Here is a 72,089-nt window from a genome sequence, read left to right as displayed (position 1 = left end):
TGATATTATAGATGATGATTTAGATACTAATAGTGGAAGTTCAGAATGGAGGCAGTACTACAGTAGCCAACCAAAATATATTTGCCCAGGTGGATACCAATGTCATATAAATCCTGATTATGTACCTAATCAAACAGCTAGGTATCAGTCATCACACCTCTGTGGAAGAAAAGGATGGTCTTGTGTATGCTGGGATACTGCAGGCTAGGGATGTGATTATCAATGTAAGACTTTACAAGCTTCAATAGCAAGAATGCAAACAAACAATAACTGTACAACCCGTGCCTGCAATCCAATAAATTTAACTCTCATAGATTTGAAAAAAAATTGGAAACAGAAGCAAGTAACTAAAATTGGACTTAAAATATATGGAACTGGGGAAGACCCAGCTGTGATTATTAGTATTAAGATCAAAAAAACTGGAGTCCAATATGAAATTCTCACAGTTGCTAAAAATCTCCTTGTAAATCTTGCTGAAAATATATCTAAAGCATTGAATGTAACTAACTGCTATGTTTGTAGGGGAACTAACCAGGGAAAGAGATGGGCCTGGGAGGCAATGGAGAGTAATACAAGCGACCCTACAATCTGGAAAAATCGAAAAGGAAACAAAAGGAGACAACAATGGATCTTGCAAACGGATATAATCTGAAAAAGTTGTTGGAAAAATTTAGAAAATGGTGTAAAACCAATAGGAAATTTACTTTGTGAAGGGGGTTATATGTGGAAGAGAGCAAAGAAAGACTGGGGAAGATGGGGAAATCCCATAGAAATAAATCACCAATTCAGTAACTGGATTAATGGAACTAACATACCAAACAGTTGGCCTACTCCAAATGGATATTATTGAATCTGTGGTAAAATAACTTTTGCATTTTTACCCCAAAATTGGACAGGTTCATGTATATTAGGAATGATCAGACCTATTTTCTTCTTATTAAGGAGAAAACAATATAAAAGAGAGTTACAAAATGGAAAGACAATGAGTGGCCACCTGAATGAATAATCTATTATGATTTGGCAACTTGGGCCAAAGATGCATCCTGGGGATACAGAACTCCTATATGGATGTTGAATAGAATTATAAGGTCACAAGCTGTGGTAGAAATAGTAGTAAATAAAACAGAAAATGCATTAGGATTAATTGCAAAGCAAAATACTAAAATGAAAACTGCAATATATCAGAATCGTGTGGTTTTAGATGACCTGTTGGCTCAAGAAGGAGTGGTCTGTGGAAAATTTAATCTTAGTGATTGCTGTTTAGGATTAGATCTATTGTTCTTAAAAGAAGGAGGGTTATGTGTAGCTCTCAATGAAGAATGTTGTTCTTTGGCTGACCATACTGGAGTAGTCCAGGACACCATGTCTGAACTCCGGAAAAGGTTAGATCAACGTAAGAAATATCGTGAGGCGGGCAGGTCATGGTATGAAAACTGGTTTAATGTTTCACCTTGACTAACCACTTTGTTGTCCACTTTAGCAGGACCGCTTATCATGTTGATTTTGGGACTTATATTTGGGCCTTGTATATTATGCTATATTTTACACTTTATTAGGGAACGATTTGACATAGCTAAACTGCTTATTTTAACTACGAGGTCTGGGGCAAATTATAAAAGTGTATCTATTGATGAGGATGAAGATTGTTGTGAATATATTATGCCACGTAGGGGCTACACTGATTGTAATTGTGAGGTATTACCCTGTGAGTGTTCTGATAAATGTTGGGATTGTGGAAAAAGGTTTATTTGCAGTGCTGAGGATGAAAGCAGCATCTAATAAACAATAATAGGATAAAAAGAAAAAGGGGGGATTGTGAAAAACTAAAGAATAAGGTATTGTTTATTAAGATATATGTTAGGTATATATATGTTAAGCCCAATATAAAGGTTAGACAACAGAAGATATGAAATTGCTTATGCACACAGTTAACGGACACAGCTTATGCAAGATAAGATAACTGCAATTGCTTACACCAATTAAACCACAATCGCTTACACCAATTAAACCAGAAACCGTTTATGCAAACATAAGATGACCACAAGGTGTTACAGAAACTGGCTTGCAAGATGTTCCAGGAACTGGCAGAAATAAGACAAACCACTCCATATAAGGACATAAATGAAGGGTCAACTATGGGACAAAGGAGGAAGACTTCTTACTTCGGCCTCACCGACCACCGGGAGGCAGAGGTCGACCCCCTAGCAACAGCCGAAGCATGCGCAGAGTACCTCAACTACGTCATGAACACGGAAGTAAAAGATGTATAAGGGAGGGCTTTTTGAACTGCTCAGCACGGCAGTAGGCGGAGCGCAGACTCCCCTGCCGTCCAGCGCTGTCTTTGCTCATATTCTACTTGCTATAATTAATAAAATTTTAATTGGATTATGATCCGTTGTGGTCTCAATTTATAACACTAGTAATAACTGCAGAGTATTTCCAGTTGTAGGAAGGTGCTTCCAGTATTTTTAAACCAAGATTTTGACAGTGCTATGTCTTTAAGTGTATCTTGCAGCTTGTTGCTTATTTCTCTGCTTTTATTGTAAGCACTTGATTTCACCTGCAGAATAGACACTATGTGCTTTGTAAACAAATAAACATCCATGGTTAATAAGCAAAGGCTTTTATTTTTAAACTTGGCTTTTAGTGCAGTACATCTACAAACAATTTTGTAGTATCTATTTGGGACAATTTACCTACTTCTTTATGATAGTGTTAACTGCTTGTTAACCTACCCTGTTACGGTTCTGTTTTTCCTTTTAGGTGCACTGAGCATGTTGACTATCACTCATGTCATGGATGCTTCACTGCTGTTGCCATTCACTACGTTTTTATTTTTAGACAGATACTAAACAGGATTTCTTCTTTGCATCCCACCCTGACCTATATAATATTAATTGATCTCAATACTCCTTATACAAATCATGCAGACCTTGCACTGAATTAGACTTGCTTAGCTGTAAATAACTACAAAAAGATACTGAAATAAGCAAAAAATAACACCATAAATTAAGAAAGCTTGATCATACTCTGCCTGTATATGTTGCACTGTGGCACACTTATAGGGGTAGCAGGTGCAAATACATTGGGGCTTACTTAACCTACTTTTATTATTTCTTTGTGTAGATATGTCCTTGCAGCTAACGGTGTGATGCAAAAAGATGGACCTAGTAACCAACATAAAATGATTTGGGAGATTCTTTGAATTCTGCTAGTTCACAGCATATGCATAATGCATGAGTAGTACCAAAATCTTCCCCAGTTAAATCTAACTGTACCTTATTAATTGCTCAGTTGTATTATCCAGGACAATCACCATCTGTAAGATGTGTATCCTAATTATCACAGCCTGGGGGAAGTTTTGTCATCATGTTTTTTTCTAAATTAGCACCACATTAAATTTGCTAAGAGTCAGGCCTAGACCTAGAGCACAGAAACCATGAAACAAAGGAACTGAAAAATAAGTATGTGTAGTTGTCCATGTAGCTGTAGCAGTATACTTTTCTTTTTACTATTAATTTACTATGTTGAATCAAACCAGAAGAAAAAAAAAGTGAATTCAGATTACTATAGTAACTATATATTGTGGTTTAAGCCCAGCCATAAATCAGAACCATGCAGTCTGTCTCACTCTCCCCCTTCCTGCACACCCCCCCCCACACCCCCCCCACAAAGGGATGGGGAGGAGAATCAAAAGAACATAACTCCTACGGGCTGAAATAGGAACAGTCCAGTAACTAAGGTATAACACAAATCACTACTGCTACCACCAGCAATAATAATGATAAGAGAAATAACAAGGGAATACAACTACTCACCATCCGCTGACCAATACCCCACCTGACCGAGCAATGATCTAGCCCTTCCAGGTAAATGCCCCCAGTTTTGCATCCTGGGCATGACATGCTGTGATATGGAATACCACTTTGGTCAGTTTGGGTCAGATGTCCTGTCTCTGCTTCCTCCCGGCTTCCCCTCCTCCCTGACAGAGCATGAGACTCAGAAAGTCCTTGGTCAGAGTAAACATTACTTAGCAACAACTAAAAACATCAGTGTTATCAGCGCTGTTCCCAGTCTGAAAGTCAAAACCACAGCACTGCACCAGCTACTAAGGAGAAAAATGACTGCTACTGATGAACCCAGGACACTATAAATGGGTATACTCATGTCTTGGAAGTTAATTTTGCTGCCACACTAGATTTCTAGAAGTTTTAGAGTGTGGTCTTACAAACAATGAGAATGTTCCCAAGTTCTAGTTGAAGACTTCAAGTAGACACAGTCTTTGGTCCAGGCTTTGTGAAAGTGTATTTAAGAGATTTCACTTAAGATGGTTAATTGTATTTGCCTTCTGTGCTTCTTTATCTATATCAGTTAGCACCTTCCCAGTATGAGGCACATTTACATCCTCCAAGCAGTTTATAATTTCAGGCACTTAGCAGTGAAGCCTTGATCTGTCTCAGCATACTTTTTTTTTTGCAAAAAAGAGACCAGTTTGCCTGAAAGTTGGGGAGCTTTTGCAAGCCTGCAGCAAGTTTCATCATTTAGAAATACATATTACTCACCCAACCTGTGATGTTCATCTTTGCTAGTTTTTACCAGCACCCTGAATCATCTTCACAGAAGACAGCCCTTTTCGGCTTTATTTAACTCTAGCTTGAGTTAATTCTGCTTACGTGACGAGCAGTATTTCTTCACCAATGACATGACAGTAGTAACATAAATTCAAACTCTTTGGTCACTTGCAGGATCCTGATTACAATCTTGGTAGTACTCCTCTTATAAGTCCAGAATTAACACAAAACAGAATCAAAAGAGGAACTAAGCTGAAAGGCTGGGTCACCACTCATTCCTTGGAGCAGCAAATACATGTGTACTTTTATCATCTGTTACATAAGTAACTTGGTATTTCCAGCACCTTTAAAAATGGGACTTAAATAACCAGTTTACAGCAGCTGGTAAAAATTTAACTAACTTTCTTTAGCTTGCCAGTGCCTAAAACTTAAAATCTATTCATTCTATACATAAGCAGCATAGCCCCTTAGCAATCAGTGATGCTCCTCTGGGTTTGCACTTGTAACATCAGAGGTGTCTTTGAATTTCAGACTGTTACAAGCAAGAATAATTGATTAGTCTGTATTTAGCTAAGAAATATAATGCAACGGCTCACCTTCCTATCCTTTAAGTTTCATAGGGAATGCATTTAGTTGGCTACTGCAACAATTTTGAATGTGTTGTATGTAATCCTCTGACTCAGAAGGATACACCAGCTAAACATGAAAACTACCCACCAGGTTCTCATGTGAATCTTAGCAAATCTGCAAAGGAAGTGGAACCAGAAATTTGGGTATCTGGAAACTGATTATTTCTCAAGTAAATATCATCTGAACATGCATAAAAAAAGTTTCAAAGTAGCCTCAGAAAACTTTCTAACAAAGATGGGCCAAAGTCCAAAATGGATTTAAGATCTTTTAGCAAGCTCCATTTAGGAGAATCTGATCAGAACAGCAGTAGAAAGCTAGTGATTTTCCCCAAGCACAGCAAGGATTACTTTCTAAGCTCTTTTGAAAACAACAGTTCGTGGGAAGTCCAGTACTTTTTTCAAAATTATGTTCATAATGCTTTGAGAAGCCAGCATCAATTTGAAAAAAAAGCAAGTGGCTGTAATAGTAATTCTAAGATATCTGAGGGAGCTGAATTTGAGATTGATTTGTGCACAGCAAGCCATTCCTCAACAAAGAAAATAAAGATGTGGAAATGCCAGCCATCAACAGAGGTTCTTAACAAGACCACCACCTAAATGTAATTATCTAAACTTTAAACCAAGAAAAATAGATTTATTTTAAAACAAGAAAACCAGAAAGGAATTACAAACAATTCATTATTGTCGCGATTTAGATAATGCAGCTATATTCTTACTTTCATACGCCACAGAGGACTTATTAGACACCAAGAAACAAATCAGAAGTGAAGAGAAATGCAATTTCTATAAAAATTACCTCAATGCTGCTCAATGCTGTGAGAAATGTTCATATTAAATCTTCTCAGATGATCAGAGGAACTGATTTTGCTAGTATATATGTACTTCAGAAAATAGACATGTACTTGTAAGATTGTCATTCTTATTTGCAAGTTTTTAATCTTCAATCAAAAAAATTACTCAAATATAAAATGCCAAAAGCTTTTATCTTCTTGGAAGACCAGTTCTTATTCAGAGGCATAATAAATTAAGCCAGATTAATTTTAACATTATTGCTGAATGCAATGATATCAAATGTGATATTTTCATAGAATCATAGAAAGGTTAGGGTTGGAAACGGCCTTAAGATCATCTAGTTCCAGGGACACCTCACACTAGATTCATGTTGCCCAAGGTTCTGTGCAACCTGTCCTTGAACACTGCCAGGGATGGAGCATTTACCACTTCTTTGGGCAACCCATTTGAGTGCCCCACCACCCTCACAGTAAAGAGCTTTCTCCTCATATCTAACCTGAACTTCCCCTATTTAAGTTTGAACCCATTACCCCTTGTCATATTGCTACAGTCCCTGAAGAAGAGTCCCTCCCCAGCATCTTCACAGGCCCCCTTCAGATACTGGAAGGCTGTTAGGAGGTCTCTACGCAGTTTCTGTTCTCCAGAATGAACAGTCCCAACTTTCTCAACCTGTCTTCATATGGGAGGTGCTCCAGTCCCTTTACCATCCTTGTGGACCTCTGGACTTTCAAACATGCAATAGGAAAAGCAAGATGAAGAAAAACCTTTTTTTCTAGTATCAGGTACATTCTTAAGAGCTGCTACAATTTTCTGACAGCTAATGCTCAGAAGAGGAGCTAAGCCTCCAAACAGTACACAGGAAACACCCACCTAACCCATTTTCAATCATGTGCAGATGGCCAAGCCAAGGAACTCCCAAGTCTAATAATTATTTCCTAAATGGCAATATAGTAAATAAAACTCAACAGTTTCAAGTTCTAGATTCTCAATAAGTGTAATGAAGAGTTAAACCTCCATACCTGCAATAAATGTAAATGTAAAGCCCTGCTGAATGAGAAACACTTTATTTCAACCCAGTTGCCAGCTGCTGATTAACCAGAACAGAGATGTGCAGTAAGAACCTACCATTTTTTGAAGTTTTATTCTGATAATCTTAAGAAAAATAGGAACATTTTGCTGAAGCTTAGCCAGATTTTTTACTTTTTCCAATTATCTGCCCTTATATTTTAATAGAAAGCAAAATGTGATAGCATGTCTTAAAAACTTACAGCAAACAAAACTGTATAATCTACTGACACACTTTAATTCTTACTTGAGTAATCTGTCTTTTGGATTTTGTGTTTTCTGTGATGACATATAACAAGCTGAACTTCAGTCAGTTTTGACATATTTGTATTTACAGACATTTAATTATGTACAGACATTTGTATTTACAGATATTTAATTTTTACATGGAAGTGAAACATGACAGAAAATACCATTCTCTTCCATTGCACTGGAAATAAAATTCCTGAGATTTATTTAACTTTTTATAAAGTTCACTCCATCTATTTTAAAATAGCTAATGGATTTGAAATTGTTAAAAAAAAAGTTTATTTATCAGGCAGGCTGAAAATTTAAAAGTTATTCTGTGAAAGTAGGAAGAGAACCAGTAGTTTAGTAGCAGAATGCAGCTTCTCAGAGCATTGAAACAGTGATTATCCAACACATGCAGGTGCAATGTAGAAAGACCTTTGCAATGTGCTTGCCTACAGTCTTGCAGGGTTCCTAAACTATAGTGAAAATACTGAAATGTGGCTTTTGTGAAGCTTAGAAAGGCTTGAGAAATACTAGTGTTAGGTACAGTTAAGAATAGGATGTTACACTCTGAAGCTTAGCATAAGTTGTTCTGTATCACAGCATTATGTTGTTCTTCTACATGGATTTAAGTACTTTGAGCTTATTCACAGCTGGAATTGATGCCTCTATCTTAAGCACTGTGCAGACATACAAAAATATTTTGTTTGTTCTTAGAGCCACAGAAAGTCTCCAAATGGGAGAATGGAGAAAAGAGAGATTAGACATAGGAACAAAATATAATAAAATATTCTTCTCTGGGTACCCCTTTTGAATTGCAACAAAATCAGTTTACACAAGGCATAATCTTAGATGCACTAACCAAGAAACAGGAATCAGATTTAATTTGTATATAGAAGTCTTTCTTCAGTAGATCTGGAACAGAAACTGTGACTGAATTAGTATTGGTAAACTTAAGAATAACAACATTCTTTTGTCATTGGAATGATGGTGATGACACAAATACACATTTTTAGTAATATTTAGAAAAGAAGTGTTAGGTGAGAGAGGATATTCCTAAACAACACATGACTCCAGAGATATTCAAATAAAAGATAAAGCACTGATAACTTTTTAACACTTTTATTATATTGCATAAGCTATAATGTTTTACAAATCTTAGTTACATTTTCAGCAAGACACTGATACTATAGTAAATACAGAGATGACACCTCTAACAAAATATAAAAAGGTAGAAATGCTTAAAACCAGGATGCTAAATATGAAGAATGTTTTGCAGCAATATCCTTATCAGAGTGGTTTTAAAAATGACTGCCAAGGTAACAAAGTGTTTGTTATATATAGTTTGAATATAAGGCTCCAACGTGCAAAGTGGTGAGCACAGTCAGTGCCATCACTTCACCCACCATTCAGCATCTCAGAGGTAAGTTGTAAGGAGCACTAAAAGGTACAAAATAAGATGTAAAAGATGTAGCATGGACTGAAGTTCAACAAGTGCTTCAAAGGAACTGAATCAGTTAACTGAGGAATAAAGTAGCAGTACATTTTGGGGAGGGGGAACATAGAAACGTTCAGTATATCTTGAACCAACCAAATACACACACACAAAAAAAAAAATCACAGTTTTCAAGCTAACAGTGCCAATAGTAAAAATAGTAGCAGAGTTTTCCCTTGCTGGTCCGAAGAAATAAATCTGAAGTCTTTTTTCCTAATCAGAACACCCTGAACACTGCTTTTAAAAGAAAAGGGGGCTCAGATTAAAGTAATTTAAAGCAGCTTTCATATAAGTTCTTTAACATGTAGCTGTCTACTGTTAGAAGTGTGGCAGAGATTAGTACAAACTACTATAAAATTGCTCGTTTTTAATGCTGTAGGCATAGTACTATGTTTTGCATAATTCCACTGAATTAAAAACAGTATAAATTGTTATATAAACAATGAAGGTTAGTCTCCAAACTGAGATAAAAATTCGTTCTAGAAAATAAGTATGAGTACCTATCTCCATCCACTTTCTGCTTCTAATGGCAGTGAAGGTTAGCAGCTGAAAGAAAATATTTTTTTTTCATTACAATAGTTTTTATATATAAACATATATTCATTTTTGAAGTTAAAATTCTGGTCACCTTCATATCTGTAAATCCAGTGACTTCAAGATGCTTACTCCTGACTTATGAAGTTGAATCAGATCCCATATATCATTTTTTAAGAGATACTACTGTTGAGATTGCTAAAGATACAACTTTTAAAAATTTCTTTTCAAACATAAAATACAAAAAACCCCAGGGTTTACAACAATTACCATCTTCATCAACATGCAGGAGTCAGTATTCCAGCATAAGTGCTAGATCTGCGTTTTAAATTATTATGAAAGCTACATAATTGTAAGTATGAACTGAGGTGAGGTGCTTTTGGCTAACAGAAAGAAAACCTGTAATGTGCTTTTCAGATCCTCAGGTGTCCCATGATAAGTCTCATGAAAGAGAAAGGCACTCCAGCAGGCTAATTTGTATTCAGACTTTCCTAATATGCAGTGCTAGACAATGAATGCAGTGCACTGCCTTTTAATTTACAGAGTGTTAGATCAGTAATATTCTTAACCCGTTTCACTTTTTAGCTAACAATAAAAGTTTAGACTGGTGCCCATTCATGTCATCCTCTTTGATACAGATTATTTCATAAAAAACAAGGCAGACAACTAGACATTCCTACATCCTGGATTATTTTCTGTGTATCATCTCTAGCTCTACACTAGTAAATTATGTCCCTAATCATTGAATCAGCTTTGCTTTCAGGTTTGTAAGTAACAGAATTCTTTTCTGACAGTACTATAAAGATTTTTCCTTTAAAAGGAATTTTAAAGTGAATTCCTCCCTCCCCCCCACCCCCCCCATGATTTCTATAATATGTGGCATTTGGTAACAATCTGAAAATTACTGTTGATTAGCTTATTCTAGTAACATACCCAAATTTATGTGCATACAGCTGCATACTCTTTAGCCTTATCACTTCCCTTAGTTTATGTTACATCAAAGTACTGACCTAAGCAAAGACCTGGAACTGGTATACCCATCTGCAAGAAGAATCTCAACATCATGAATTGTAACTATGGCAGGGAAACTCTTCTGAAGTTTAACTACCTTTCACCCTAAACATATTTGGTCTTGAGTGATCTGTATCTATCTAATACCTTTCACTTAATATTGTATGTACACATATGTGAACTTTTTGCAAAAGCTGACAGCTCAGTAAGCGTCTTGTGAAGAACTGAGACATACTTCTTACAAATATTTGTATTCTGCAAAAAGAATCAATTTCACTGAAGCACAAATACAGATCAGTTTCAAAGCAAGATCCAAAAACTATCTCCTTTCCCATTTTCTCTACTCACTCCCCTCTCCTTAGAAGGGGCTTACTTAAAAGTGCTTATTTTCATTTCTCATTTTCAAGGTAATCAACCTCCAGATTCAAAGAAGTCAAAACCTGTGAATGCTTCCCTTGCCTTGCCAAGCTCAGTGTGCCACAAACCCTCACTACCTTTTGTATAGGCCTGATTTTCACACTAGCATTTTAGCACTCTCTTGGTGCTGCAATACTGAGCCAACAGGGAAAAAAATACTGAAAATTCCTGTAAATTCATATGTTGAAATAACACGTAAGAAAGAAAACCTTTAAATTGACCACAAAGACAGATTTCATTGTAACATTTTGTCGTTTCCACATATGGCACACACCAGGTACTGCTACCTCGGGAATTAAAATTTTTAGAACTCGATGTAGATCATTAAAAATAGTTTGACTGCAAACAAATTCTAGTCACTGACAGATTTCCAGTGCATAAATTCCAGCGTAAAGCTGGAATATGACAATTGATAATCTGTAAATACTGCATATAAATAAATTCCACTGATTTTATAGTTACAGAGAGTTTTTCAAATCCAAGATTTAATGCTCATGATAGGATCAAGGAAGAATTTCCTGTCATTGTGTGCTTAGGGGCATCAGCTGTTTTCATGTAGCATACAACTGCAGGAATGCTTTCTCTCTATAGAATAGCTTTCTCATATTCTGACACACAAAGCAAGTAAATGTATGCATCTTTTAATATCAAACTCTAGAAAATCCTTTTCAAGTGTAACCAGCAACATAAAGACATTATGTGTTAAATGCTAGCAAGTTACACACAGAAAAGATGGCATATGGGTTCTAATCTACAAAGCAAGCTGGCATGGATAGAAGCAACAGCCAAACACACATATATTGTAAGACAATTAAATCTGATCAGAGGCATCAAGAGCAACAAGAAAAGCTTCTGTAGGTACACTGGTGATAAAAGGAAGGGAAAATTTCCTCTCTGGAAGGATATGGGATACCTGGCTACCTGGCACATGAAGAAAGCTGAAGTACGCAGTGACTTTCCTGTTCAGGTGTTCACCGTCAGGTGCTTCAGCCACACTGCCCAAGTCACCGAAGGCAAATGCAAGAACTGGGAAATGAAGAACCACCTCTGTAGGAGAAGATCAGATTCAAGATCATCTAAGAAACCTAAAGGTGCAAGGGACCTGATGAGATACATCTGCAGTTCCTGAAGGAACTGGTGGATGTAGTTGCCGAGCCATTATCTATCATATCTGAGAAGTTGTGGCAGTCTGGTGAACTTCCCACTAACTGTAAAGGGGAAACATAACCCCCATTTTTTAAAAGAGAAAAAAGGAAAACCCAGGGAACAGTCTCACCTCAGTGCACAGCACAATTACGGAGCAAATCCTTCTGGAAGCTATACTAAGGCACATGGAAAATAAGGAGGTAACTGGTGAGAGCCAACATGGTTTCAGTTATGACAAATCATGCCTGACAAATTTGGTGGTCTTCTACAATAGGGTGGCAACACTGGTGGATAAGGGAAGAGCCACTGACATCATATACCTAGACTTGTGCAAGGCATCTGACATTGTCCCACATGACATCCTTGTCTCCAAACTGGAGAGGCATGGATTTAACAGGTGGACCACTTGGTGGGTAAGGAATCGGTTGGATAGTTGCACTCGAAAAGTTGCGGTTAACGGCTCAGTGTCCAAGTGGAGATCAGTGACAAGGGTTTTCCTCAGGAGTCAGTACTGGGACCAGTGCTGTTCAACATCTTTGTCAGCAACATGGACAGTGGGATCAAGCACACCTCCAGCAAGTCTGCTGATGACACCAAGCTGTGTGGAGCGGTTGACACTTCTTGAAAGGTCTGCTCCATTTTGACTTGCTTTGTTCGCTAAAAGCTGAAATGCCTCACTGATGCACAGCCTTTAAAGGGGCCATTTTACACTGCCATAGGTGGAGAGTAAAACAACTGTGACTAATCCAGATAGCCAAAAGCTCCTTTAGAATGATGGCATAGAGCTAAACTCACTTTGCACTAAATCAGAGCAGAAAAGAATCTGGACTACATCTGTACATCTTTTGGCACCATTACTCTGAAGGTTTCAAGTTATAACTGGTATTTTCAACATTTCTAATGCTTTTTCTTTGGTGACCAGATGCCTACTATTATGCAGAACAAGAACACTGCAGTGCAAAACTTCCTTCCCTTGAACTCGAATAATGCCATGTGCAGTAATCTGTATTTTTTAATCATACAAGTAAGTTTGAAAAATTACGTGGTTTTGGCATATACACTGAAAAAATGCATTGAAAGAAATCTGCAATATATTTAAGTTACTGCAGGTGAACATTTCAAATAGAGACATATCAAGTTAACAATAACATCTCAAAACCATTACTTAGTCAAGGATTTTCTGTTATGTTCAACAGAATATCTAATTCTTTCTTGTTGAAAAGGGAGCCATCTGAACTGATGGAACTCTTAAGAGCAGGGAAATATTAAGTCTCAAAAAATCAAAGCAGCTTTCAGAAGAAACGTGCCTCTACAGAAAATATATACATTGATTCCTGCTAAAGCAAAGGATTAAAGTATTTGGGGCTAGAGAGTTATTCATGCACCAAATCCAGTGGAACAGCATATAGAAAAAAAAAGTACAGTGAAAATATATTTGGTATAGGAATAATTAATCAGTTACCTAAAAAAAGTCCCAAAGGCATGCTAGTACAAGCCATCTTCACCTCTGAAACAGATAAATTGTGTAATTAAAGCTGATTCTTTTGGCCAATTTAATCATGGACTTACTTGCACACCTACCTCAAATTTATTGTACACTTTCATACTTGTGAACTCAACAGAACATCATATTTTGTTTGTGAAGCAACTGCACAACGTAAGTTGGACTGACGTATTGCTAGTACCATTCTGGTTACCTCAAATGCGCTTTTACAACAGGACCAGACAACTGACAATTCCAACATAATAGACATATTTCACAGTAATGTTTCCTGAGTAAATATTCCCAGAAGCCCAGCTGCATAGGGTATTTCCCAAACTCTTAAGAGTACTATAGGGCAGACAACCAAGTGCACCTCACGCCACAATTCACATACAGGCATTATATATTTGGGTCTTCGGACAGAACCTTAACCAAGCTCTAAGGGAAATATTTATAAAGCTTTTTTTAGGATGACTTATAATCAAATTGCCAAAGCCAAAATGCTGGAACTTATTTTATCAGGGAAACAGCTTCAAAGCCACTGAAAGTCATTCTATATACTGTATGAAGCACATTAAAGAATGCATGTATTTTTCTGTTAGCCAAAGTTGAAGCAATCATTGACAAAATGAATACTAAAAATAAAGAATATTCTGATGGCCTTTTCCTTCCTCTATACATATCTTAATTACATTTCATGCATTCATGACTTTTGGTAAATTTAACTCTGAGTCATAAGTAGTATTTATATTGCACCAAATTTTGCAATCTGCTGTCTCATGCTCATAAACCCCACCACAACTTTTAAAGCTTGTTTAACCCCTCTGCAATGCACGACTTAGACAAAAGCAGTTCAGGCTGGCAAAATATAGGTACATAAACCTTTGATGATCTTCCATTTTTTAAAAAACATTAAGAAGAACAACAATGCCAAATTTTCCTGCTAAAGAAACCCACCTCAAAGGCATGATTTGTCTAAAACTGCATTACCTTTTCATTATGGGACAAACTCTGACTTACAAATATTCAGGGATTAAAGACTTATGTCCTGGAGCACAAATGGCCCAACAGCATACAGAAGAAATTTTAACTGACAACAAAGCCAAAACAAGACACTGGGATAAACAGTAGCAGCAGCTTCAAATGCTGCCAAAACCAGTCCCTTTTCTGCTGGATGTGGATGCTTCAAAGCAGATGTAAACAAAGTAAATTAAAACAGAGCAGGTGGGCAACATCTCAAAACACCACGGACCATGAACTGCAGTGGCCACAGAACTTGTACACTTCCATGTTCTGCCACTACTATATGGAATGGAAACCTTTTGCATAAGGATGGGCACACAGGGAGGGCAGGAATGCCACGGAGCTCCACTGATAAATCCAGCAGAGCTCATCTGCTGGTGTCCTGGGACTAACTGATGAAACATTTTACATCATACAAAGAAGTAGTAACAGATCCCTAGAAAAGTTCACATATAAAATACTTTACAGAGATGGTTACATTGATTAGGAACAAGGCTGAGGAACTGCTTTAACTAGTCTAACAGTGCATTAATAACAATTATGAAAAAATTAAAACATGTGCCTACATTTCTCACTGTGCACTTCCAAACGTGCATCCAAGAATGACAGGCTGATTAAAATGTGGGCTTTCCCCTGTACTGACAGCAAAATTAGGAACTGGGAAAACTTAATGGTAGTATTTCCCTGTTTTCAATTCACATTGAATATCAACTGCCCAGTTGAAGTTTAATAACTCAATCTGTATATTAAAAAAAAAAGTATCTTTTCTTGATACCAGATAACAGCATTTCCCTTGTAAACAGTAACAATGCAGAAATACAGAAGCAGCCAAGAGGTCAATACCAGCAGGGAGAGCAACAACACAAAGCACACTGTTTTAATTTATAGGAAGAAGCGGCCTCTCCTCTCTTTTCTTCCAGATACTTGTTTTGCTATCTCTTCTCATGATAGATGGTCGATTCCTTTTTTTAGCAGAAGGGATACCAGATTCATGACTTCCTGATGCAGTTTTTCTTTTCAGACCTTCTTTGTCATGCTGTTCTATGACTGGTCCATTCCCTCCATCCATAAGGTATCTCACAGCCTGGTCTTCTGGAGTGCAAACAGTGGTCCCACTTTCACTGCTACTCAGATCCAGGTCTTCCAAGTAAAGGATCTTAGAATGAGGCATATTTTTAATGAAAGTTTTCTCTCTCTCCAGTTTCCTACCAGGATGATGCTCATTCATGTCCACACCAGAGTCTAGACTGGTATCATTACTCTCTGTTTTTCTGCCCTTTTTCAGATCTATGAAAGAATGCCTCACTTGAGCGATTGGCTTTCCATCCAGGGACACAAACCATGCTCGAGGATGTGGACATGGCTTTCCTTTAGAGAGTTCCAATAATGTTTGTTCTGAAATACCCTGAAGTTCAGATGAAAATGGAGTCATTACAACGGCTTCATTCAGTGTCCCAGGAACAGAGACGGATTCCAGCAAGCTGTTAGTGTACCGCCCCCAGTTTGAAGTCTGAGATGGTAAGCCCTGTCGTGGTTTAAACCAAGTCCCCCTACTCCCGGAGAGTTAGGAAGGAGAATCCAAAGAATGTAGCCCCCACGGATTGAGATAAGAACGGTTTAATTGCTAAGGCATAACACAAAACCCCTACTGCCATTTACTACTACAAATACTAATGATACAGCAAACAGCAAGTGAAAAGAATACAACACCCCACCAGCCACCGACCCATAACTCACTCCACCCTGCCCGGCCGAGCACCATGTGCTCCCTCCTCCATTTTTCTCCAGAGCCCCCCCCCAGCCTTCTCTTTCCCAGTATGCATCCTGGGCATCACGTGCTATGGTATGGAATACCTCATTGACTAGCCTGGGTCAGGTGTCCTGTCTCTCCTTCCTCCCGGACTCCCCTCCCACCTGGCTGGAAAAAAAAAAACCTTGAACAAAAAACACCCTCAAAACATGCTCAAACCATGACAATATCCACCCCTTATTCCATACCATTCACGTCATGCCCAGATCCCACATTTTCAATACACCATCACTCTTAAGTCCACCCCTCGATCATGAGACATCTCTAAGTTGCATCTCTGGACTGATAGCCTGAAGTATCTGGGCCCACCAAAATCATTCACCGTCCCCTTCAGCAGTTCTACAGCTTGCTGCTGGGGACTCCATACAGCTGCCTTCCACCTCCAATGCTTCCAAAGCACTGGAGGGGCCCAGTGGATCAGATACCCGGCTATACTGTCCCACATGCCCTGCCACTCATGACTGTCCAGCCTTGGGAACAGTCTACTGGTGCTCCTATGTACTTGTCTAAACTTAGACAAGACCCAGACCTGACTCTGCTTAACTTTTGGGATCAGACAAAATGGTTGTGGATGGAACACACTCTGTGTGTGTGCCACCATGCCGAAAACCATCACAATCAGCAGGCAGGTCCCAAGGGCACCCAAAAGCCATTCATAACCGTCAGAACTCTCAAATGATGCTGCTGCACTTGTCACTGGGGCTGATGTAGCTGCCGTGCTTGCCAGCTCTCCCACTATCAGCTTCTCTTCTCCCGAGTCCGGATCCTCCTCCTCTGCCTTGCTGGGAAGTGCTGTGTAGTCTCCTGCATCCTGCTGGGGGTCGGCGGGCGACTTCCGGGGGACACTCTCGGCCGTCGGAGGGTCGGGAACGGCGGCGGGACTCGGTTCCTCCTCTGCCTGGTCCTGCCGCTCAGCTACCGCCCTGCTCCGCTCCTCCCCCGCCTGCTCCCGCTGCTCTGCCACAGCCGTTTGGCTCCCCGTGCCGCTCTCCCTGGCAGCCTCAGCTGCCGGCAGCTCCCGGGGCCGCTCCTTCCTGGCTTCACGCAGCTCCACACAGACGACGACGAGGATAAGGACAAGGACGGCGAAGAGCAGCGGGACGGCCTGGTACAAGTCCAAGTCCACGGCCACGTCCATCCCCCCCTGCTGCCGGAGCCCCACCGTATTACAAGCCTCCGACACAAACACATCCAATCCATACACAAAGTACCCGGCAAAATCCCGAAACAGCGAGATCCAGAGAAAAACCTCTAACAGCCAATAAATCAGCATTGTGACAAGAGACCATAAATCCGCTCAGATCTGTTCTTATCTCAAACCCTCGGGCCCCACGTTGGGCGCCAAAAATGTCGTGGTTTAAACCAAGTCCCCCTACTCCCGGAGAGTTAGGAAGGAGAATCCAAAGAATGTAGCCCCCACGGATTGAGATAAGAACGGTTTAATTGCTAAGGCATAACACAAAACCCCTACTGCCATTTACTACTACAAATACTAATGATACAGCAAACAGCAAGTGAAAAGAATACAACACCCCACCAGCCACCGACCCATAACTCACTCCACCCTGCCCGGCCGAGCACCATGTGCTCCCTCCTCCATTTTTCTCCAGAGCCCCCCCCCAGCCTTCTCTTTCCCAGTATGCATCCTGGGCATCACGTGCTATGGTATGGAATACCTCATTGACTAGCCTGGGTCAGGTGTCCTGTCTCTCCTTCCTCCCGGACTCCCCTCCCACCTGGCTGGAAAAAAAAAACCTTGAACAAAAAACACCCTCAAAACATGCTCAAACCATGACAAGCCCTCTTCAGTATCTAACACACTGTTTTCATCTCTGCAGACAGAAGGCTGTGGATGAGAGTGCACTGGCATTTTTGGTAATGTCTGCATGTAACTGTCGCGATTCATGGGTTTCATCATGGGGCTATAAACTAACTGCCCTTTTCTTGGCAAAGTTGCTGATTTAGCAGGATGCAATTGTTCCGGGGAGTGGAAAAGGTCAGAGGTTTGAAGAATAGCAATAGGTTGATTGTAAATATGCATCAGGTGTTCTGGGATATGGGAAAGCCCATACATCCCCTCTTTCAGTGAAAGGTATCTGTTTTGGATTTGAATGTCCCTGGGAGCCTGGGAAATAGTACTGCTACTATGCTTCAGCTGCTGTAAATGCCTAACTCCAGCATTAGGCTCCAATGAATGGGCTGAATTTCCTGACTGACCAGTCCGACAGGATAAATGGTAAGAAGCATCCTCTGTGTAGATTTTTAAATTGTCTCGTGATTTTCCATCTTCTGTGTCTATGGACATCCTTCTTTGAGGACTGTATAAAATCTTGGGTGTGTATAGCTGTGACTTATCCTCCAACTTCAAAGACCCTTTGACAGCAGTGATGTGATTTATGTGTGTAGTTGATGTAGTCTGGTCTTTTTTGATGACCTCCAGTTTAGTTGTACTTTTTTCATTCTTTCGTGTCCGACAGCATTTATCCCTAAGCAAAAGAGATGCAGGGTGACTGTAGAGCATACCAAGAAATACTATACTGTCGACTTCCAGAGCTGAAGATCAGATTTGGTTAAGAACTGTAATGCGCCATCACAAACTTTAGACAAAGTTCTGGAATAACTGTGATTTTTAAAGAAATATTAGGCTATGCATTATAGTTTAGCTAAGGAAACAAGCCTCAACTTCAAAAGACTATTTTATGAACCTTAAATTCCATTCATGCTGAGCTTATTTTCACTTACCTGCAGTAACAAAGAAGAACAGCAAAGAATCCAATGATAATTACAACAGTACCTCCCAGGATGGCAGTAAGAAACACTGTGTGATAGGCTGTGATGTCCTTTGAAACCACACTAATAATGGATTCTAGATTGCCAAGCAAAAGAAGAGTTAGCTCTCAAAAACAATCCCGCTTCATATGCAGAGCTGTAGCTAATACATTAAACTATACTTTTTTCAGTAATTTTGTGTTGCTATGGCACTATGTTTATCCTTTCCTTTTCACCTTGCTATTTCAAACTGGTTACAGTGTAATACAGCTTGAAAGGGTCATCTCAAGTATTAAAGCCTTACATGATATCTACTCAATTCCAGTCAAATTACACTTGTATTAGGTTTCCATTTAGAAACATGGTCCACATTTTCTGTATAGTGCTTCTGTCAGAAAGTGGTATGTTTTTGACATCCTAGTTCTCTGACAAGAAACTCTTCATATGAATTTGCAAAGCATTCAACAAGTTTACATAAAACAGAATTCACTGGGGCTATTCTACCCAAGATTAATTTTTTTCCCTGTATTTCCTCCTGTCATCCATGATCCTCTACAGTAAGGGATACAGTCCTGTTGATTTCTAGCTCTCCATTGGCACAGCTCCCTTGCAGGCTTCTTCCAAAAGATGGCGACAGTATAAACACGTAAATTCAGGTACAGTCTGAACTTTTTCCCCCTTTAGTATCTGAAGTTCTAGGAAACAGTTACATGCACAAAGGCACACTATCAGGATACAAACAGAAGTTATTTAACTGTTCGAACTGCATGTTGTTTTTCCCTTTCTGCTGTTAAATAAAGCAATCAAACTGACAGCTTTAGAGTATATTATTACTTGGGTTAGCCAGTGATCTCTTTGCCAGTTGTTGCAATACCTCTTGCTCCAGGTAGTGGAGCTGCTATCCAGTAGCCTAAGTGTTGAGCAGTGTATGTCCATACTAATTGACCATCTGCTTCCTTTACCATTCCTAGCCCATGGCTTACCCAAGCACCTGGAAAAAAAAAGAAAGACTAAATATTGCACAGGTCATGCAGCTTTCTTCTACAGGTTAAACCATTAGTGATTAAGCTGTTAGCAAAAATACACAAGGTCCCAAGAAAAACAGAAGCTTCTTACCTATGCATTATTACACAACCTTAGCTAAACATGCACACTTTCTCTCTTGGTAATTTCACTGCAGGCATTCCTGTGTGGACATTTACTTTGAAACAAAACAACAACATTATTTACCAGAATTAATTTAATGTAATTTATTTTCTATAAATATCTTTCATGGGTAAGCACACAAATCATGCAAAAAATCCTGTTCTATGAGCTTAAGCATGTATGAGGTCCAAGACTTAAAAAAAAAATAATAATAATATCAAGGAGCAGATAATTTAAGCATATGAATACAAGTTTAACATTAACTAGCAGCACTTAGAGGGAAAGCATTTTAATCGAATAAACTACAATAGGATAAACAATGTTTGTCTTGAATACTTTTCTCCCGCTCCCTGCCCCAAGGTAGTAACAGTTCAATTAACCCAAGGAAAGTCCATTTTTAAGATGCAGATTCCACACCATCTGTTTAGCTATGCAAAATACAGGTATTACAGTATGCCAGCTTCCACAATTAATAAAGCATGTAGTAGAAAAGACAGAGCTACATTTGAACACATTTATTGTGGCCCATCTATAAAATTCCAAGGACAGAAAACAACCTCATATAAACAACCTTACATTTTCAAACTGCAAATACTAAGGAGAGAACCACCAGCTTTTTAAAAATAACGCTAACCAAAGCACACAAAAAGTATAATTCATATAAGCCCTATAATTTTGATTTTTCTCAGCAAAGTGAAAGGAAAAATCTACCATACAGGAGGAATCTGAGAAGTGCCACATGCTATGTGCATGCGCACACACCCACACACACAAAATATCATTCAGCAGTAAAACTTGCAGCTTTCTCCTGGTAACTTGCGACAGCTGGCAGAGAGGAACAGCAGCAGCCACCTAGAGTCCTCAAAGAGGTGGTTTCTCAGTTACCTGGAAATTCTCTTCTCCAAATTCGGGAGCAAGACCAGCAGGAAAAGTCTTCTATCCCTAACTCTCATATGGAGGCAACAACAGATTCCCCAAATTCTCTGTCCTGTCAACTCTAAGGCAAAATACTGCTATACTGTAAAACCACTGTTTTACAAGTATTGAGGGTAGGCTACTTACAGACAGATATAAAACCTACACAAACCACCACATACAAAAGGCAATAAAAAATTTTAGGTCTCCAGAAGTTGCATCTTGACTGAATAAATGTATTAGAAGCTATATATAATCTTTACTGTCCTCTTCAGCAGATTAACTCTTCCGCAGTATACTGCATAGAAAATAGTACATAATAAGAAAACACTAAGATGTGATTTATGAGTAAGCACATATTCTCTACAATTTACTGCCAAGCAGTGCAATATTGTTCTCAATTTAATGTTGCAATGCAAGCTTGCTATTTTTATTTTTTTTTTTTTTAATTCTATTAGAATCCACAAAGTACTTCTGGTACTAATGAGGCAAAATACTTAGAAAAAGAAGGAAGCCACATTCAATATACATCAACAAATTCTGCATTTACAGCAACTGGAACATAATTAGAAAACCTCATTTTCCAGGAACAGTCTTAGTACTATTACCTTTCAAGTAACCCCAGGGAACACTGCACCAAGCAGACACATGAAAGCAGTTTCTATCTTTTTTCTGATGCATATAGATTAGTCTACACAACTTCAAACACAGACCTGCTCCCTTACCACTATCAATACTGAGACATGGAAGCTCTGATTACCATTATGACATATTATCCAAGGACTTCAGCGTTTAAAAGAGTGTTTCAACATACTGGTGGGGACAATCCCAAACACTACATCTAGGATGCCAAATCCTCATTATTCAGAGCAACAGTAGGCCTCCATTCAGCTCAGATGAGGGCCTACTGTTACTTATGTACTCTTGAATGCTTGCTGGAGAGCTGAGGTGTTCAACTGTCTGCAGTCGCCAGAACCTTGACTAAGAAATAACTTGCTATTATTCAGTTATCTTAGAAAAAAGTTGTTTTGCACGTGTCAAATCAAAGGTAAACATCAAAGAAACATATTTAAGAATAAACCTCCAGAACAACAAATACAGTTACAATTTTTCACTGCAGAGAAGAGATGAGGAAGCAGAAGAAAAAGTGGAAGAATTATGCCCCAAAAGTCCCTCTGCTTGTCCACAGTCCTCCTAGTCCTCTCATCAGAAAGCATCAATGAACGCTCCATGCAAACACTACACCTTAGTGAGCACCCATTATAAACAATTCACTTTTATCAGAGAACACACCATCTGACAGCTAAAAAACAACTGTTTGAGTTGTATTGGATCAGCATGCCACGCTCCTGCTTTTGCTGTACCAAGGCCAACACGCCTACATAGGCCTGTTGAGTAGGTCTCTCAACACCCACATACACATCTTACACTGGTTTATACTCTAACCTGACCCTGATCCTGCGCTGAGCTGCTCTGTCAACTTTTTGTTTTAATTAACACTGTGTAATGACACTAGTTATCCATTTAATGAGATAAAACAGCTCAGCACAGGTACAGATGAACAAAGGAGATGGCAAAAGTGGGTGTGGCAGCAAGAAATTAAACCCCCTTGTGCTATTTCACCATGTCAGACTAAAATCCTTTCTTTGATGAAGAATGCTATGTCTTTATCACCAGTCACCCCTCTGAAGTCTTCTAGGTGTATAGATAGATTTAATCTATTCCAAAAGCTATTCTAGTCACTCTTATCCCAGGAGACAACCTAGTCATTTTTATTTAAATGTTCACAATTCAATGTTCTTTGCTTCTTCATTAAGATAGATTTGTTTCTTGAACACATAAACAACACTTGTTAGAGCTGGTTTCCTCTGCTGTACTTCTAACAGCTGAATAACAGCTTTTTGCCTTAATAAGGAGTAAACACCTCTTCACTTGCTTGCAAGCCAAAGTGTGATGGAAATTATAAGGTACAATGTATTAGGTGCGTACGCACATCTAAATAGGATAAGTGTATCTAGCTCATTACTTACTATTGACTAAAATTAGAAGTGAATGGCTGACAAAAGGTTTAGAATGTCTAATCTTCAGTCTCCTCTTCAAATGCATACTGTAAGAACAATGTTGTTCCCTTTAATAACTCTTATTTTGCCTTAATTTCATTTTCTGAAATGCTTTTGTTAACTGAAGTAGTATCTATTTTAGTTTTAGTGTCAAAGGATCTTTACAGCTATACTCCAGGAAAAAAGCATTCAAATCTTTAAGTCTGATTTTCTTTTAAAAAGGCATTCACAAAGTTACCTGGCTTAAAATTTAACATCACCTAAAATGTATGTCCCCTGAATCCTTAACCTCCCATCAAATTAAAAATCCATTTATTTAAAAAATTGTTCAATAGGAATGCTAATGAATTTTACCAAAGCTTTTTGAACTAATGAAAGCAGGGAAATTAATTTGAATAATCCAAGCTAGTCAATAAAAAAAAAATTGCGACTATTTATCACCACCTCATACACTAGTGCAGTCCCTCTTCCATGACATACAGTGTTATATGGCCAATACTATATACATGTGCCAAAAAGCAGAATAACAAATAACTTAGTCCACTTACCTGTTTTCATATCAAATGTCCATGCAGGTACAGCATCTCCTGATTTTACAGTACTCGTGGGAAGAGGAAGTGTAATCTGAATGGGACCATTTACTTTTAGTTCTTTCCCAGTTAAACGAATGTTTACACATATTGCAGCAAGAGGAGCTAATTCCATGCTTTTGAAACCTATATGTGAGAAATAGCTTGGCTATAATCCTCCATCCATAGTGTATTTAAAAATATATATGTTTATAATTAAGAATATATCCTAATTGTAATTAGAAGTGAGCCCCTCATTCACATCCAGCTACACAGTAGATATCACAACAAAGTGAAATAAAAATCAACACTTTTCTCTTCTGGACTTTCAAAATGTGATTTAAATAAACCCGTCATTTCTATACCAAATCTGTAAAAGCGAAACAGACTTCTGACATACAGGTTTAATGATGACTGCAGAAACAATGGTGAGGCAAAATCTGGCTTGGGTGTGAGGGAAGGTGGTTTTTAGCCCTCAGATAATGTGATTGCAAAACAGCTATCCTGTGATGAAATACAGATAAAGATTTTTTGTATAACTGCAATATATGTAACACTGAATCACACTGAGGCCATATGTAAATATATGACTGCTGCATTTTTCCTTAGTTGAACAGTCCTCTTAAAACTTTCCTGTAAGGATTAACTTTCTAACTTGGCAGTTATAATTAAATGAATAGTTAATCATGAGGTTTGTCAGAACACTCAAAGAAAAAGTTGCATATACAGAGTTTACAATGAAGCCTGAAAGTTTCCTTTGTTTTCCTTAACAGTAATTTGCAAATACTTCAGAATGCATCATATGACAGTATGATGAAAGAAGCTAAAATAGAATTAGTAAGTACCAGAACACAGTTAAATTGATGCAAGCTGTTAGAAGCTGGCTGTGAGAAAAATCCTTGTGCATCAGATATCAAGTAGCTTCCACCTGCCCTAAAAGAAAGCTTATTCCTTTAGGAGTATATGAATAATTTAGAACACATGCCAGACAGATTAAAAAGAAAACCTGAAGGGGAGAAATGCTGTTTATTCTCTTATACTTTACATGTAAAGAGGTGAAATAAAGGTAAGAAAAGTTTTTAAAAAATTTGATGAAAATTAAATGAGAGAGCATGACAAGTTCAAACAGATCATGTAGTGGCTTCCTCATGTGCTGCTATGAATTTAAGAGCCTCATGGATTCAGTTCCACTGAGAACAAAAGAAAAGAACAAAAGAAAGATGAAACTGCACACAGTACTATCTACCACAGACTGTATTAATGCAAGTAATAAAAAAAAAACCTGTAGAATGACAAATACTGAAAGATCCAACTGCATATGAGCATGAAACTACTTACTGTTTCTCCAGTGAAACAAATGCACAGAAAAGATTATTACAGCTGTGCTCTGTATACACAGTGACTACTTCATTTCAAACAGGCTCATGCAGATTAACTGCCCATGAGCTAAACATGAGCTTCCATACAATTTTTATGCTAGGTGTAAAGTTCCTAGGGGCAATCATTTTAGTGAAGATGCAGAAAACCCCAGAGCTGAAGTCAACTGCTGCATTTTCACATATTTCTTTAGGTTCATCTAGTTTACATGCTGACCGTAACTGCATTTTTAAGGTGTTTACTAAACACCTTATATGTATATAAGGGTGTGTATATATATTTATACACATAAACACCTTATATACATACATATATGTGAAAAGCAGATTCTGAAGGAGTATTTCAGTTTAGTAAGACATGCTATGTTCTAATACTGCATGGAGTAAGAGAAAAAGTGACATTAATTACTCACCTGATGTGTTTATAGAACAAAGCTTTAATGCAATGGAAGTAAGTTCAGGCCCTTTTAATTTAAGCATATGTTTTTCTGTAACACTCATATTCACTATAATTAGAAGATTTCTTCCTTAAAAAAGAATTCTTAATATATTTACATACCTGATTTACTTAGAAGAATTCCTGTTGAATAGACAAAGCTGTCTACTTTCAAAAACGGCTCTGGCACTGTCAGATAGGCTGTAACATTTGTAATATATCGGTCTGTTGGAAGCTTTATTAAAAATTTTGGAAACTGAACACTTGGTTGAGATTTGGCATCTATAAAAGAGTAAAATTCTGTCTCAGCAATAGTAAAATACACAAACAGTTCTTTCATTACTGTTCAGAAATCCATTTAGTATAAAAACCTATTTTCACCCATTTTCTCCATGCTTTGTGTATGTCTAGCACTTGTAATAGCCACATGTACAGGTGCACAATTACCTGAAAATCTGGTTTTGAGATAAGCATTGCATGAGGATGTGAACATGCTTAAATTTTTTTTGGCATATGTATAGGTGGTTGTCACAAAGTGTTTAAACTATGGTCTGCATAGCCTGAACTTACCAGACAGTTTTCCAGTAATTAAGACAGTATCTTCAAACAGCCACATATTAGCTTGACTTTGTGGGAATAATGAAAGCGTCACAGAAGAGTATACTGTGGAATGTAATAATATTCGTTACACTGTGCAACTGAAAAAATTCCTGCAAGATATCCGATTCTGAAGGAATAGTGAATAGAACAGTTAAAAAGAAAAGTATATGAGTATATGAAGACTAGATAAATAAATCAGTCCTGCTGTCCTGAGCTGGAATTTCAGTGGTTAGGCAGAAAGGCCTCTGTTGTGTGTTTGCTATTGTCTTATGCCTTCTATAGATAAGCAAGTGCCTGGAATTCTTAAGATTCCACTTAAAAAAAAAGAGAAAATCATACAATTTTTAAGAGCATGCAATAGTTAAAAGGAAAACTTGTGAGGAAACACGGCTGAATGGAAGCTGTAACAATAAGGTTATACCCATTACACAGGACTCAAAGCACCAGCAGTCCAGGAATTACTAAAGACTGTATGACTTTTGTCAAAACACATTACCATTTGAGTCTAGGTAAACAATTACTCCGAATACACTCACAGTGCCACAATATAACCTACTGAGAGTTAAAAAGGGCTATTTTCTGCTTTACAGTAATGAGAATTTTGATTAGTCTAACAGACCATTCGCCCTTACGTCTGCATTGACAGGTACCATCTCCCTTTACTGACATAAGTCATTTTCAGTTGTCAATAACTACCCAGACTTCTGAGAAAGAGAGAAATATAATTACTGACAGATAGGGTTTAATAATAGGACGGTAAGATGCTTACGTACTTGGCATTCTCCCAGTCTTCCAAGGCAAAGGTGTTAACATGTAGCCATCCTTGTATGATACGATAGTTAAGCTTATTCCTAATTTGTATGGAACTTTTATTAATACTGCTCCATTGCTTCCAGTAAGAGTAGAATTTGTCTTTGTGTAGTTAACAAACACTTCTACAACCGCTTGTCGCAGGTACTGATGACTGATTATGTCATTTACTTGAACTTTCAGCATAAAAACGGATCCTAGTAAAAGAAAGAAAGAACAGGAGGTCGTAATACATCATAACTAAGGAATATAACTTAAATTTGTAAAAAAATCCTAAGGTTTATGCCTTGCCTATTAATTCACTGTACAGTGGCTCTCTCTCTCTCAACAAAGGTAAGTTGTGGCCAAAAAAAGGGGTAATCATACAATTACATACCCCAGAGAATAAGGAAGCACAAAGGAAGAAGGAAAAGACGATACACAAAAATGACAAAAACTGTTTACCAAGCTCAGAAAATATAATACCTGAGTTAAAAAAACAACCACAAACAAATCAAATTTACAAAGTAATTTTCCCCCTTTTTGTTTAAGCTTGAACAATGCACCTGTGAAAACATAAGATTTGATATGCCTTGCAAGTGCTCTGCACTACCACACAGAAAATACAGATGGTCTTGTCATTTAAGTATAACCCTTGGCTTGGGTCACACATTTAAAGATGCACCTTGAATTCTACAGACAGAGGTGCCTCATCTCTATGTACTGTGGGATGGCACATTTATTATTACATGTGTAAAAGGGAAACAAGTGCATCCAGACACTTTGTTTTAATCACCTCCCACCAGATTTACAGTTCTGGCCTAGTTTTCACCTTTCTGTATTGCACCTTCTAAATAGTATTTGTCTACTGCTAATTAGACATTCCTTTAGGATATCTAGTATCTTACAGAGATCATAATCACAATGACTGAACAGTATGTTGAAAACAATCATTCCACTTGAACAACAGTCTCAAAATGCTCAACACTTGCAAATAAACTATTAGGGAGTCTTGTCATAGACAGGAGGTACATTAAAACAGACAGAATACCACATTATATCCAGTGTGAAACTAAGTTATTATCACAACATAAGAACCACTGTTAAAAATACTTCACACAACATCAATTTTCCAGTGTTTCAGTTACAGACATACTACTATTCAACACTACTGCACTATTTCATACCCAGATTTTTCGAGTACATCAGTAATGAACATGCATTTCTATTTAGGTCAAATATTAGACTAAGTTTATTTGAAATTTGTCTACCTAAAACCATAATCCACTTTAATTATGTTACCTCCTCTATAATTGACATTGACATTACACCAAGAGACTTCTATCATTGACCTTGATTTAAATGAAAAAGCCTTAAGAGGCAGAGAACAATCAAAAAAAAACCAAAAAAACCCCCAAAAACCCAGTATATACTAAAGACATGCAAGTATGGCCTCTCTGAAATAAGTATTTATTTAGATCTGTTATAAAGGATACCATATATTCAAGCAAAAAATGAGCTGCACACAACAAAAAATACACTGGCCTCAATTTGTTACTGTTTACTGCATACACAGCAAAAACTTATCAGCCATGCTTGTTTGATTCTCTACAGTGTTACAGAAAAAAGGTCTACAACTCCTTGTGCAAATTCATATATACTTTCAAAAGAACAAAAAAAAAAAAGATCTCAGTGGTGTAGGCAGATAGGGCCTGGCAGCCGGAAGATATTGTGCTGTACGGAAAGATAAGACCGCCCCTCTCCAGGTAGCCAGTAGCGTTCAGGTGATGAGACGGAAATGACATCGTAGACCTAGGTTATATAATGCCGTGTTCTCTCTCAATAAACGCCATTTGCCGTCCACCACATTGGTGTCTGTGAGCATTTGGACCGAGCGGCCAAGGGTAGGCCGTCGCGCTGTTCCTGAACCAGGTCATCACGCCTTTCGAAGGCAACAAGTGGTGCCGAAACCTGGGAAGCTGGAAGACGGGTACCCAGTGGACACTTGGGAGGCCCGATAGCAGGGAACCCAAGTGAACCCGGGAAGCCCGAGAGTCAGGAACCCAGGGGGTCAGGAATCGCCTGGACGGGTGAACGGCGGCCGGAGCGGCTGGACCAGCCCGGCAGAGGGAGGATGCTCCCGGACCCGCAAGGAGGATGGAAGCTCTTGTGAAGGTCATATCAGAATTACATAAGCAGTGGGATATTGATTGTAAACCTAAAGATTTTACTCACTGCTGTGAGACTTGTGAAAATTGGGGCTATTGCCCAACCGGTGGATATCCTCCACCCAGAATCATGGGATAAATGTACTAATGCGTTAGCTGAGGAGACGATGTCCTCGGGTAGTGGGAAACATCTTACGTCATGGGGGAGAGTCGTCCAGGCTCTGTGGAAGGCTCTGCAAGAGCAGGAAACCTGGAAGGCGGCAAGGGACTGTTTGATGGCTACCCCGAAATTAGGAGTTGGGGCAGCCACACAGACTTTGCCCCCCCCCCCCCCCAGACTATGCCGACTCCATTAGCCTGGAAGATCGGCAAGAGGGCGATATGACCCCTCAATCCTCGGGCGCTGACACGCTCGCGGAGGGACAGAACCAGGCTGGATCCCTCTGGGGCAGGCTAGCCGAGGAAGCCAGGGGGATCGCGGAGAGAGCAGAGCCCACAGAGGTCAGGGCTAGACCACCGCCATATGTGCCCCAAGATGGCGCCGAGCACAAAGGCGAAGGGCGGGGCAAGGATGCTTCTGGCGGGAAGAGAGAGGGAGCACAAAAAGGGGAAAAGGGTGTGGGCGCAGGGTGGAAAGCCGATCCGAGCGGCCATCAGGAACAATGCCCATGTTGGGTCAACAGCACCCCCCCCCCCCCCCCCCCAAGTAGAGGGAGGGGCGAGCCAAAAGGGGAGGAATGTCCCACCCACCGGAGAAGCGGATGGGGTTGGAACCTGAGCAGAGGGAGGGGCGAACCCAGAGAGAGGGAATGGCCAACCCACAAAAGTGGGTGGGGCCAGAGCCCAACAAAAAGGCACCGAAAACTAGAAGTAGCCAGCCAGTCGAGTTCCAACTCTGAATCAGACATGGGGTGGGACGAGGGGTCCGCAACCTATTCAAGTTTAGAGGAGGAGGAAATAGAGATAAACAAAATCAGGAGCCACAGTATTCCCACCCAAACTAAAAAGGGACCATGAGGGGAAGAAATCCCTCTGACAGATTGGAAGAAAATACAAATTGCGTGCGCCAGCCAGACCTCACCAGCCACATTAGCATTCCCGGTCCGGGTGGCAGCTGGGGGACAGAGGCACTATTCGCCAATAAACCCCAAGGACATACAAGCGATTGTTAAGGCAATTGCAGATAAAGGGCATAACTCTGCCATGGTCTCCACTCTCATAGATGGTGTCTTTGGGGAAGACGATATGCTCCCGTTTGATATAAAACAAACTTGTCGATTGATTTTTGACGGGGCGGGGATGATAGTTTTTAAACAGGAATGGGAAGACGAGTGTGCAAGACAACTAACCCGAGTGACCAGGGAAGACCACCCGTTATACGGCTCTAGCCTGCAGCGGCTGGTGGGTGCAGACCCAACAATGATTACCCCCCAGGCGCAGGCCCAGGGGCTGCGAGCCCATGAGTTAATGACAACTACTCATGCAGCCAGAGAAGCCATTCACACAGCGCCTAGAATTGTTGTCAAGCCTTCAGCGTGGTCTACTATAAAACAAACTGAAATTGAGAGCTTTACACAGTTTGTAGCGGTCGACTCCTCAGCCCTGCCCCCGGAGGAAAAGGGCCCAGTTGTTGCAGACTGCTTGCGTCAGCAGTGTAATTTGGCAACCAAAGAAATTCTATGATCACTGCCAACGGGGTCAAGTATAGCGGATATGATTAAACACGTCGTAAAGGAAGAGCATCTTGCCCTGATCCAGGCAGCAGTTCGTAGCGCAATTGCTAATGTAATGACATGCTTCAACTGTGGCCAAACAGGCCATGTCGTAGCAAATTGCCCCCAGTCTAGGAATCCACCCATGGCACCTCCCCTGCACCAGAACCGATCCAGGGGACCGTGCTGGAACTGTGGAAAGAAAGGACACTTTGCTAAAGATTGTAGATTCAAACCTCAGGGAAATGGGAGGGGGAGAGGACAATCGGGCCGCACACAGCCCTCTCCCACTTGGGACTTGAGGTGGCCCAATTATGCCAACCCCAGATGGGGCGAAGCGCTCCTGAACCCGCTACACCCCCGAGAAGTTACCAGTTTTATGGCCCAACCAACGATTCAGCAGAACCCATCCCCACCTCAGGGACAGCAAGGACCAACACCTGGGGGCGGAACCCCATGGCAGCCCTGGCAGTAAACTATGATAACCCACCAGTGTTGTGGGGGATCTGCTCCCTCTATAATGCCTTAGACAGCATCACCGTTAGTGTCCCTTTTTTGATTGATACTGGAGCAGATATCACAGTTATCCCTGAAACAAACTGGCCCCCATGTTGGAAACTGGAAGATGCCCCAATGGTAGGCAGAGTCGGTGGATTATCCCGGGCTCAGAAGAGTGCCCAATTGATAGCAATCACGCTTCACACTGAAAAAGGACTGGAGAAAACCATTGCCATCTTCCCGTATGTCATGTCAGGAGTCCCACCCTTGTTAGGAAGAGACGCTCTCGTCTTACTAAAAGCCAGGGTGACAAATTTACCGTAAGGGCCACTGCCGCATACCCAATCCCACCAATTAGACTGACGTGGAAATCGACCGATGCAGTGTGGGTCGAGCAGTGGCCCTTGTCAAAGCCTTGAATGGACACTCTTCTTGAGTTAATTGATCGCGAACTACAGCGAGGTCATATAGAGCCCTCCACTAGTCCGTGGAACACCCCGGTTTTTACACAAACAAACAGGTGAAGGGTATCGCCTCCTCCACGACCTACGTGAAGTAAATAAGAGAATTCAACCAATGGGCCCTGTCCAAACGTTGCTGCCCATGAACTCTATGATACCAAAAGGGCAGCCTTGCGTCGTCCTTGACATTAAAGACTGTTTCTTTTCGATACCCCTACATGAGAAGGACAAGGAGCAGTTTGCTTTTTCTATCATGTTCCCAAACAGCCAATGCCCGAACCTACGTTTCCAGTGGAAAGTGCTGCCTCAAGGAATGATCAACTCGCCTACTATCTGCCAGATCACAGTGGATTGAGCATTGGCGCTGGCTCGACGCAATAACCCGACCGCGACTATCATTCAATACATGGATGACATCTTGATCGCCGCGCCGTCAGGAACTCAGGTAGACCAGCTAATCTCAACAGTTTTGGAAACTTTAAAAACAAATGGTTTCGAGATTGCAAGCGCGAAAGTTAAAGAAGGACCATGTGTAAGCTTTTTGGGAGTGGAGGTCACAAGTTCTTACGTAACCCCATCCCAAATAAAAATCCGCCGAAACATCAAAACACTCCATGATATGCAGCAGTGAGTGGGGTCTCTGCAGTGGCTGCGCAACATTGTCCTGATCCCTCCTGAAACTATGGCCCCCCTGTACGATCTTCTGAAAGGAAAAAATCCATGGGAACAAAAAACTCTGACAATAGAAGCAATTAACTCTCTTGACTTTATTGAGCAACAGGTATCGTCAAGTACACTTGCCAGGTGGAACCCGGATATACCACTCAATCTGTATGTACATTTCACGGAGGGTGGAGGAGTAGGGGTGCTAGCCCAGGGGCCACCTGAAAAAGCCCAACCAATACAATGGATAGTCCTGGGAAAACCATCACACGTATTCTCTCCAGGAGTCGAGTGCCTCAGTAACCTCATCATGAAAGGCAGAAAACTTGCTCTAAGATACCTAGGCATCGAACCCATCAAGATATATCTACCCTTCTGCAAACAGCTCCCAACGTTATCTGTGGCAATGTCAGAGTATTTAGCTGTAGCTCTCGTTGGATTTGGTGGAGAAGTTCAATACACAGCAAAACCCCCCTGGACAAAAATGTTAACAACAATCGATGTTGACCTTCCTCCAAAGATCATAGATCGACCCCAGCCAGGACCAACGGTCTTCACAGATGCATCCTCACAGACCTTGACCAGGGCAGTAGTATGGCAATCAGAGGAACAATGGCATTGTGTTAAAATGACAGACAACACACTCTCAGTTCAACAACTGGAAGCAACAGCCGTAGTGCTTGCATGTGGACTGTTCACAACCGAACACTTGAACATAGCAACCGACTTAATATTTGTAGCTAAGCTTTGCTTGGCCATGTCTGGCCCCAGCGTTGCAACAACTAAAGCAGCCCTTCTGTTAAACAAGCACTGTCTTCCTGCCAAGGCACCATATCGGTCATCCACGTCAACAGCCACAATCCAATTAAAGGGTTTTTCCAACTTGGCAACGACAAGGCAGACGCTGCTGCAAAAGGAGTGTGGACGCTAAAGGACGCCCACCAACTGCACGAGTCCCTCCACATCAGGGCTAAAGCACTAGCAAAAAGATGTGGGATCTCTGTAACGGACGCAAGGCATGTAGTTGCTACATGTCCCCACTGCCAAAAGGCACCACTCTGGTCTAGCGGAGTCAACCCCCGAGGTCTCAAAGCTGCCGAGGTGTGGCAAACAGACTTTACGCTTTGCCAGCTGCTAAAACCCTGAGCGTGACTTGCAGCAACAGTACACACCTATAGCGGAGTCATTGTGGCAACCCAGCACAACAAAACAGATGCTAAAGCGACTGTCCAGCATTGGCTCATAGCCATGGCATGGCTCGGTATCCCTGCCCAGATCAGGACAGACAACGGCCCAAACTTCATTTCTAAGTCAGCTCAAGCGTTTGAAGTGAGGCATTAGATTGGTACAAGGTATTCCATACAACAGGACAGGGCAAGCTATAGTTGAGCATGCAAATCAAACCCTGAAAGCTAAGTTAGAGGTGCTAGCGAGGGCAGAAGGATTTACTAGCATTATCCTGCCAGGAGATCAAGCTCGCTTATTAACAACCGCCCTCTTAGCGCTGAACCAGTTTGTCAGAGGGGACGAAACAAATAGCCCGGTGCAAAAATATTGGGCCACACGGGCCTTAGAAGAAGGTCCGCCAGTCATAGTCAGGAATGAGCTAGGACAATGGTAACAAGGGTGGAGGTTAGTTCTGACAGGGCAAGGATATGCTGCCGTCAAAAAAGACGGTAATGTTAAGTGGTGCCCACTTAAATCTGTTAAACCAGACCTCCAGAATAAAACTAATGAAAACTGTGAGTTTCTATCCACAGGATTGGATTATCGGACATCCCCATAACCTGTATACCCCGACAACAAGAGAGGACGATAAGCTGACAAACATCCGGCCCACACCTGAGAGTTCTGCATCGATTAGATCCAAACGACATCGAACACAGTGCCTTTGTATGATCACGATTTTAGAGCTTATCACTGTAAGACATGTAGCAGCACAGCACCATCCCCCTCAACCATTTAAGTGGGTCATACTAAACCCTACCAAAACCCAACAATGATAAAGGAAACCATAACAATAGGTACCCTGACCTTTACACTAACACTTGGTGAAATATTCCCCATGATAGGAGGACCCAAATCTAGATCATTCTATGGAACGTATTGGTGCCCCGCTTCAAATCCAGGAATGAGTTATTGTAACTATCCGGGATATTATTATTGTGGATATTGGGGATGTGAGACCATTGTAACAAGTAACAGATGGAAGCCGAGAAAAAACGATGAATTCTTACAGGTAACATGGGGACCAGATGGCTGTGATCATCCAAAATTTGAGAGCAATGGACTGGTATATCATAAAGGCACTTGTAGCCATTTGAAGTTAAAAATTTTACATCTGACTCATACAAGTTGGGCTATAGGAAAAACTTGGTCGATATTCATTCACAAGGCTATTCACAGTACAGGAGTACTATTAAAAATTATTAGACTCGTGCCAGAAGCACCCCAAGCAATTGGGCCTAACCCAGTGCTTAACTCAGACAACCTATTTCCTACCCTACAAACAGCCACATCCCCACAGACACCTACACCTTTACCACGCACTACCACAAAAGATACCAAAGCCACCACACCTACAGCGACACGCGCCACCACGATTCATGCATTCAAATTTGATAGGAATACTCTTTGGAAAATGATGCAAGCTAGCTATAAAGTTCTAAACAAAACCTACCCAAATCTCACAGAGCATTGCTGGCTATGCTATGGCATAGAACCACCCTTTTATGAAGCTGTAGGAGTAAGCGACACACCCATATGGGAAAATAGTGTGAATCCTACCCAGCGCATATGGGACACAGAAAAGCAAGGGATTACATTAGCACAGGTAGTAGGAAAAGGTATTTGTGTCAGCGAAGTCCCAAGGGACAAAAAGATACTGTGTATTGATAAAACATTAGATATAACTCCTCCTGCAAAATGGTTAATACCAGCCAGCAATTCCAAGTGGGTTTGTTCTATTACGGGAGTTACACCTTGTTTGTTGCTGAAATTATTTAATGAATTCGCAAAATATTGTATTCAGGTAACTATAGTCCCCAGGATATTTTACCATCCCGAAAACTATGTCTACGGTTCATATACTACCCCAGAACATCATCTAACGAAATGAGAACCCCTTACAGCACTAACTGTAAGTCTTCTAATGCTCATGGGAGTGGGGGGAATAGGTACAGGAGTAGCATTCCTTAGTGCATCAGAGTAAAGAATTTCATGCCCTAAGGATGGCGGTAGATGAAGACCTAGCCAGAATTGAACAATCAATAAGTGCATTGGAACAATCTCTTAGATCACTATCGGAAGTCATGTTGCAAAATCGAAGAGGTCTAGATCTAATGTTCTTACAACAAGGGGGAGTGTGTGCTGCACTAAAAGAGGAGTGTTGTGTTTATGTGGACCACACCGGAATAGTGAGAGATACTACGGCCAAATTACAAGAAGGATTAGAAAAGCGGAAAAAGGAACGAGAGTCACAACACAAAATTAGTTTACATCATGATTTGATCAGTCACCATGGCTGATTACTTTGCTATCTACCATAATAGGACCACTCGCAATGATCATACTTGCATTAATCTTTGGACCCTGTATTACTGAATAAGTTCATGTCATTTGCAAAGAGCCAGCTAGAGAGAGTTAACACCATGTTAGTAGAATGCCGGCAACTGCTTTAAAAATGCAGCCAACAACTGCTTTAAGAATGTTCTTGTTCAAAATTTCCTTTACTTATCCCCAGTTATACCCCATTATTCCCAGTTATCCTCCTGTTACCTCTTGCTTAGTGTGCCTTATGTTTTCTATCCAAGTTTCTGATATATATCCTAAGTCTCTTACAGAGCGGAGAATAGGAGTAGAATGCACTTAGTATATTTTTACGATATATATATATTCTTTAAGACTGTTACATTTTTGCCAATTTAATTAAGCATAGGGAGAGGGGAAATGTAGGCAGATAGGGCCTGGCGGCCGGAAGATATCATGCTGTATGGAAAGATAAGACCCCCCCCTCCAGGTAGCCAATAGCGTTCAGGTGATGAGACGGAAATGACATTGTAGACCTAGGTTATATAATGCCGTGTTCTCTCTCAATAAACGCCATTTGCCGTCCACCACATTGGTGTCTGTGAGCATTTGGACCGAGCGGCCAAGGGTAGGCTGTCGCGCTGTTCCTGAACCAGGTCATCACGCCTTTCGAAGGCAACACAGTGGTACTCAAACATATTTGATGGAATTAAACAGAAAATGCACAATAATCTTAGAACAATGTCATCTGCATTCCTTCTCTCTGCTATGGGATCAGAAATTCCCACAACATTCTTCAAAGCTGCCTGTAATGGTGTTGAGAAGATGCAGAAGAGCAGTTGTAAATGCAGACTGAAATCTCAGGGAGAAGGCTGCCAAGACAAAAGTCTCCAATGCAGGACACAGTCCTACAGCTGCAAGCCCCAAAAGAGGAATTACCTGCATGTTACTGTCATATGTATGTAGCAGCTACTCAAGTGAAAAACGCTCACTTCACACCAGCTAACAATAAGACAAAGATTATGGGAGACCTGATTCCCAGCTCTCATTGCTTCTGGCCTTATCTTTTGTGTTAACTCAAGTCTTCCTGATAAGAAGAGGTATGCTAATCAGCTGGGAGTTGCTCCCTCCCTGCAATTAAATATACGAGCAAATAATTTAATTTCAAAATATGACCCATAACATACTCTGCCAAGCAGGCACTTGAATTTTTTTGTGCAATTTAAATTTAATTTATTAATGTAATTATTTTATATAAATTAAAACCTAATTTTTAAAAAAATTTTAAAATCTTTCCATTCCTCAACAGTAACAGTGCAGAAGACATGAGAACACACAAAACTATGCCTCTGAATCCAAATGCTAGTGGAATAACAATATGTAAAAAAATCCCAGTTAAAAAAGCCACAATCCAACAGTAATGACAAATTTCCTCCCCCACAGCCATGTTTCACTGTTGATTTATATAAAACAGCAGTGTAGCAGAGCATCCTACAGCAGGCCAACTGTGGCAGCCTAGTTAAAAGCAGAACAACCACAAGGTCCTGAGAGCTTATCCTGTGTGTGTAGCCATGGTCCAGCATGTATGACTGATTTGTATCTTGCCAAACTTTATACCCCTTGACCAACTCCCTCCTCAAATCAATTCCCTCACATGAATTTAATGTGCGAATTCACCAGGGATATTTAATGGCATCGAGTTATTAACAATGTCATATTAACACTTATGACATCTAATTTGCAAAGAAAGTCCTGCTTTTTTTTTTTTCCTAGAGTATCTTAATGCACAAGTCCTTAAGGACACTTGTAGTCTCCAGTATGATGGAGACTGCAGTAGGATTTTTTAATAGAAATAGAATGTACTGAGAAACATTTCAGATGCAAAAATGAACTGCTGGTTAACTTTAACAAAACAAAAGTTGATAAATATAACAACAGATTAAACATGTATTTTTTTCTGGTCACCAACACCTGCCAAATGTAAATGGGTCAGTATTTCAATATTAAACAGATTTGACGGAACTTTTACAATTACAAGAAAGAACTCAAGTCTTATCTGATTTGATTTGTGCTGCCTCAGAGAAAGGGAGATTTGTCCCTTGGCAAGTCCACTGGAAATGCCAGCTTCTGTGACATTAAAACATTTGCCAATAAATCTTCATACAGATGCAGCAGTTACTTAAACAAAGGGACACTTCTACCACATTCAGCTACTTCAGAAATGTCACAGCCAGGAAAATGACACTTCATTTCTTCAAGCAACAATGTTTAGTGCTTGGAATTTGGCTTCACATCACTGCCCTAACAATTGTATCATAAAATTAAGTCAAAGAACTGCTTGGAATCACAAGCCAGGTACAAAATGCAACAGTACCAAAATAAAATAAAATAAAATAAAACAAACAAACAAACAAACAAACAAACCAACCTCACAAAGAAACCCCTCTTAACAATGTCCCTATGTAATTTATTTTTAATTCTTTACATGCAGATAAGCGTGACATCTGCTTACTGTATTTATCTGAGATTTAATTAATATGGTCAAGGCCAGAAACCTTACAGGCACCAATATATTCCAGATTACACATATCATTAACTGTGAGATACAGAGGTGAACACATACACAGGGCAATGCCTGGGAAGTGTGATAAACACATAAATGTATTGGCTTTCGCAAATCATAGGTGTGGCTATGTGGATATAACTATAGGAGTTCACAGTAATAGAAACAAAGCTCCCTAAGGACACAAGATTAGAGAACAAGTTGAAAATGGCCAGAACTCTTGAGCAAAACCATAGTCACATAGCAAAAGTCACATAACAAAAAAATTTGTAAAGGTAAAAGAAAGAAGGGGGGGGGGTGCGTTGATATAAGGAAAGCTAGTGCCTGGAAAACATAAAGCACCTTTTAGCTTAACTTAGGTTGTAGAAAGAGAACAATGTTTGTGTTTTACGTCTGGAATTTAGTGGCCCCACTAAACATGAGTTAATTGTTTCACACTAGTCTTCTAAAGTACCTTTAGCTCTAAAGAACAATGTTTGTATTGTAAGTCTGTGGTGAAATAACAGGATTTAGTGGCCCCACTAAACATGAATGAGTTATTTCACACCATCCTTCTACTTATATATAGAAACAGAGCCTCCCAAACATCTGCTAGCTTTGGATACTCCTTGTCTGCCCACCCTGCAATAAATTTTGCAGGAACGTCACACTGTTCTAAATCTTTGCTAGTTATCAAAAGAATTACTATATGGCTGGTTTCAGCTAGTTCTGTGATTACTGGGGCATCCAACTGTGCCAAAGGTGAAAAGTACACTGTGAGGAAGACTGCTTACTTCATCTTGAAGACCCCTACTCACAAGAGGAAGATTGCTTATTTCATCCTCAAGACTCCTGCCCACTATCAGTGGAGAGGAGTGTGCAGACACCAAGGGGAGGAGACTTCATGACAGTAAGTTCCTGGAGCTAGTTATAATATTCCCCGCCTATACATGGGAATTATGAATATGTATGTGATTAATGCAATAGTGAAAGTATATAAACCTGTAACAAATACTAATCAGCGCACTTCTGGCTAGTCATGCGCCCAGCGCTGTTGCTTTTGCTTATTGACTTTCCCTCAATAAAACCTTGTTATCTGGTTTAGAGGAGTGAGTTTGTATTTCACAGAAGTATTCCTACACATTCTGCAGCCCAGGTATAAGCCCTTTTTCCTATTTATCACCAAGGTCCTATAGCAAATGAGGTTCTACACCTTGAAGCAAGCAGTTACCCTTCTCAAAGACTCTGACATGTATCCCATTAAGCAATTATGGAGTGAACGGAACAGTAACTGCAATTAAATAATTTATTAGACCTTTCCTTCAGAGCCTTTTCTTACCTATTCCAGAAAAGGCACATGCTTACACATGTTTTATGGGAAATGCCCACACTGTATTATGCTCCCAGCTAAACAGAAAGATGAAATGTCTGCTGTGAAATTTGCCTGGTCTTAGCTGACTGAAAAATCATTTTTCCATCTTTTACATTCACAGAACACTGTATTTTTTTTGCTTAATTAGGGATATGAAAGGTGCACTGATCTTTAAAGAAACCACATGTTCTAAGAATATCAGGTTTTACTACACATGCAGTAGTGCAATGCATAGCAACACTGCAGGGGGAGGGAACCAATGAAATATATAATCTACACAGTCAACACACATCTGTCCTTAGTTAAGAAAGGTCAAATAAAAGCAATCCTTGTGCCCAAAAAAACCAATCACTACTTCTTAAAATTTGCTTAAATCTACAGTAATGCCTGTAACAAACTACAAAAGCATATCTATAAAAAGTAAAAGCCTATTGTACCTTTAAAGCTCATTAAAAATCCACACATATAAAGATGAGCTCTGCCAGCAACTGACACAGGGATGATTTAGTGCTGAAGTAAGCCCTCCTCACCACAGTGTACCATCAGCCTGAGGTTACCTTTTAGTCTTTATTAAGGTACAATGCAGACACAGTACAGATTTTTCTGCCTTGCGCAGTGCATTAAAATGACATTATAAGTGACCCTTAAATGCCAGTGACTATTTTATGGCTACATTCTGAATTACTGGCAGATACTAGGATAAGTTCTCTGATCAGTTTTTAATTATGCTTCCCGCAGCTATCAAATAATCTGTAAATTTCAACTACCCCTTCATCCTAATGCATCGGCTAGCTATCAGTGTTCTTTAATGTTGTCTTATTCCATGCACTTATAGACCCTACATACAATGGGCATGTACATGTATAAACACATTTCTAACTCTACACAAATAATTCTATGTATTCCAAATTGGTAACAGAAGGTCACATTTAAAAACTACTTATGCAATTCTTTAGAAAGATATTTACATGCTGTCACTTTGATTTAAAATAATAACATAAAAAAACACAGACAACAATTTTTCCTCCCAAAAATGACACAGGAATTCTACCAAAATAATAAAATTCACACTGCAACTGTTTCTCCCTGTGTAATTTGAACTTTATTAACTGTGTAAGTCCTCTCTGGAAGCTATGGGGGGAACTGGCTGCACAGGATGTGGAGAAGGCTGAGGTTCTGAATGGCTTCTTTGCCTCGGTCTTCACTGGCAAAGGCTCTGACCGCACCACCCAAGTCTTGGAAGGCAGACACAGGGAATGTGAGAATGAAGACCTTGGGCCCACTGTAGGAGAGGATATGGGTTCGAGACCATCTTAAGAACCTGAATGTACACAAGTCCATGGGAACTGATGAAATCCATCCACAGGTCCTGAAGGAGCTGGTGAATGAAGTTGCAAACCCACTGGCCATCATATTTGAAAAATCATGGCAGTGAGGTGAAGTTCCCGATGACTGGAAAACAGAAATATAACCCCCATTTTCAAGAAGGGGAAAATGGATGACCCAGGGAATTACAGACCAGTCAGTCTCACCTCTGTGCCTGGCAAAATCTTGGAGCACATTCTCCTGGATGGTATGCTAGAGCACATGAAAAACAACAAGGTGCTTGGTGACAGCCAGCATGGCTTCACTAGGGGGAAATCCTGCCTGACCAATTTGGTGGCCTTCTATGATGGGGCTACGGAAATAATGGACAGGGGTAGAGGAGTTGACGTCATCTACCTGGACTTGTGCAAAGTGCTTGACAATGTCCTACACGACATCCTTGTCTCTAAATTGAGGAGATATCAGTTTGATAGGTGGACCACTCAGTGGATAAAGAACTGGCTGGACAGCCACACGCAAAGAGTTGTGGTCAATGGTTCAGTATCCAGCTAGAGACCAGTAATGAGTGGTGTCCCTCAGGGATCAGTGTTGGGACCGGTCTTAATATCTTTGTCGCTGATATGGACAATGGAATTGAGTGTGCCCTCAGCAAGTTTGCCGATGACACCAAACTGTGTGGTTCTGTTGATACGCTAGAGGGAAGGAATGCCATTCACAGGGACCTTGACACACTTGTGAGGTGGGCTGATGCCAACCTCATGACGTTTAACCATGCCAAGTGCAAGGTCCTACACCTGGGTCGGGGCAATCCTAGGCACAGCTACAGGTTGGGCAAAAAGGAAATTCATGGTAGTCCTGCGGAGAAGGACTTGGGGGTGTTAGTCAATGAGAAAATGAACATGAGCCAGCAGTGTGCACTCACAGCCCAGAAAGCCAACCGTATCCTGGGCTGCATCAAAAGCAGCGTGACCAGCAGGTCGAAGGAGGTGATCCTGCCCCTCTACTCTGCTCTCGTGAGACCTCACTTGGAGTACTGTGTGCAGTTCTGGTGTCCTCAACATAGAAAGGACATGGAACTGTTGGAACAAGTCCAGAGGAGGCCACGAGGATGATCAGGGGTCTGAAGCACCTCCCGTGTGAAGACAAGCTGAGAAAGTTAGGGCTGTTCAGCCTGGAGAAGAGAAGGCTGCGTGGAGACCTCATAAGCAGCCTTCCAGTATCTGAAGGGGACCTACAGGGATGCTGATGAGGGACTCTTCATTAGGGACTGTAATGATAGGACAAAGGGTAATGGGTTGAAACTTAAACAGGAAAGGTTTAGATTGGATCTAAGGAAGAAATTCTTTACTGTTAGGGTTGTGAGGTACTGGAATGGGTTGCCTAGGGAGGTAGTGAATGCTCCATCCCTGGCAGTGTTCAAGGCCAGGTTGGACTAAGCCTTGGGTGACACGGTTTAGAGTGAAGTGTCCCTGCCAGTGGCAGGGGGTTTGGAACTAGATAATCTTAAAGTCCTTTCCAACCCTAACTATTCTATGATTCTATGCTAAAGAGTATAATCTACACATTTTATTTTCAACATACTGTAAGTGAACAGAGAAGCAAAGAACCTCACATGATCCACAAAAGGTCAGAGGAAATTCAGCAAACTACTTAACCCAGCTGTAAAAATCTGTTTTTCTGAAGAAGAAGAGGTTAGATGTTTTGGCAATAACAGCATAAACATAAGGTAAGAAATACAATCTTTCTACCTGACTGAAAAGAGAACACAGGTGACAGCTAGCTGACACAGCTTCATTCCTGCACATAGCACAAAGTCAAAAATTGTATTACGCCCTTCTAGAATCACTCTGGGAGTTACAACTTTCATCTAGTTAGCAAACAGCCATGTAACTAACTAAAATCATGAAGTGACTAGTAAAGAACAGAGGTCCCTAAGGACAGACCCAGGCTACAGAAAAAGCAAAACTTGCCCTCATTAAGCAAAATGGCAGCATTATTACTCTAATTCGAAAGCAAATACAGACTGCTCCTTGAAATGCACTTCGGAAAAAACAAATACTGACTTCTTCCTGCTGTATGTCAGGGGTGGTGTTCTACAGTGTTCAACTATTGAGCGTTATAGCAAACTGCTTCTGGGCAATGCACAGATACTGAGAAAAAAAAAATATTAGGTAAATTAGAGCCCAGAGGTAATCAATATGGTTCCATTTGGATCCTGTGGAGGTAAAACCACCACAATCTACACAGTACAGTTAGGCAGCTTAGCACTCCCTTAAAATATTTTAATGCATAACGGAAATTAAGATGTATATTTAAAAGAACAGATTTGGCAAAAAATTCTGTAGTGGTGCAGAATACATTACTGACTTCGAGGCACAAATCAGCAAAACAGGGTCAGGGAAATTAGGACACCACAGTATTCCCATTGCTCTGTTTCTAGTCAAACAATTTCCACAGAAGCCATCAGCAGAATCCTCATTATGAAGCAGCTGAGGCTAGATCCTGAGGGGAGCGAGGAGTGCCTTTTACACAGACAAAGGCTGTTACAGTCATATTACAGGAAATGGTTTAACCCAATCTAGTCAAATCTAGATGTCTCCAGCAAGCACTTGACTCATATATCCAAGAGAAACTGTAACAGATTAGAAATTAGAAAAAATTGAACACTCCATTACTTAAGTGGGGGATTTGTTACTTATCAGGCAATGCTGGTGAGCTTTTCCTGGGGAACTCTGAGAGCTTTTCAAATATTTTATCTTACATGTTACATTTTATCTTATATTTATATTTTAGATATATCTTATATTTATACTTTATCTTATATTTTATCTTACATTGACTTCAAATAAAGTATTATTTCAGATATAGAGAAACTCTTTCTTCAGTAGCATGTGCTGTGATAGTGACACACAGACCAGTGTGTGGTCAGACACAAGTGTGTCAGAATCCTTAAGCATCCGTACATTGTTAAGAAAAAGATGGAAATTATTTACTAGAAGTTCATTCATGCTGATACATACATTATTCCAGCAAATACTGTAGTCTTCAGGTGGCACTTTTTTCCCCACCTACTATGAAAAAGAGCAGGAGAGACTGTGTGCAGTATTGGATCAGCCTGCTGATACTGATCATTTCTTTGCCTCAGAACTCATCTGGTTTCATCAAAGTTCATTCTTCGTTGGGATGATGGTGGGAGGGAAGTCAGGGCCAGTCACTGGTGACCCGAAGACATCTAGTTGGTGGGCTATAAAAGTATTACATAGCAGGCAACAGCATACAATTGAGTTCATTGGCTATTTTCCCCTAAAATCAAATCCCCTTGAGGTATACATTGGAGTTCCTCATCTTCCTGCATTACCCACCAAGCATATCTGGGTCCCTGAGCAAAAGCAGTCCCATGAGTGGGTTCGCCTTTACCTGAAGCAGGAATAACCCAGACTGTCTGCCCCAGCAAATTCTTTATGTGCACCACAGGAACTTTTTCCCCATCTACAATATGTTGAGGTTCTGACTGGGCTGGACCAGATCTGTTGGCAGATCCTCTGGTGTTAACCAACCAGGTAGCCTTTGGTAAGTGTGTATCCCAGTGCTTGAAAGTTCCCCCACCCATTGCTCTCGGTGTAGTTTTTAACAGCCCATTGTATTGCTCGATTTTCCCAGAGGCTGGTGCACGGTAGGGGATGTGACATACCCACTCAATGCCATGCTCTTTGGCCCAAATGTTTATAAGGTTATTCTGGAAATGAGTCTCATTGTCTGACTCAATTCCCTCTGAGGTGGCGTGTCACCACAAAATCTGTTTCTCAAGGCCCAGGATAGTGTTCCAGGCAGTGGCATGGGGCACAGAGTACGTTTCCAACCATCTGGTTGTTGCTTCCACCATGGTAAGCACATAGCGCTTGCCTTGGTGGGTTGGGGGGAATGTGATATAATCAATCTGTCAGGCCTCCCCATATTTATACTTCAGCTATCCATCGTCCTCCATACCAAAGAGGATTTAACTGTTTAGCTTGCTTAACCACAACACCTTTCACACTCGTGAATAACCTGGGCAATAGTGTCCATTGTTAAGTCCACCCCTCAATCACAGGCGCATCTCTGCCCTGAAGGCCTAAAGTGTCATGGGTGCACTGGGCCAAAAATAATTCACCCTTATGTTGCCAATTTAAGTCCATCTGAGCCACTGCCATCTTAGCAGCTTTATCCACTTGTTGGTTGTTCTGTTGTTCCTCAGTGGCCCGACTCTTGGGTACGTGAGCATCTACATGGCGTGCCTTCACCACCAGGTTCTGCACCCGGGCAGTGATATCTTGCCACAGTGCAGCAGCCCAGATGGGTTTAACTCTGCATTGCCAGTTGCTCCGCTTCCATTACTTGAACCACCCCACAGGGCATTTGCCACCATCCATGAATCAGTATAGAGATGAAGTACTGGACACTTTTCTTGTTCAGCAATATCCAAGGCCAGCTGGATGGCTTTCACCTCTGCAAACTGACTCGACTCAGCAGTTTCTGCAACTTGTTGTAGGGGACTCCATACAGCTGCCTTCCATCTTCAACGCTTCCAGAACACTGGAGGAGTCCAGTGGACTAATACAATAATCATGTATCACTTGCCCATACCATCCCACACATCCTGCCACTCATGACTGTCCAGCCTTGGGGAAAATCTCTTGGTCCTCTTACATCGTCGTCTAGCCCTAGATAAGACCCAAACCCAGCTCTGCTTAACTTTCCAAGATCGGATGAAATGGTCATGGGTAAAACAGACTCTGTATGCGTGCCAATATGGTGATCCCCATCACAATCAGCAGGCAGGTCTCAAGGGTATCCAAAAGCCATTCAAAACCTTCAGAACTCTCAAATGATGCTGTGAATAGTCTGGTGGGGGAGTTGGAACATAAGGGAATGTCTCCTTCATAAGCTGACCACCAGAGGAGGAAACTAAAGATGTGTAATTACTAAATACTTCTATTACATACCTCCCAAAGTATAGAGGTGCTGACCATACTGGGAATGAAAACCAGGTCAGTTTCATAATCAATGAGTCTGTTGTATTACAAGTCATTACCATAAAGTACAGTGAAACAAGAGCCTTAACCTGAGGCCCCCAGCCGATAAACACTAAAACAGCAAATACCAGCTGTAAGTAATGTACAACATGCTGAAACTCTGAGATCATGAGCAACAACTTTGAGATCCAATAAATCAGCATTGTGACAAGTGACTATTAATCTGAAACAATAAATGCTTATCACAAATATGATTAGACACACCCTGGTCAGATCTGTCGTTACCTCAAAACTTCGTGCATCATGTTGGGGGCCACAAAGAATTGTTGTGGTTTAAACCCAGATGGCAACTCAGAACCACGCAGCCGCTTGCTCACTCCCCCAGCTTCCACCCCCTGCTCCCGAAGGGATGGGGAGGAGAATCGAAAGAATGTAACTTCCAAGGGTTGAGATAAGAAAAGTCCAGTAACTAAGGTATGACACAAAACCCCTATTGCTACCCCCAACAATAATAACGGTAAGGGAAATAACAAGGGAAGAGAATACAACTACTCACCACCTGCCAGCCAATACCCAGCCTGATTCGAGCAGCAAGCTAGCCCTTCCGGGTAACTGCCCCCAGTTAGGCATCCTGGGCATGACGTGATGTGGTATGGAATACCACTTTGGTCAGTTTGGGTCAGATGTCCTGTCTCTGCTTCCTCCCGGCTTCCCCTCCTCCCTGACAGACCATGAGACTCAGAAAGTCCTTGGTCGGAGTAAACATTACTTAGCAACAACTAAAAGCATCAGTGTTATCAGCGTTGTTCCAGGCTGAAAGTCAAAGCCACTGCACTACACCAGCTGCTACAAAGGAGAAAAAATGACTGCTACTGCTGAACCCAGGACAAATAATTATTTTCCTTTTATACCAACACTTACCATCAGGGGTATATATTTGTACTTATGTTTATGCATATATAAACACAACTGTTAAGCAAACAAGGAAAGGGAAGCTTGTTTGGTTTTTAAAGAGAAGGTAAACAAAATTACATAATATTCTTAATAGAAATCTTGCCTTCAAATATTAGTTTACTGCATGTCTCACCAGTACTTAGGCTCTGTAATGACTTCCAAACTAATGAACAATCATTACGTCAGTGTAAATCAACAAACTAAATTCCCCACAAGTTCCTGAACTGGTTCCTCCAAATTCAGAAATAACTTAAAAGAAAGGTTAAATTTAACCAGGAGTGAATATGGCCAGCTTCAAAATTCAGCTATCACATTTTGAAAGAGGATGTACTTGCCTGGTGCTAATTCTTCAGACAAGTGAGAGTTTAGAAACTCCTAATATTTTTCAAATAGACATTACCTAATATTAATGCTATCTACCTCTGTCACACACATTTTTACATACACAGACTGAAGCACTGCCTTCAGTTCATAGAATCATAGAATGGTTAGGGGTTGAAAGGACCATAAGGTCATCTAGTTCCAACCCCGCTGCTGTGGGAAGGGACGCCTCACACCAGACCATGTTGCCCAAGGCTCTGTATAAGAAAATAATTACCACACTTCACAAACATGCAATTTTTTTAGTGCTTAGAATTATATTATTGGATTTGGATCATTTTATTATCTGGACAGCCTTAGCCATCAAAATCTGTACTACTTTACTACAGGTAAATTAACATTTCAGCTTTTTCTATTTCAAGATCTGTTCTATGCAAGAGTGGACTGATCTAATGAGTTATTTAAGTAAATGAATAAAAACAACAAACACAACAGCCCTCTTCTACAGCTGAGTAATACCATTGTTAAGTGGTTACACTTCTAAACCAAGATCTCAGACCAGATGCAGAAAAAACTGAGTAAGCATAGTATTCATCCCACAAATGTTGACACAAGCCAAATATTGATGAAATTAATGGTCTGCAAAATCAATAAAATAACACAGATTATTATATGCTGCACCCTTCAAGATTACTACTGCACAATCAATAAACACCCTCCTGGAATGATCATGCTTACAAGAACTATGCAAGAATGTCATCAGACTAATCCATAAAGCTGCTTAACAACTCACTTATCCAATGGCAGCACTTCCTGAACACTTCCAAGTGCACCTAGTAAGACATATAAAATAGACAGAAATCAAGCATTACCCTTCCAACACTTGTCCAGGCTACCTAAGCAAGAGCTATGAAATTTGAACATGAAATCAGCTATGACATTTAGATGGTATTTTTTGCCTGTATCCATTTATCACTGTGTGCTACACATGTCACTAAAAACATGCACTAGAATATTTTTAAATGCATATCATGTACTGCTGTAAGGTACTCACTGGGTAACTACGTTCATGGTGGTTTTTCACTATTAGATGTCTTCTTTGTTCAACTCACATATTAAAATTGGAATGTTTCACCACTCAAGACAAAACATGAGAACTCACAAGATACAACAAACCAGAATTTTCAGTGCAGAATTGCATTTAACATCTTGCTGTACTTGTCTATTGCCATAAATAATAAGAAATTTCAACTAAATTCAGAACTGATACCTGCTAGCGAAGCTCTGACAACTACTATTACAATTATCATAGCAACTTTGCCTTTTTATTTCCTGCTATTTTGTTGCATCAGCCAGCCTGGTTCTCAGAACTCTGGTTAGCATGGAAGATGGAAGCTGAGAAATTCACCTTCCTGTGGCAGGGACATATGAAGCAGACAAAATTAAATGCTGCAATCTGCAGCTTCTCTTATTTAGGATTTATTTATTTTAAATATCATCTTCTGTAGTCTTAGCTGAGATAAATTATTAATATCACAAGACCAAAAGTAAGCAAAACTCACATATCAATTAAAGATGAATTTGCAACTGAAAGAGATTTAAATAAGCAAGTTGTCATGGGTTCAGCCGTGGCAGTCATTTATCTCCTTCTTGTAGCTGGTGCAGTGCTGTGTTTTGACTTCTGGGCTGGGAATAGTTGCTTGATAGTGAGCATGTTTTGAGGGTGTTTTTGTTCAAGGCCTTTGTTTTTGTTCAAGTGCCTTTTGTTCAAGGCACGTGTTCTGCCGGGGAGGAGGGGAGGCCGGGAGGAAGGAGAGACAGGACACCTGACCCAGGCTAGCCAATGAGGTATTCCATACCATAGCACGTGATGCCCAGAATGCATACTGGGAGAGCAGGAGGGGTAGAGCTCTGGTGGAAAATGGAGGAGGGAGCACGCGGTGCTCAGCCGGGCAGGGTGGAGTGAGTTATGGGTCAGTGGCTGGTGGGGTGTTGTATTCTTTTCGCTTGTTATTGGCTGTATCATTATTATTTCTAGTAGTAAATGGCGGTAGCGACTTTGTGTTATGCCTTAGCTATTAAACCGTTCTTATCTCAACCCGTGGGGGCTACATCCTTTGGATTCTCCTTCCTAACTCTCTGGGAGTTGGGGGACTTGGTTTAAACCACGACAGCTTTTGGTGCCCAACGTGGGGCCCAAGGGTTTGAGATAAGAACAGATCTGCGAGGATTTAGGGTCTCTTGTCACAATGCTGATTTTAGAGGTTTTTCTCTGGATCTCGCGGTTTCGGGATTTTGCCGGGTACTTTGTGTATGGATTGGATGTGTTTGTGTTTGTCGATCATGGGGCTTCGGCTAGGGTTTTTGTTTCACTGTACTTTGTGTCAGAGGCTTGTAATACGGTGGGGCTCCGGCAGCAGGGGGGATGGACGTGGCCGTGGACTCGGTCTTGTACCAGGCCGTCCCGCTGCTCTTCGCTGTCCTTGTCCTTGTCTTCCCCTTCGTCTGTGTGAGGCTGCGTGAAGCCAGGAAGGAGCGGCCCCGGGAGCTGCCGGCAGCTGAGGCTGCCGGGGAGAGCGGCACGGGGAGCCAAACGGCTGTGGCAGAGCAGCGGGAACAGGCGGGGGAGGAGCGGAGCAGGGCGGTAGCTGAGCAGCAGGATCAGGCAGCTGGGGAGGTGAGTCCCGCGGCCGTTCCCGACCCCCCGACGGCCGAGAGTGTCCCCCGGAAGTCGCCCGCCGACCCCCAGCAGGATGCAGGAGACCACGCAGCACTTCCCAGCAAGGCAGAGGAGGAACCGAGTCCTGCCGCCGTTCCGAACCCTGCAGCGTCTGAGAATATTCCCCGGAATTCACCCGCCGAGCCGCAGCAGGATACAGGAGACCACGCAGCATTTCCCAGCAAGGCAGAGAAGCAAGATCCGGACTCAGGAGAAGAGAAGCTGGTGGTGGGAGAACTGGCAAGCAGGGCAGCTACATCAGCCCCAATCGCAAAAGTTAAGCAGAGTCAGGTTTGGGACTTGTCTAAGGTTAGACAAGTACATAGGAGCACCAGGAGAATGTCCCCAAGGCTGGACAGTCATGAGTGGCAGGGCATGTGGGACAGTATGGCCAGGTATCTGGCCCACTGGGCCCCTCCAGTGCTTTGGAAGCATTGGAAGTGGAAGGCAGCTGTATGGAGTCCCCAGCAGCAAGCTGTAGAACTGCTGAAGGGGATGGTGAATGATTTTGAGCCTGGTGGGCCCACATATTTCAGGCCATCAGTCCAGAGATGCAACATAGAGATGTCTCATGATCGAGGGGTGGACTTAAGAGTGATGGTGTATTGGAAATGTGGGAACTGGGCATGACGTGAATGGTATGGAATAATGGGTGGATAATGTCATGGGTTCAGCCGTGGCAGTCATTTATCTCCTTCTTGTAGCTGGTGCAGTGCTGTGTTTTGACTTCTGGGCTGGGAATAGTTGCTTGATAGTGAGCATGTTTTGAGGGTGTTTTTGTTCAAGGCCTTTGTTTTTGTTCAAGTGCCTTTTGTTCAAGGCACGTGTTCTGCCGGGGAGGAGGGGAGGCCGGGAGGAAGGAGAGACAGGACACCTGACCCAGGCTAGCCAATGAGGTATTCCATACCATAGCACGTGATGCCCAGAATGCATACTGGGAGAGCAGGAGGGGTAGAGCTCTGGTGGAAAATGGAGGAGGGAGCACGCGGTGCTCAGCTGGGCAGGGTGGAGTGAGTTATGGGTCAGTGGCTGGTGGGGTGTTGTATTCTTTTCGCTTGTTATTGGCTGTATCATTATTATTTCTAGTAGTAAATGGCGGTAGCGACTTTGTGTTATGCCTTAGCTATTAAACCGTTCTTATCTCAACCCGTGGGGGCTACATCCTTTGGATTCTCCTTCCTAACTCTCCGGGAGTTGGGGGACTTGGTTTAAACCACGACACAAGTATATATCAGTAACAGAGCTCCTGAAGCCTACAAAATAGAACACATTTGCCCAGGCATTACAGAGGCCATTATAAGACTGTTTTTTTATCTCAGCTTTTTCACTGCCTAATAATATGTAATTAAAATGTAATGCTACTCTTTCATTATTTTTTAATGATGGCCTGTATTTTTTTAAATGACTGATGCATTCTACCTTGCATCAGTATTGAGAGAATCAAAAAGCAAATATTAAAAATTCACACTTTTTTATAGAATACTGGAAAAAAGTACAGAAGGGAAATATTAGAATCTGCATAATATTCTATTTTAAATATGCTACCTGAAATACACTGTATTATATACCCTCAAGACCTATGCGAACAACATGCATTTCCCACTTATCACCTTCACAAACTTTCATTATGTAAACAGAAAAACAAACAAAAAACAACAAAAATATCATTCTGCATCATCTCCTTGACAAATGGAACCATTTCTCATAGAGAATTTCTTCTATTTCTTACAGAGAAGTTCTAATGATTTGTCAAATTTACCCTTTAATGGTCACTATATTTGGATAGCGGAAGAACATTCCAGTAACCCTGTAGCATGAATAATATTTTTTTTTTAACCTAATGGGATAGGTACAGGATTTGTCTCGTGTAAGTCTTAGTGGTGGCTACACTGAAATTAGCTGAAAAAAATCCCTGCAAGTTCAAACATCCCCTTAATTTGGCAGAGTGGACAAAAAAAAAACACAGGAAAACAAAGCAGTACTCTCTTCAAGTATGATATTCAATGACCTGAAGGTTTTAACCTTAAGACAGATATGCCTGTATAACCTCACAGTGGCATAACAACCTACAAAGTAGTAACTCAAATGTCAGTGCATGTTACTAACCATTCACAAAGGAAAATTACTGCTGCATTCAGTGACATTATTCAGTAACGTGCTCATCACTATGCTAAAAATACTCTCCCCCAAAAGCTGCGAAATCTCATACTACTGCTTAAAGAAAGATATTTGCAATGTTTAGCTTTTACTTATGCAAAAAGGAAAAGAATGCCAGGGTGTAAAGACAAATAAGGAGAAAATACAGTTGAAAGGTTGCAGGTCAGCATGTCCTAACTGTAGTCCTGTACATGTGGGATGGGGATTTTTTTAATGCACTAGTTAGGTAATACATACTGCAGCAACAAAACAAGAGCAACCTACAACCTAGTATCTCTTTCATACATAATTTTTTATTAAAGTTGAGTTTCATGAGGTGAACATCAAAAATCACAAACCAACAATAAATGACATTAGTTTTCAGAAAAATGACTGCTGATTAAAATGACTGCAGAGTCCTCCTAATTTTAACTAAGTAAAATTTCACAGATGCCATAAACAAAGTTTAGAAAAAGAGAGGGGAATGATAGATTCTCTTGTCCCACACTGCATCAAAACTATGCACACAAATGTTTTGCTAGGTCTCTATCCCTGTCAATTTGAGGATTTTCTCAACATTCATGGTCCATAATCCAAAGAAAATCTCTCCTTCAGCCCAATGAGAGTAAGTTTTCTCTCTTGCTCTCACAGGCAACGAAACAAGCTCTTGTGATATTTATCACAAGGCATAATTTATATTATTAACAGCTTCTATTGTTCCAAACACATGCTCTACTGATGTCCTGCATTTACGCAACATAAAACTACTAATTTCTCCTGTTCAGTCACTTAATGAAAGTCTTCAAATGAAAATTATTATCCACAATGACCTGAAAAAGCTTTTCATAATTCCACTAGTGTCTATAATAGTTGGAGGGGACAAGCATCTCCTTATTCATTCCAGCAAAATAGCCTATACTTTGAAATATTTCGACATCATTGAACTTCTTCCTACTTTAGCTTACATTAGCACAGACAAATTATCAACCAGATTTGCTATCTCATAGAAAATAACTTACATGAGAATGCTCCAGTTTCATTTGAGAAGCTTGCCCATAAAGGTTATTATTAATAAATCATAATAAATAATTTGGTTTCTTCCCAAATTTCAGAACTGTTATAAATTGAGACCACAACGGACCATAATCCAATTAGAATTTTATTAATTATAGCAAGTAGAATATGAGCAAAGACAGCGCTGGACGGCAGGAGAGTCTGCGCTCTGCCTACTGCCGTGCTGAGCAGTTCAAAAAGCCCTCCCTTATACATCTTTTACTTCCGTGTTCATGACGTAGTTGAGGTACTCTGCGCATGCTTCCGCTGTTGCTAGGGGGTCGACCTCTGCCTCCCGGTGGTCGGTGAGGCCGAAGTAAGAAGTCTTCCTCCTTTGTCCCATAGTTGACCCTTCATTTATGTCCTTATATGGAGTGGTTTGTCTTATTTCTGCCAGTTCCTGGAACATCTTGCAAGCCAGTTTCTGTAACACCTTGTGGTCATCTTATGTTTGCATAAACGGTTTCTGGTTTAATTGGTGTAAGCGATTGTGGTTTAATTGGTGTAAGCAATTGCAGTTATCTTATCTTGCATAAGCTGTGTCCGTTAACTGTGTGCATAAGCAATTTCATATCTTTTGTTGTCTAACCTTTATATTGGGCTTAACATATATATACCTAACATATATCTTAATAAACAATACCTTATTCTTTAGTTTTTCACAATCCCCCCTTTTTCTTTTTATCCTATTATTGTTTATTAGATGCTGCTTTCATCCTCAGCACTGCAAATAAACCTTTTTCCACAATCCCAACATTTATCAGAACACTCACAGGGTAATACCTCACAATTACAATCAGTGTAGCCCCTACGTGGCATAATATATTCACAACAATCTTCATCCTCATCAATAGATACACTTTTATAATTTGCCCCAGACCTCGTAGTTAAAATAAGCAGTTTAGCTATGTCAAATCGTTCCCTAATAAAGTGTAAAATATAGCATAATATACAAGGCCCAAATATAAGTCCCAAAATCAACATGATAAGCGGTCCTGCTAAAGTGGACAACAAAGTGGTTAGTCAAGGTGAAACATTAAACCAGTTTTCATACCATGACCTGCCCGCCTCACGATATTTCTTACGTTGATCTAACCTTTTCCGGAGTTCAGACATGGTGTCCTGGACTACTCCAGTATGGTCAGCCAAAGAACAACATTCTTCATTGAGAGCTACACATAACCCTCCTTCTTTTAAGAACAATAGATCTAATCCTAAACAGCAATCACTAAGATTAAATTTTCCACAGACCACTCCTTCTTGAGCCAACAGGTCATCTAAAACCACACGATTCTGATATATTGCAGTTTTCATTTTAGTATTTTGCTTTGCAATTAATCCTAATGCATTTTCTGTTTTATTTACTACTATTTCTACCACAGCTTGTGACCTTATAATTCTATTCAACATCCATATAGGAGTTCTGTATCCCCAGGATGCATCTTTGGCCCAAGTTGCCAAATCATAATAGATTATTCATTCAGGTGGCCACTCATTGTCTTTCCATTTTGTAACTCTCTTTTATATTGTTTTCTCCTTAATAAGAAGAAAATAGGTCTGATCATTCCTAATATACATGAACCTGTCCAATTTTGGGGTAAAAATGCAAAAGTTATTTTACCACAGATTCAATAATATCCATTTGGAGTAGGCCAACTGTTTGGTATGTTAGTTCCATTAGTCCAGTTACTGAATTGGTGATTTATTTCTATGGGATTTCCCCATCTTCCCCAGTCTTTCTTTGCTCTCTTCCACATATAACCCCCTTCACAAAGTAAATTTCCTATTGGTTTTACACCATTTTCTAAATTTTTCCAACAACTTTTTCAGATTATATCCGTTTGCAAGATCCATTGTCTTACTCCGGGGACCTCTGCCTGGGCCCCCGGGACTGGGACCTCTGCCTGGGACCCGTCTTCCCTCCCCATATCTTAGTACAATATTCTATCATTTTTTTTGCTTATCTTTCCCTAGGGTTCCAGGGAAATCTCTCCAATTATCTAAGGGGTATTCATGTGAGTCGAAGGCTTGCTGCCCTTCGCCCCCCATCTTCCGGAATATCCACAAATATACACTCACTCGCTCCCCCTTGTTCCTGGCCCAGTCCCTCGCGGGAGATGGAAAACGCAGTACTTAAGGGTCCACACTCGCTTGGTTCAGTATATCGAACCTCTCATTCGTTATATTCCAGGAAACCCAATCCCCCCCGAACGGCAAACCTGCGAACAACTTCGCAATATACTTACGCGTCCTGCGTCTTCGTCCGGACTCCCGTGCACAGAATTTTTATGGGATTTTTACCGGTTTTTCCTTTGCTCATTATTCTAGAATTTAGGTTCGTCGGTAAGGTTGAGGTAGGCTGTTGGTCGCGGGGCCGCGAAATGTCGCGGGGCGCCTCCCCGGAGGACCAAAGCTCACCGTTCCTTATCCGAGTCACGGCACCAGAAATTGTTATAAATTGAGACCACAACGGACCATAATCCAATTAGAATTTTATTAATTATAGCAAGTAGAATATGAGCAAAGACAGCGCTGGACGGCAGGGGAGTCTGCGCTCCGCCTACTGCCGTGCTGAGCAGTTCAAAAAGCCCTCCCTTATACATCTTTTACTTCCGTGTTCATGACGTAGTTGAGGTACTCTGCGCATGCTTCAGCTGTTGCTAGGGGGTCGACCTCTGCCTCCCGGTGGTCGGTGAGGCCGAAGTAAGAAGTCTTCCTCCTTTGTCCCATAGTTGACCCTTCATTTATGTCCTTATATGGAGTGGTTTGTCTTATTTCTGCCAGTTCCTGGAACATCTTGCAAGCCAGTTTCTGTAACACCTTGTGGTCATCTTATGTTTGCATAAACGGTTTCTGGTTTAATTGGTGTAAGTGATTGTGGTTTAATTGGTGTAAGCGATTGCAGTTATCTTATCTTGCATAAGCTGTGTCCGTTAACTGTGTGCATAAGCAATTTCATATCTTTTGTTGTCTAACCTTTATATTGGGCTTAACATATATATACCTAACATATATCTTAATAAACAATACCTTATTCTTTAGTTTTTCACAAGAACCAAAAGTCCATGCTAAGCACTAGTATTGATTTCAACAGGCTGAGCCAAATGCATACATCATATACATAAAACAACCCCTTATCTGCAGCAGAGGATATAATTCCACTTTCTTCTAATTTATATGCATTAGAGGAAAACAGTCCACCCAAAATGAAATGCAGATGTTTCAAGAGAAACAGTAGCAGCTGACGCACCAGTCACATGCAAGCACAAAGTCAGTCATTTGAGGAGGGGAGAAAATGTGGATGATAATGAGCTGAGGATACAATCAATATGCAGAGATACAAGCCAACAAGAACCTCATGAAATTCAACAGGGACAAATACAAAACGATGCATCTGACCCCTTCCAGCAATACCTGCAGGAGACCGAGCAACAGTATAGTAGCTCTGATGAAAACATAAGGGAGTCCTGGTGAGCAATAAGCTAAACATGCCAGGAGTGCACCTTGGAAGAGATGAAGGCAAACAGCACACTGCAGAGGTACCAAAAAAAAGCACAACAAATAGCACAAGACAAGTAACTCCTCCCATTTAGCACTTGCTCAACCACATCTGGGAACTGCATTCAGTTTTGGACCCACAGAAGAAGTTAGCCTTGTTAAACCTCACAAAGGAAAGACCTCGGGGGACCTAAACAACAGCCTTCCAATAGCCACCAATTTACCCAGAAGACAGAGCCAAGTTCTCTGTCAAGACACGTAGCAGAATAACAAAAGGCAACAGTCAAAAATTGCAGGGATATGACTGGACATTGGTAATTTTTTTTTCTTTCTCAGGGTAAACAATCATTGGAACAGGTTGCTATCCTGGTTTTGGCTGGGATACAGTTAATTTTCTTTCTAGTAGCTGGTACAGTGCTGTGTTTTGGCTTTAGTCTGGGAATAAAGCTGATAACATACCAATGTTTCAGTTGTTTCTCAGTACCGCTTACCCTGGTCAAGGTCTTTTCATTTTCTTGTGCTCTGCCACGAGGAGGCACACAAGAACTCGGGAGGGAGCAGAGACAGGACACCTGAGCTGAACTACTCAATATTCCATATCACCGCACATCATGCCCAGTATATAAAGTGGGGGGAGTTACCCAGAAAGGACTGATTGCTGCTTCAGTTTGGCTGGGTCCCAGCAGGTAGTGAGCAATTGTATTGTGCATCACTTCGGTTTACTGTTTTTTTTGCCTCTCCCCTTTTAGTTTTACATTTTCTCCCCTTGTTATTTCCCTTATCATCATTATTGATAGTAGTATTATATTGTACTTTAGTTATTAAACCGTTTTAATCTCAACCTGTAGGGTTTACATTCTTCCGATTCTCCTCCCCATACCACCTGGAGGTGGGAAGGGGGAGGATGAGCAAGCAGCTAAGTGCTACTGAGCTACAGCTGTTCAGAGAGATTCTCCATTCTTGGAAGCTTTCATGGCCTGACAGGAAACAAATCCCATGTGTGAATTCAGTGTCAACCATGCTTAAAGCATAGAGCAGTTCCTATATCCACTCCAGCCTAAATAATCTCCATGATTCCAGATGCTCACAGTTACTTTATAATCGCACAAAACACTGAAAGAAAAGTCCATACAGAATAAACATCACCTTCACTTGACTGCAGTTTATTTCAGATGCAAATTTTATTACACTTAGCAAATCTGGCTGGGTATTTTAGTAGGAGTACAGCATCCCACCAATCTGGGGCTCACAACCTGATGTAAATTCTATATTCTATTAGGGAAATTGGATGAATATATAAAGATACTTTATCTTGCACGGTCTTACTTGGTAACATTTGCAGTCAATGGAAACAGAAACACTGATAATTCTGAAAGTAAAATCAGTTTGACTAATGAAAGGGTCACTCACACTTGCAACTGAAGTAACCTGCAACATGAAACCTGAAAGGTACATACATGGATGCTCCAGTGGGAAAAATCAATTGTTGAATACAGGTAAAAGATTAACGAGAAATAAAGACATAAAAGGATGCAAACCAAAAGAAAACATTTCAGGAGAGGTAAATGAACTATTAAAGACCACCTAGAAACTAAACAAACAAACAAAAACCAAAACAACAAAAAACCCCACCCCTAATTCAACTTTTTCCTCCAAAATAAAATGCCTCATAAGGGGTCACTGATGGCTATAACCACATTGTGTTCAGTAAAGCTCAGTAAGTTCAGTAAACAGTTGTACAGGCTAAAGCACTTATTAATCGAATGACACTCCACAAACCCTGGAGTGCTTTTGGGGTCCAGTGATCATATCAATAATGCACTTCAAAGAGAGTATGCTGCCAGTTCCCAGAATCTCTGTATTTTGCTGCTTCATGACCTCCTAATTCACATGGCTTAATATGTGCCTCGCACTCATACCTGTAACCACTGCACCATATTCGACACAAAAAAAACAGCTCACTCCCACAGCTATTTGCAGGTTAACCTGCTACAGCTACCAGCAGTTCACGTAAGATCCACACCAAAACCACCAAATATTTCAAAATGATACAAAGAAAATCAGAAGGTAGAGGGTTAAGATTTTTCCCCCCCACCCTCTAACCCGCCAATAGTAGCAATTTATTTCCATGTAATCTTAATGACATGCCACCTCTTGTCTCTTTTACTGGTAGAACTGCACTACCTTAGGTACCCACTGCTATCAACAGCAAATGCAGAATGCTGAAGCAAGGGTCATGTGGGAAGTCCAGCAGTACAAACTGACCTCATAATCCATTTCCTTCAACTGTCTCATTTCCACATTGTAAAGGATAAGAACTGTGCCTTGAAGTCTGACTTAGGTCTTTCAATCAGTGGAGACTGTTTTTGAACACACACGATGAAGCATAATCACAGCTTCAAGGAAGAAGGACAAGAAATTGAGGGGGAAGAAAATAAGGCATATAAGGCAGGAAAGAACATCATTCCCTAGCCCTGTCAATGCCAGCAGATCACACAGGATAGTCCCCAAAGCTACACCAGACAGGAACACACACATGCTGCCCCAGCAACTCCTGTGCAAAGATCTTTTTGTCTGTGCATGCTTATCCCCAAAGCTCACCAGGTGGAAGCATGAACCCTGTCAAGTTCCCATGCTACCTATATTCTTCTCCACTCAATTGCAGGACTCCTTAAAAGAGCTTTAAATTAGATTGAGCAACATGGTCTACTGTGAGGTCTCCTTGTTCGTGGCATGGGGTTTGAACTAGATGAACCTAAGGTCCTTTCTAACCCTAACTATTCTGATTCTATGAAAACCAGGCTTGCTGGTGATAAGCCTGAGAGCAACACACCAGAGTTTGAGGGATGGTGCGCTAGTAAGGTCCTTTGGTCTGTTGTCTCAGATGTCGTGAGGTTCTGCAGGGAGAAAACTAAAAAGGCCAAAAGGAGGTTGTAGTGAAATGGGTGTTTGTCTCTTCTCCCAGCAAGCAATGCGACAAGACAAAATGGCCTCAAGTTGCACCAGGGGAGGTTTAGACTTAATATTAGGAAAAATTCCTTCACCAAAAAGGTTGTTAAGCATAGAAAAGGCTACCCAGGGAAGTGGTGGAATCACCATCCCTGAAGGTATTTAGAAGTTGTGTAGATGTGGCATTTAAGGGACATGGTTTAGTGGCGGACTTGGCAATGTTAGGTTGATATTTGAACTCTATGATCTTAAAGTTTTTTTCCACCTCAACAATTCTATGTACCATAAACTGCAGACCTGTCAGTATTCTGTTTACAAGAATGCATAATATGTTTACAATCAGAGAGCAAGTAGAATTATTTGGAAGGTTATGGCTGCTGGTCCAATGGGAGAAGATTTTTCTTCACGCCATCTACACACAACTGATAACTGCTCGCAAAATTCGCAGCATGCAATAGTGTTTTACTTGACAAAACTGCTGGTGCCATATGATAGTCTTGTGTTGTGCCTAAGAAGCCATGTTTAAGGTAACTAGTGCTTCTGGAGTATCCTCCACACATACTGGACCATGCCTGTTGATGTTTATCTCCTAGTGACAAGAACCTGTTCACACTACAATACATGCGTGCTCTCTCATATGGAAGGTCTAAGCATTATCCCTTTCTGATCAATATCTCTCCCAGAATAAGGGCAATACATTCACCAAAGGTTACTCTCTGTACAGACTGTCTCTCCAGCCTATGTGAAAAGGAGATGTGATGGGACTGTACAAGCATATGTTCTGTCTGTGCTACAGTATCAGGCATGCTTTGGAAGACTTGCTCTTTCACAGGGCCCCAGCTGCTCTGCTGGGTGGATGTGGAGTGCCTATTCCAACTGAAAATAAGAGCTTGCATGACATCTCCTCTACAAGTTAGATAAATGGAAAGAGGGCACTCCTGAAGTCTAATTCATTCTCTTGAGCTTTCTAACCTTAAGTTCCCTAGGACAGGGTGTTTCATCAAATACACTTTCATATTGCTGCTTGTAAAGCTGTGCATACACACATCTTCCCCTCATTACATGCTAGCATGAAAATTGCTTTCAAACTTCACACTTTCTCTACAACTAGTGCCAGAAAAAACAAAGTAAGAAATACAATAGGTGCTTTTCAGCCTGCTGAATGCAATTTCTTGTAGACTTGCATGGAAAATGACAGTTTAGGAGCACACATGAGGTGTGCTGAACCACCTCCAGCAAGATTGGTAGAAGAAGCTGTATCTAGTAGTTTCATCCTACTGAACACAGAAGCATTATTCAAGATTACACTAACCCCTATGATGCAACAGATTCTGGGTCATGGGATCTGGATGTTCCTACAGCACACCAGATTGCAAGATCTATGAATTAGGAATTCAATTAAGTACCAAGACTAATAAAGGGGACTCATCCGCTCTTGTCACACTGTGCCTCAAAGCCCCATTCATTACAAAAGGGTATAACAAATATAGAAATATGCAACTTTCAAGAAAACAAAGTAACCTGCCCTATTTTTCTAAGTTTTACAAAAATTGCGTTTATTTCAAATAAGCTTTCCTCTCAAATCTTCAAAGATTTCTGTGGACTGAGCTAGTTCACAGAGATAGCATGCTACAGATCCCCAGGGACCCAGACAGCAGTTGCATTCCAAATTCTGAAACTGCCTTTTTCTTAGCCTGACAGCAATTCTGTGAAGGGTTTTACATATCAATTGGCTTTTGATGGTACATATTCTACCAACAGCTTGACAAGAAGTAATGAAACTGCCAAAACAAAAACTGCAAAAAACTACCATCTTACAATAGATAGCTTCCTCTTATCACTGATTACTCCTGTTTCCTGCCACTTCACACTGCGTAACTGTGTGTCCCATTTCTGTGAAAGCTAAATCACATTTCTGCCCTTGTACCTCTGTTCTTTCTAATGAAAGCTACTATTAAGTTTATTGAAATCAAGTTTTCTGAAGTACAGAGCATGATATAATGATATATTACAAGCTCCCATCAAGCTTTGAACACAGAAGAGTTGCCTACCTCTTCAGAATTTCTCAGTGCCTTTTTGTTTATATTGATTCTCTTTCTCAAAAATAAAAAAGTATGTATTTTTTCATTTGTGATCTACCATGAAAAACCCCAAACTCCTTTTTTTCTTGCGTTAGCAACTGAGTGACCTAAATCATGGAACATGTGAACTAATAAATGAAATTATCCGTGACTATTTTGTTTTCATTATTCACTTTTGCACCAAACTTCAGATGCTTTGTCACCAGTGTCCTAATACAGATCCTGATATTCTGATGTACCATTAAGCCTTAGATCAGCACAGAAAGCTAATAAATCACTTGAGAACATCAGCTCCAATAAATCAGGACAAGACTAAGTTTCACATTCTTTCTCTACTTCCTCACCTGAGAAACCATTCTCACAAATCCCATAGGCTGAGAACTTTGAGAAAACTGAACAGCAATTCAAAGGACATTCTCTGAGCTTATTCCCATGGCTGGAGATAGTCACTCGCATTAAACCTTTTTGCTGGGGTGCATATGTAACACTTTCAGAGTTCTATTTCATGATTAAAGAATTATTTTTAACAGACCAAAAGCCAGGTTTGCAAAATTTAATTAAGGCTCTTCATATAAGAAACAACATTGATTCCTAACAAATGTTTACATCTAATTTGTATCTAAAACAAATCAGAAGTTTTATTTTAAAGACTTCAATCCATCTCTTCCATGTCCAAATAGAAAATAATTACTACAATTTAACCCATTAGCTTTGACAATCTAAAAATAGATTTTTCCCTGACCAGGTTATATTCCAGTACCTACTGGATAAGAAGGTTGTGCTGCCGGGTGTATAAAACAATTAACCCCAGTGCTGTTCAGAAGCCCCTAGTTAGACAGCCCTTACTTCTTAAACAGGAACTGTATTCTATGTAATCACTCAGACATGAAAACTACCGAATTTCCTTCTTTATAGGAATGCTACAGAATATCCTATATGGCTTTTATCTCCTCACTAATTCTCTTGGCATTTGTATCCAACTTCTACAGAATCTCCAGAACATAACTGGATTTATTGCTGTTGTACTAATCCCCTTCCCAGTGACTAGAGACACTAAACCATAGAAGTTGTTCCACCAAGCAACAAACAAGCCAGCCACACAGCACCGTTTTTAACTACATCATTATATATTATTAATTATACATTATTATATATTATTTATAAACGCAGAACAAGATATCAAAACCAAATACTCATCTAAATACATAAGTGCCACCTACACACCAATATACATGCCATTAGGAAAAATATTTCACAACTAGAAACACAGAAAACAAAGATAAGAAAAGCAGTAAGTCATACAAAGATGCATCAGAGAAATATTTCTCTTCCTGTATCTCATAAAAAGGAAGCAGGAGAAAGGTATCTCCTCGAATGATCAGGAAGAATAAGACAATGTACAAGACTTTAAAACAAGCTTAACTAGAAATCTCTTATCTAGAACACTGTTTTGCATTAGATAGCAACTTATCAACACATGCAAGCAGGTAATATTGAGAAATGGGCACAGAATCAAATTCCACAGGTAGCACCCAGACAGTGGTTTTGTTTCCAACAGGTACATAAGTAATCTCTTATTCTCTTTTGGCTTTGCCACCAATCACATGTTTCTCATCTGTCTCAACAAACAGAACTGTATAAATATGCACAGTGATTGCCATTCTCTCCTCTCCTTTGTTCAGCACCATTCCTACATGTTAGCACTTATTTAATTTCACCTGACAAAAATCAAGCTAATCATCCCATCCTACGCAAAGCCAACTACCGAAAATAAAATAGTGGCAAAATATTTTTTTTCCTGAATTCTGGAATGTGAAGCAGATTGGGAATGGTATATAACAAACATGATGGCCAGTCATTCTATGGTAATACAATGGTGTATGTTTTCCTATGTGCTGTCTATACATAACGTGACAGCTTCTATTTACGCAACTGCTGTTTTTTCCAGAAGAATCTTGCTCATTCAGTATATGTGAGATCTGCCATGAAGCTGATGCAGTGAAGTACAGTTGCAGAGAACAACACTGCACCACATTCAGAATATTTTCAAGCTTTTTGAGCATTAAAGAACACAACACATCTCCTATAAAGATAAGCAAAAGGGAACAAGGGAAACAATGCCAACTTTGCCTGGATCAAAGCCAGGACTACATTTACTGAATTTTGTGCTCAAGCCCACTGGGCTTCAGTGCCGAGTAGTCAAAGCTCCTGGTGACTATTCTTTAATCAATTCTGCACACCAGAATGCAGACTTCTGAACTGCCACACAGAAAATGCAAAAACTCGCTATGAATTTAACAGGGAACCAAGACAGGTTCTCCACTTCAGCAATTACCCTAGCCACAGATCCATCCTTCTCTCCCCAAATATTTTTTCCTAAAATTTGGAAGAACAGTTACATCTGTTAAGTAACATAGAATAGTTAGAATTGGAAAGGACCTCAAGATCATCTAGCTCCAACCCCCCAGCCACTGGCAGGGACACTTCACACTAAACCATATCACCCAAGGCTTCATCCAGCCTGGCCTTGAACACCACCAGCGATGGAGCATTCACAACCTCCCTGAGCAACCCAGTACAGTACATCACCACCCTAACAGTCAAGAATTTCTTCCTTATATCCAATCTAAACCTCTGCTGTTTAAGTTTCAACCCGTTACCCCTTGTCCTATCACTACAGTCCCTAATGAACAGTCCCTCACCAGCATCCCTGTAGGCCCCCTTCAGATACTGGAAGGCTGCTATGAGGTCTCCATGCAGCCTTCTCTTCTCCAGGCTGAACAGCTCCAACTTTCTCAGCCTGTCTTCATATGGGAGGTGCTCCAGTCCCCTGATCATCCTCGTGGCCCTCCTCTGGACTTGTTGTAACAGTTCCATGTCCTTTCTATGCTGAGAACACCAGAACTGCACACAATACCCCAGGTGAGGTCTCACGAGAGCAGAGTATAGAGGGGCAGGATCACCTCCTTCGACCTGCTGGTCACGCTCCTCTTGATGCAGCCCAGGATACGGTTGGCTTTCTGGGCCACAAGCACACACTCCTGGCTCATGTTCATTTTCTCATTGACTACCACTCCCAAGTTCTTCTCCACAGGACTACCATGAATTTCCTTTTTGCCCAACCTGTAGCTGCGCCTGGGATTGCCCCGACCCAGGTGTAGGACCTTGCACTTGGCATGGTTAAACGTCATGAGGTTGGCATCAGCCCACCTCACAAGTGTGTCAAGGTCCCTCTGGATGGCATTCCTTCCCTCTAGCGTATCAACAGAACCACACAGTTTGGTGTCATCGGCAAACTTGCTGAGGGCACACTCAATTCCATTGTCCATGTCAGTGACAAAGATATTAAACAAGACTGGTCCCAACTCCGATACCTGAGGGACACCACTCGTTACTGATCTCCAACCGGACACTGAACCGTTGACCACAACTCTTTGAGTGCGACCATCCAGCCAGTTCTTTATCCACTGAGTGGTCTACCTATCAAATTGATGTCTCCTCAATTTAGAGACAAGGCTGTCATGTGGGACATTGTCAAGCACTTTGCACAAGTCCAGATAGATGACGTCAACTGCTCCACCCCTGTCCATCACTTTTGTAGCCCCGTCATAGAAGGCCACCAAATTGGTCAGGCAGGATTTTCCCCTAGTAAAGCCATGCTGGCTGTCACCAAGCAGCTTTCTCTTTTTCATGTGCCCTAGCACGCCTTCCAAGAGAATCTGCTCCCAGATTTTGCCAGGCACAGAGGTGAGACTGACTGGTCTGTAATTCCCTGGGTCATCCATTTTCCCCTTCTGGAAAATGGGGGTTATATTTCCCTTTTTCCACTCGTCAGGAACTTCACCTGTCTGCCATGATTTTTCAAATATGATGGCCAGTGGCTTTGCAACTTCATTCACCAGCAACTTCAGGGCCTGCGGATGGATTTCATCAGGTCACATGGACTTGTGTACATTCAGGTTCTTAAGATGGTCTCAAACCATATCCTCTCCTACAGTGGGCCCAAGGTCTAGGTTTTCACAGTCCCTTCGTCCACCTTCCAAGACTCGGGTGCTGCGGTCAGAGCCTTTGCCAGTGAAGACCGAGGCAAAGAAGCCATTCAGAACCTCAGCCTTCTCCAAGTCCTGTGTAGCCAGTTCTCCCGAAAGTTTCTGGAGGGGGCCTACATTGTCCTTAGTCTGTTTTTTAGCCACTACATACCTATAAAATCCCTTCCTATTATCTTAACATCCTTTGCCAAGTTTAGCTCCAATTGGGCCTTAGCTTTCCTAACTTGGTCCCTAACTACCCTGACAACATCCCTGTATTCATCCCAGGCCACCTGACCTTGCTTCCACCTTTTTATAAGCCTCTTTTTTCCTGTGAATTTTTCTCAGCAGCTCCTTATCCATCCAAGAAGGTCTCCTGGCTCTCCTGCTGCACTTCCTTCTAGTCGGGATGCAACACCCCTGAGCTTGTAGCAGGTGATTCTTGAATGTTAACCAAGAGTCTTGGGCCCCCTTGCCCTCTAGGGCTATATCACATGGAACCTTGCTAAGCAGGTTCCTGAAGAGGCCAAAGTCTGCTCTCTTGAAGTTCAGTGCAGTGAGCTTACTGCACGCTCTTCTCACTGTCTTGAGGACCTCAAATTTGACCATCTCGTGATCACTGCATCCAAGAGTAACTCCATAAACTGTGACACAAGGCACATCTCTCCCCTGTCTTTAGAATTTACTTACTTCTTTTGGCAGTGGTAAATTTGTTGTTGTTTTTAAGGAAGAAGAAATGAGACAAACAAAACCAATTCCTATTCAGTCAATTCTGTGCAACTACCTTCTCTCCTTGCTGCATTTACATGTCAGCAGTAGAATCTGCACTCCAAATCTTTGTATCCAGCTGTGCTGACTTTAGTATTTCTTCTCAGACAACATAATAGTAACACTAGCCAAAGTCTGTTAATCCAGGAGGGAACTGATCTGTAAAACTGTATAATTAGGTTCAACGGAACAGGGACATCCATACAGGAATGTCAAACGACAAAAAGTTGTGAAATCCAACCTTAGCTCTGCACCTTCGCTATTTCAGTTGGATAAAGCTTCTTTGCTCCAGCAACACTGGGGTCACAAACACACATCATAAATCCAAAATCAGCCGAACTCCTCCTTATTTCCAGAACCTACGGCTAGCCTGGCAGCTCCCAGCACAGGACCTGCAGCTGCTTCAGGAGTGGCCTCTTCACAGCCATTCCCCTTAGGGATTATTACTCTGCTACCAGTCTTCTGCTGGAAAGGAAACAGTAATTTATCCTGCCTACCTTTAGGCTGTAAACCATCAAAAGATAATTTAATGGAAAAAAGACATTTAGTATCTCAAAAATACATGTCTGCAGCCAGGTTCTTCCTTTTTAAAATTTCAGAAATGTTCATTTAGCAAAACATTACTTACACGCCTTACTGAAATGAAACACCACACAAAACCCAAAGGTGCTTAGCAGCTTCTTCAGAATAATGAAAGTTTTGTAGCAGAAATCAGCTTGCCTTTTTAAAAGATTAATCACTACTGGCTTTTACAAATTCTTTATGAAAGAAGTTAATCAAGATCATTTAGAAAGCTAACCAAAACATGAAATAAAACTTTAACTTGTACTTAAACATAACACATACAAATGCTGAGCATAAATTTAAGTGACAACTTTTAACATTCATAAATTGGGACTGATCATGAAAGATGCATACCATAAAACACTTCCAGGACTCTAGTACCTCAAAACCTATGAAGCATAAAAAGCAAATAAAAGAAAGCAATAGCAACAAGGCACATGGGTCTGCAGCAGCAACAGCAGCAAACCAATAGGATCAGCATCAAACTGGTACCAACAAAGATTTTAGCCAGGGCTGAAGGCAATAAGGTATTAGAGTTTCTTGAAAATAAAGCAATACGTAAAACCAAAGAGGATGATCAAATTACAAAAACTGTCCATTTCTGGGGGGCACTCGATTTTTACTGAGCAAAATGTGCACTGCCCAAGCTAGAAATGCTGCCAATTTCTAAGTGGGGTTTTCTAAGTGGGTGATTCATCGTATATACTGCTACCAGCACAGGTAGAAACCGAATAATGAAAATAATTAAAATAATTAAAAATCGTCAGTTCAAGAGGAAAAACAAGAACCAAGTTGTTCATCAAATACCCTTCTTTAAAGTCCTATAGTTCAAACATTTGAAAAAAAACAAACCATAACACCAAAACAACAAAGAAAAAAAAAACCTATAAAACCCAAACCCACACAAGATACCAAAAGGCAAATCGAGGCATTTTAAGAATGTGTTGATATTCTACCAAATCTACTTTACAGCTCTACATCAAGACATAATTCAAGACCTTCGCTTGTATTTCCTAATAAACATACACACTTTAGCAGCCTTGTAAATTAGCTTCAATTCAGCAAAATACTAACTATATGCCTAAAACTAAGAACATTTTATACCTTCCTCAAGTCAACTGGAAATAGAAAAATGCATATATATCTTTAAAAAGAAACATACACTCCAGTGATGTGCCCAGAGCCTCAGTGATGAAGGGTCTTAAATAATTCATGTTTGAATCCATTTTGAAATTCTTTGGTGAAAGGCAGTATGTCAAGAAAACTACTGAGCTTTTATCCTAATTTAAGCCAGTAACACTTCAAAATCCACACGTATTTTTTAAACCAGATGACAGAACAAACACCTTATCACTTGACCTAGTTCTACAAAGGGGTTTGACTATAACACCAAGGCCTAAAGCTGCAATAAGCACATTATTTTCATACTCTCAGCTGTTGAAAGAACATCGTATTTCCTCATTCTGCAGCGGAGACGCAAAAACTGGTGAGCTCAGCAGCCCCATCTCTCCTTTGATAGGCTTATGACACTTGCCAATGTTATCAGCTAGGTTTATTTTTATAGATATAAATAGATATATAAAATGCATGTGCATAATAAATATTTTTATTTTAGATATATATATATATATATATATATAAACACACACACATCTCTCGCTCTGGTGACTCCTGCCAGCAATCGAGAACGGGTAGAGCCCCACTTCCCCGGAGCCCTTTTGCCTGGCAGCTGCATACAAATCTTGTGATATTAAAGATGGATCCTGCTCTCCCCGCAGCAGCAGCCTCCACGGCTCCGCTACCTGCTTCATTAAAACAAAGCCCGGCCCTCGCACGGCAGCGCAACGCCTGGAATACAGAGGCTGGCACCAGCTCGAAGCAACATGCCCCTCGGCAACTCGGCAGGAGCTGTGAGGGGGACGCCGGCCCCGGGAGAAGAGGATCACAGCAGGGCGGCCCCGGCCAGAAGCAATCTCCACAGGGAAGACAGGAAACAGAGGTATTCGCGCGGCAGCGGGAGCTCGGGGGGGTCGGTACCTGAGGCCGCCGTGGCGGCAGGGTTTCCCCTCGGCAGCGCCTCCAGCTGCTGCAGCGGGTAGGTGGCTGCACCAGCGTCAACGAGAGGCGGCTGCCCGAACAGCAGCAGCGACATCAGCATCGCGGCCCCCAGCCCCAGGAGCAGGGAGAGCCTCCCGCAGGTCCCCAGCATGGCGAGCAGCCCGAGGGCAGCGGAGGCATATTGCGGGCAAGGGCGAGGACGAGAAGCCGGGACCAGCGACGGCTCCGGCGGCGGTGTGAAAGCAGCCGCCACAGACCCCCCCGACGGCACAGCAGGCACCCGCCCTGCCCAGCCCCCCGGATGTGGAGGAGGCGGGGCCTGAGTGGCGGGAGGGGCCGCGGTGTTGCTGAGGCGGGGTCTGGAAAGAGCGGTGGGAAAGGGGTGGGGGGGTGCGGCGGTTCGTGTGTTGTAGCAGTGAGCGAGGGCCGCTGTGAGGGGAGAGGTAGCTGGTGGTTACGGCACGGCCTTGAAGCCCTGCGGAGGAACGGGTGGGTGCGGGCTGACTGTTTTTGAGGAGCCTCGCCATTCGTACCTGCTGATGGCGGTTGAGGCCTGCTGCCGGGCAGAGGGGAGGGAGAGCCGGCCTGTGACCTTCTGATAGGTTACCGAGGGAAGGAAACCGCGTCCATTCAGCCCTCCGAGCTGGGAGCACATTGGTTTTGACGTTTGTTGCCGAGAGTGTTAAACCGCCTTATGCAACCCCAGTGCAGCAGGTAGTGTTTTACCGGGTGGGTGCATGCGGTGGCTTGGTATCACTGGAAGATCACTTTCACTCAGGCACTGGCATAGCTGTATTTTAGCGTCTCCTAAAGCTTTGATTCCACACATAGGCATGTCGTTGCCCTATCTACACGTTTATTTGCATTAACGGTCCTAATAGCAAATAACGCACATTTTTTAGATTTAAGGATATACATAGGTAAAATTGGAGTGCGCTTGGGAACAACCTAGGGGTCATGGAAAAACTGCTCAAGTTGTTGACAACAGGTAAGACTGCTACACCTCACCAAAGACAGAACAGCTAGGTAAATCCAGCTCACCCACAGAATGAAACTGCTTGCATGTTTCCGGGCTAAACATGTGCCAGCACCACCTCACAATGAATTTCACGCTAGTGTTGATGAATGAGTCCATGCAATGATTTCATTGGGCCAAACACTCAGTGTAGGGACATTCCAGAACTGGATAATAACTGCATTTTCAGTGTATGAGTAGTGCATCTAAGTTCCTTGTAAAAGTATAAAATCACTTTATTTGCCTTTTAATAAAATAAATATTAGCTATTAAAAATCTTTCTTTTAGACATAATGACATATCAGGCCAAATATTTTTAGTTTTCAGATCAGGAAATTTCTTCAAATGTAGGGGGAAAATTATAAAGGAGTAGAAATTTTCCCAAACTAAAAGGAAGAACTACCAGGTTACAGTGTGTATTTTCAACAGTTCTATCATAAACTAAAGAAAACAGTACATTTTTACTTATGATTTAAAGCCATTCTATAATGTAGTTAATTGCCATTAACAATGACTTCAAATAGATTTGGGATTGGCATAGAAAATACAGTTCACTTTTACCGCAGTTGCTGATAGTCTGCTGGCACTTTTTGGGACTGCCAGAGAATGGACTGACTTCATCACTCGTGCATTATGAACCACCACTACCTTCAGTATAACACTGTAGTGGGAAATAGATACCCTCCTATCTTCAGTATTTTTCTTTAGAATGGCATCACAGTCTCCCTTTTGTTCATCAGCACAAAAAAAAACCCAAAAAACAAAAACATCTTTCTTCTAAGTAAGCAAAAGAGCACAAAGAACAGACAAATAAACCAATTATTTGTTTACTTGATAATGGAACCGTCCTCCTGCAGCTCACAGACAGATTCTCTGTTTTGTTTAGAAAACATTAGCTCAGCATCTGCCTCCCTCCTTCACATCAGGACACCCAGCTTCTTTATTTAACCTCGTATCTGTGCACAGCAAAAAGGCTGCTTCCACACAGCCTCTGTTAGACCTGAATTCATTTTGGAATCCCTGCAACATTGCATCTTCTTGGGTGGAAGAAAGGGGTATAGACAAGCTAGCTAATGCTTCAAGTAATTTGCTCCCATTGTTCATGAATTTGTCTGGTAAATGTGTATGTGGTAATAGGTGTAGATACATACATAGAATCACAGAATGGTTTGGGTTGGAAAGGACCTTAAAGCTCATCCAGTTCCAAGACCCCTGCCACAGGCAGGGACACCTTCCACTATACCAGGTTGCTCCAAGCCCCATCCAGCCTGGCCTTGAACATTGCCAGGGACAGGGCACCCACAGCTTCTCTGGGCAACCTGTGTCAGTGTCTTGCCAGCTTCATGGTGAAGAATTTTTTCTTAATATTTAACCTAAATGTGCCCTCTGCCATCCTAAAGCTATTTCCCCTTGTCCTATCCCTACATATTCTAAGTGCTTTAAAGAGAAGTCTTGGTTACTAGGGAAGACAGATTGAAACCCTCATCTGGCTTTAACAGCTGCTCATGAAACAATCCACATGGGGCTCAGGTCTGCCTGTGACTGCAGGCTCAGCACTGGTACCCATCACCATGTTAATTTCCAAATGTTCATAGACTTAGGTAAATCAAGTTTATCTGGGGAGAAATAGTTGAACCAACTTGGCAGCTGCCTCATTTTAAACTAATGTTCTTGATATGAATATACAGTTATTAATTTATAAAGTTCTGAAACAAATCTGTTAAATGTAGGATAAGAGTTTCATTGAAAATGGCTTCAAAAGAAGAATAATGTGTGGAAATTAACTGTTTGTACTG

General features: G+C 41.0%; 2 protein-coding genes across 2 annotated transcripts in view; one reads left to right on the top strand and one right to left on the bottom strand.

The window, feature by feature from the left end:
• ZSWIM2 (zinc finger SWIM-type containing 2) overlaps positions 1-5,813 on the top strand; it is a gene marked incomplete at its 3' end in the record, with an annotated part of 11,453 nt that extends 5,640 nt beyond the window's left edge. The window contains 4 exon segments of the mRNA XM_034065395.1: positions 2,421-2,462; positions 2,764-2,827; positions 5,192-5,745; positions 5,747-5,813. Coding sequence (XP_033921286.1) covers positions 2,421-2,462; positions 2,764-2,827; positions 5,192-5,745; positions 5,747-5,813 — 727 coding nt within the window.
• Positions 5,814-15,274: 9,461 nt separating this feature from the next.
• FAM171B (family with sequence similarity 171 member B) lies at positions 15,275-69,497 on the bottom strand. The gene is made up of 9 exons (XM_034065463.1): positions 69,258-69,497; positions 26,852-27,085; positions 26,049-26,141; positions 25,602-25,760; positions 23,646-23,813; positions 19,851-19,967; positions 18,950-19,073; positions 18,020-18,693; positions 15,275-15,933 (listed from the first exon to the last, which is right to left on the bottom strand). The coding sequence occupies exons 1-9, from the start codon at positions 69,427-69,429 to the stop codon at positions 15,275-15,277; spliced, it is 2,400 nt and encodes a 799-aa protein (XP_033921354.1). The 5' UTR covers positions 69,430-69,497.
• Positions 69,498-72,089: the final 2,592 nt, after the last annotated feature.

The sequence above is a fragment of the Melopsittacus undulatus genome, chromosome 8 (assembly GCF_012275295.1).
Source record: "Melopsittacus undulatus isolate bMelUnd1 chromosome 8, bMelUnd1.mat.Z, whole genome shotgun sequence".
Classification (NCBI taxonomy): domain Eukaryota; kingdom Metazoa; phylum Chordata; class Aves; order Psittaciformes; family Psittaculidae; genus Melopsittacus; species Melopsittacus undulatus.
Note: the sequence above shows the minus strand (reverse complement) of the source record. Positions and strands in the feature narration are given on the sequence as shown.

Coding starts and splice junctions, on each gene's coding strand:
- FAM171B (XM_034065463.1), bottom strand. CDS start 69,429: ATGCTGGGGACCTGCGGGAGGCTCTCCCTGCTCCTGGGGCTGGGGGCC. Junction 18,694..18,949: donor GTTCTTCTTTGTTACTGCAG/GTAAGTGAAAAT, acceptor TCTTTTGCTTAG/GGATAAATGCTGTCGGACAC. Junction 15,934..18,019: donor AGATGAAAACAGTGTGTTAG/ATACTGAAGAGG, acceptor GGACTTGGTTTA/AACCACGACAGGGCTTACCA.